At 33.0% G+C, this 72,089-nt stretch overlaps 3 protein-coding genes across 4 annotated transcripts; 1 reads left to right on the top strand and 2 right to left on the bottom strand.

The window, feature by feature from the left end:
• The first annotated feature begins 9,670 nt into the window (after window positions 1–9,670).
• On the top strand, window positions 9,671–13,148 carry LOC109017519 (gibberellin 2-beta-dioxygenase 2-like). Of its 2 annotated transcripts, none has more exons than XM_018999765.2 (3): window positions 9,671–10,181; window positions 11,436–11,796; window positions 12,483–13,148. In XM_018999765.2, the coding sequence occupies exons 1-3, from the start codon at window positions 9,802–9,804 to the stop codon at window positions 12,759–12,761; spliced, it is 1,020 nt and encodes a 339-aa protein (XP_018855310.2). In that variant the 5' UTR covers window positions 9,671–9,801; the 3' UTR covers window positions 12,762–13,148. The 2 variants fall into 2 exon arrangements, with proteins under 2 accessions (XP_018855310.2, XP_035547847.1); XM_035691954.1 differs by lacking the exon at window positions 12,483–13,148 and adding an exon at window positions 11,896–11,965.
• On the bottom strand, window positions 13,059–16,692 carry LOC109017517 (alkaline/neutral invertase A, mitochondrial-like). Its single transcript, XM_035691953.1, has 6 exons — window positions 15,485–16,692; window positions 15,093–15,258; window positions 14,642–14,853; window positions 13,973–14,466; window positions 13,844–13,892; window positions 13,059–13,724 (listed from the first exon to the last, which is right to left on the bottom strand). Exons 1-6 carry the CDS (start codon window positions 16,271–16,273, stop codon window positions 13,395–13,397), a joined length of 2,040 nt encoding a protein of 679 aa, XP_035547846.1. The 5' UTR covers window positions 16,274–16,692; the 3' UTR covers window positions 13,059–13,394.
• A 19,194-nt stretch (window positions 16,693–35,886) lies between these two features.
• On the bottom strand, window positions 35,887–37,802 carry LOC109020598 (transcription factor MYB108-like). Its single transcript, XM_019003097.2, has 3 exons — window positions 37,487–37,802; window positions 36,783–36,912; window positions 35,887–36,654 (listed from the first exon to the last, which is right to left on the bottom strand). Exons 1-3 carry the CDS (start codon window positions 37,641–37,643, stop codon window positions 35,925–35,927), a joined length of 1,017 nt encoding a protein of 338 aa, XP_018858642.1. The 5' UTR covers window positions 37,644–37,802; the 3' UTR covers window positions 35,887–35,924.
• Window positions 37,803–72,089: the final 34,287 nt, after the last annotated feature.

A 72,089-nucleotide genomic window follows, 5' to 3' on the forward strand; every position in this document is an offset into this window, starting at 1 on the left:
CCCGGGTTTCTTGAATATGAACCGGGCCTAACTCGGCTTACATATAAGTGCATCCAAACTCTTGTTGGGTAAAGTTTAAAATATTTTTAGGTATGTTTTCATGAGGTCTTTTTTTTTTTTTTGTAAGTGGAGTGAGAGGTTTTGAATCCAGATTTTTTATTTGGAGAACCAGACAATATACCGTCAAGTTATCAAACTCTTGATAAAATACATTCATGAGCTTTTCATGACCCCCAACAAATGTTTTTTTTATTATTTTATAGATAATTTATGAACTATACACTCGAAGTTGTAACCTGAAAATATATAGTTTCTTTTTTTTTTTTTTTTTGAGTTGGGCATGGGGGATTTTGAACTTCAGATCTCAATTTTAGAGGTTAAGGGTTATGTCAATTAGACCACAGGCCTTTGGCATGAAAATATATAGTTAATTAGTTTACAAACTGATCTTCTCATAATCTCTTAATTAGTTTATATCCCTTCAAAGTTGAACCAAAGTGCTGTTACGTAGGAAGAGCCAAGGAATTGTTGAAGTGACAAAATTCAAAGAAGAAACATGAAGAACAATAAAAAGATGAGTCAGCAATACTTTTGTCTGATCTTTTCTGTATGTTACTTTGTTGGGCCTATGATTGGGAAACACAGACAACCTTAATTTCATCTTCAATTAGTTTTTCAGCTCATCAGCAGCCTGCTAAACCCATAAGGTACAAGTCCGCTAATTTTAGATGGGCCTGAGCCCATTTGCATCAAGTACTGAGCTCGCTCTGGGCCTAGTTTCCCGAAGCTTGTTATGCTGCACCTGAACGGCGTATTTAAGACCCAACCTGTCTTTTGAAAAAGAGAAATCTTTTGTCTCTTTTAAAAATGAGTAATTCCTCAGAGAATAAACATATTTAATATATAACATATTCAAAATCTATCCCCCAACATTTTAAAATATATATATATATATTATTTTTCTTTCTCCATTTTCATTCGAGAAGTTTTAACAATTAATTTTTATATATTAAATATTTTTTTAAATTTAACATTTTTCTTGTAATTATTAATTAACGTTAGACATATTAAAGCTTTTTGTTAAAAAAGGCGACAATTATTTATCTTTGATTATTATAAACACGTGTCATATATCCCTAACTTGATAAGATTTTTTGTATTATGTTTATATACTTTTTGCATTAGCACATGCAACAAATATTAGAAAAAGAAAAGCCTTATTGCAAGCGATCTTGCGCACCAAATTACGTACTAATATTGAATGTAAGGTATTTATTTAATGAAACAATATAAATTGAAGATGAAAATTATTTTCGTAAGATAGAGGATCTTATTTTTCTCTCAATATTTTTTTCTTTTAATTTTTTCATATTAAAAAAAACTATGTAAGTGTTGATATGTGGTTTGTTGCATTAAACCGTTTGTACCTAATAAGTCCTATTAGAAAATTTGTAATATTATTTTAATACTAATTCATCCCCCAAAAATGAACTCATGAATCCATCACGAGTGTACCTATTTCTTTTGTGATTCCCATTTATCTTCTTTAATTTCCTCGATCTCTGGTTGAAAGTGTACGCACATGGGTTCTGATAGCTTACTATCTCTATTACTTATTTATTATTTTTATTATTATTTTTTATTATTTAATGGTTAAAGAAATAACTATTAGTAAAATTATAATTTTTTTTATTTTTTTAAATAAAAGATGTGAAACAATACTTTAAAAAAAGAAAAATTTCAAATATACTAGAGTAATAAATAGATGGTGAAATATAATAATCATATTATTATCTTTACAAAACTTGAATAAAGATTAATTTTTGCTAGGGGGAGCTACAAGAGTACCACACCGATTAAACAAGTTAAGTTAATAGCTGTGAAGAGAAACAATGATGTGACATGCGTCGTCATGTGTCCAAACTTTTGAAAGGTATATATATAAATAAATATATATATATGTATGTATCTATATATATTGGTTGCTTTCATGCGATCTTAATGAAACAGATGAATCTTTGGTAAAATGACAGATCGTATATATATATAAAGCGGGGGTTTGTTTTAAATTATGGTACGAATTTTATTATTTATTTTTCTTTCATTTTTGTGTGAGGTCTTTACAATCGTACCTCCCTGAAATATTTGTAAATTAATTTCCCTTTGTAAGAATTTATTGCAACCCTTTCCAGAGACGCTTCACGTACAAAACATCAAAAAAAAAAAAAAAAGTTACAGATAGAAATTAGGATGACTTTTAGTAACATACTCCATTCCAGTCATTTTAATTTTAATGGTAGAATTCTTTTTTTTTTTAAATGTGTGCACGAGACATACACTCTAAAATTATATTTAGAAAAATATTATAACCATAAAGTAATTACACAAAAATAATATCACAAATTGATGTGATTTGATATGATTTGATAAATTGTAAATTTATTTTTATTGTAAAGCAGATCTGACGGGTCACATGAAGAATACGTAAATTTGTAAAAATAATTTTTATATAATTATTTTGTGGCTACACTAGCACTCCTCTATATGTTTGATCGGTGGTTGATTAATTGGACTAATTGTATACATTTTAATATATACAGGTCGGAAAACTCTCCAATTGTCAACAACCCACAACAAAAATAATAATCGTTAATCAAACCACTCATTTTCCAGGATTCGTTGTGAGATGACTTGCAAACTCAACCGATGCCGCAGTCAACCCTAAGTTTCCTTAATTATGAGAGGCTTCAATATAGATCATATAAAATATATTATATTCAAGCAACTGATGAGAGTACCATTGGTTTTATATATGTATTTCCATGCATGGCAAATGCATGTATCTGGATATATTAATACACATGCACAAATAATATTAGTGCACATCGCTTATATGGGTCTAGGCTCTAGAGGGGACACAAATAATAGAGATGTCTAAAAAATTTTACTTATCATGCCCTACAACACACCAACACATTTATCATTTTTATCATTTTATTTAAACATACACACGCACATTAATATGTAAATATGTGTGTTTAAATAGAATCATGACAAGAATGACAAATCACATATTTGTGTGTAGTGTAAGAATGATAAATAACATTTTTCTTGATGGATAATCTTTAAATTTTTCACTAATATATATAAAAAAATCCTTTTTACGAGAAAATATATACCTAAGTTATTTCGGAGATTTAATATTGGACCTATTTTTCGGACAATAATTTCCTAATTTTCTTTCTGGGAGGGAGGGCTAGCTCTCACAAATCTGATCCCATGCTGTAGTTCAGGGAAAAAAAATAAAACAAAAGACCCCTATTTAAACAATTATGAACATGCAAATTGTTAAGCATCTTTCCAAAATTAATATGGACAAAAAATTATTATTTTTTTTTTTATCATTTTATTAACAGTGGTCGCTCGATCCTCTCCTGAAAAAATATTACTCCGACATGCAGTTATATAATAGTTATAAGATAGATCAGCTAGCTCTCAAATTAAACTTAATTAGTAGCAGGTCTGATTTTCATGTGAAAACAAAAAAACTGCAGTCACAAAAAATATCATCAAAAGTGCATAAAATAAATTAAACTTATATGCTATCTTTTTTTTTTTTTTTTTGTAACATGCTAATTTTTTTTTTATCTATTTTATGTACGTACGTACGTCATAAAAGCAACTAGCTAATACCAACCAGATTATAGACAATAATATATATATATATATATCTATTTATATATATATATTTAAGCATACGTACGTAGTGTTGGACCCCCAAAAATGAAAAACAGCCAACCGACAGTATATATGATAGGACATGGTTTCCTTTCAGGCAATGATAAATCATTGTCAACCCGATCAGATTGACATGAATTATGATCAATCGTGTGATAGTTTGCTGCCATAAGGCTATATATATATATATATATATATATATATATATATATAATGCGAGAGATCGAGTTGCCTTATTGTTGGGCCTCGATCATAATGCATGCATATACCTACACTAGCTAATAATAGAGAACCAACGTGCTTGATCGATGCTACTACGCAGTACTCTGGCCTTTTCAATTATTATTTATTGGCTCTATATATATATATATATATATATATATATATATACACCATCTTTTCATATATATTAAATTGGCATGCAATTAATTTGTTAATATTATATGCATACGTGCGCATATAATTGCTTTAGTTTCTGTTAGGGTTAGATCGTTTGATAGATCATATCGAATATAATATCATGTGAAGCCTCCATCGTGCTCTAATTATATGATCTCTTTTTGCTAATTAAATCATGTCAATATTTCTTCAACGTGTACGTGCTTAGTTGCCACGTAAAGGGTCCAGGCAATTATAGAAGTTATGTTAAAAATATAATACAAATATATAATATCTTATTATTTGCCCATAAATCACGAAACCCCGGCCCATATTTTTGTAGTAAGAAATATAAGTAGTTCTATATATGAAGAGTACGTACGTCGGTAACTTGTTGGCAAGCTTGCTTGCAAATAAATAAATAAATTACATTTTTCATGGTCATGGTCTTCGTCCCACTTGCCGCTTAGAATCCAATCGGGAAACCCAAGGCACTACAAGAAATTTTTTTATTTGTGATTAGTTATTTCATGCAAAAATAATTATTTCATGTTAAAATGAGTTTATTTTTATCATAAATAATTATTTTAGTTACAAATAATCCATCACAAATGTTTATTTTTCTTGTAGTGACGAACGTGGCCTAGCTAGATAGTAATAAACAAGAAAATATTGTGCGCACAATATTTGAAGTGAAAGCTTTAACTGACCACAATATCATATATATATATATATATATATGGTAGTGATCATCCATGCATGACCATTGGATTACCTTCATCCATCGGTGGTGAAAACCCAAGCTAGCGGTTTACCATATGGAAAACATAATCCTCCTCCTAAATCATATTAAAGAGTACTTAGATCGACTTGGGTATTTTTCATTTTTTATTTTTTATTTTTATAGAAAGTATGCCTGTCAATGGCATGTTATCTTTGTGTATGTGGCCTCGTGCATGTTTATTTGGTTGCGCCCTTTAAATATATAATACATTTAATTAGTAGAATTTGATCTTTGAGTGTGTGTATATATATATATATATATAGGATTGTACATAGGAAATGGTGTCGACGTGGTTTGTTACATGATCTTCAAATTAAGCAATCTCCGTTGCATTTATAGTTGTAGTACAATGTGTACGTGCTCGTAAAAACATGAACATGTTTCTTCAGTCTTGAGAGATGTTAAAAAACTAATAATATAATTCAAGTGAGTTTATAATTGATTCCTATTGACATGATATATATATATATATATATGAATAATTGTCATGGAAGATAGATATCTATCTATAGGTTGGGCCTCCCAATTATTGTGTACCTATCATTATTATAAAATTGAAAGCATCTGATCTGTACGTCGATCATGGATTGATGTTATTGGGTTGGACTTTGGGTTCTGAAAAAGCTAACTCATATATATATATATATATATATATATATATATAATCAATTGAATTACAGTAGTACTACTGATTGATGCTACCATGAATTATCAAATTATCATGTTGGTGCTGAGAGAGACTTGGGTTTCTCTCCCATTCGGAAGACAGACAGTTTTTGCTTTGCATGGTAGCATATGATATTGATAAAAAAAATAAATATATTTTTATAAAAAAATAATAGTAATACCCAACGCCAGACCAGAAACACATGATGATCGACATCAATTTGCTGCTAATAATAATTATTAATGTTGTGTGGTTTTTAAAGACTACTAGAAGTTGATTGGAATGAAAGAAGCAGCTAATTACTAATTCTATTTTCCATTTTTCGATTTTTATTACTAGCGCGGCCTTCGTCATCGGGGCGTGTGCCGTGCAGTGCAGTGCAGTGCATGGGAATGCAAACCCTAGCTAGCTAGCTGGCTGCTTCATTTGGTGTCAACGACCCAATTTTCTTTTTGTTTAATTTAATCATTTTCTGCTCAGCAGTGTCAACAACCGACTTTTTAATATCCGAAACCTAACTAGCTAGCCAGGTGCAAGTGCTCCTCACTATGATACTCATGCGCTCCACAGTTTATTTTCCCTTTTTTTTTCTTTTTCCTTTTTATGGTCGGTCTAGGTCCTTCTTTATCTATTCACTTCAATATTACCACATTCAGGAAGAAAAATAATAATAATAATAATAATAATTTTAGAATTTATCAAATCATAACGATGTCAAGTACTACTGGATCAGTTTTTAGCATGATGATGTCGTTGAATACGTTACGTTTGGATGTTAAATTAAATTAAATTAAATTAAGTTGATATTGTTAGAATATTATTTTTAATATTATTATTATTTTATAATTTAAAAAAATTAAATTATTTATTATATTTTATATTAAAATTTAAAATAATTATAATGATAAGTTGAGATGAGTTTAAGAACTAAACAAAGCCAATCCAATTTGGATATAAAAATACTTTCAACACATATAATCTCATCATTATAATTTTTTAAAATTTTAATACAAAATTTAAGAAACAATTCAAAATTTTCAATTTTAAAAATAATAATAATATTTTATTCAATTCTCTTAAAACTATCTTATCTTATTTTATTATCTGAAGGAGCCCTAAAATATATAAATCTCGTACATATTTTTTATAGAAAAAAAACTAGATCTCATTATAAAAAATTTATTTTATTAGAGTGAAATTTATTTTTTTACAGAAAAATATACACAAAATTTACACATTTTAAAACTTATAAAAAAAAAACCAAAAGAATAGAACCAAGAATTACACGCGTGCGATAGGAAGATGCCTACATGGATGGAGCCCTAGAACTGACACCAAGTACGTGTAATCTTTGTCACTGTTAGGGACGGGACAGACATTAAAAAAAAGAAAAAAAACTTGGGAAATTAGGCGATCCAAATCTTGACTTGTGCTTCGATCAATTGACAAAAATAAATTGAAAAATGATAAGAATACTCTCGATTTATTATTAATTTATTTTGTTATATATTTAATTTTTTTTATTTAATAATTAAGAAGTGATTATTAATAAAATTATGTATTTTTTTAATTCTTTTTAATAATTAAGAAAGTTAAAAAATATTTAAAAAAAAGAGAAAAAAATTAAAAAATTAAAAAATAATATGAGTGATAAAGGAGAAATAAAGCGATATCATTACCCAATTAAATTAGGGTTCCTTTTTCGAGAGGAAGAGATGTGAATTGCGAAATAGTTGGTATCTTGAGAATCTGAGATATGGGACACCCAATAAAGCTTGAAGATTGTGGCCAGCCAACACGTGGGCGGCGGTGCTACACGCGAAAGGTGAAACAGCAATCGGCACTCACGAGTTCATGTCAACATGACCGGTGCTGGGGATTTTAATTGGGATCGAATACGATATATGGTACATATCACCGTAAGCCGATAGATCATCATGATCGTTGTAGGGCTGATTATTTTTTATTGCTCCGGTCGATCGACTCTCTTTTTTGTTCGTAGATACATATATAATTGATATGGAAAGTTGGTTACTAATTGTACATTAAATTAAGAGAAATATTAAAGAGAAATCACTATAACAATGCACACTTTACACTTACTGTGTAGCTGCTTCTAATTGATTGTTCTCAATACTCATTTGAGAATATGGTTGGTCTACATAATATCACATCATATATATAAAATAGATGTTCCTAATAGTAATTTTTATCTATATTTATTCTTATATTAAAGAATAATCTCATATTATTGTAGACAGAATCTTTAACATATTTATAAAAAATAAACAATTATTTTTTATAAAATTAATTTTATAAGATAAATTAGGTCATGAATTTCTTCACAATATTGATTGACTTTTCAACGGAATAAGATAAATAGTTTGTACATTTAAAAAATGTATAACTCCTATATATTTTTAAAAAAAAATTTGGACAAATTTAAGATTTAAATAACAAAAAAGTTATTTTCTAATAATAGATTTAATTTTTATTCAAAATAAGTACGCTTGACTTATATACCATATTACTATATCTTGCTAACATTACTCTCTAGAATATTTAAGTTTAAGTTTCTATGATGGAGTTTTCTTTGAAATTTAGAGATTACCGTCTTTCTAAATCATACCACGGCCTATATTAATTTTCTTCTACTAAAGTATTACTTTGAGAAAAAAATAAAAAATAAAAAATTAATACCTAAACTTATTCAGATTAGGATTCATTTCATTTCATTTAAAATAGACAACACTTATTTGATCATTTGTTATTTGATCATTTGTAATAAATTAATCATTCAAAGAAACATAATGACAAATCCTCATATATTTATAGAATCGGGTGACTCAACCGTTCAGAATAATCTGTTCAAATTGATTATTTTTTATTTTTTAGTTTTTATTTTTTAAATTTTTTAATATTTAAAAAAATAAAAAAATATCTCAATACACTTAAAATTATTTTTTTAATTATTAAGTTAAAAAAATTGACAAACGGTCAAATTGAACGGTATAATTAAAAAAATAAAATAATTTTTTTTATATTTATATAGAGAGAGAGAAAAAAGGGAATCTTTCCATACAAGAAATTGATATTATATTTGAAAACAAGTGGGGGGCAAGTTATTACTCGGAGTTGGTAATAGATAGAATTAATTAAAAGCAAGAGATGGGAGGAGAGGGTGGTTGGGCCTGGACTAGTACGACTACTACTACTACAGGCTTACTTGCACAAGAAGCATGGAATAAAAGCAGACAGGGTGGTAATTAAGAAAAGTCAAAGTCAAAAAAGGTGTAATAAATTTCGGAAAAAAGAATATTTATTTATTACAAAAAGGTAATTAAAGGAGAGAGAGAGAGGAGTAAATTAATAGCAGGTCAAAGAAGATTGAAGATTTTAGTCAACCTTCTCGTGCGACAGAAATTTTGCCATTGTACTTTACACAACAAGTCTAAAGATTCCTTAATTCACCTCTTATCTTTCGGCAATCAAAATATAAAACTATAAAAAGATCATAGCTAGCTAGGAAAATGATAGTTTTGAGATATTCATATCAACCATGAGCTAATTTCCACTCAAATTCAGGGAGAAGGTAATTAAGGGTGTGTTTGGTTAGTAAATTAATATTATTATAATTTACAAACAATTCATTATTATTTTTAGATAATCTGAGATCATCTCCTCAATGTTTAAACGTAAGTACTGAAATTAGTTACACAGAGATTTTTCAGAGTGTCCAAACAGAACTTATTCATAGACCTAGCTAGCTAGTATTTCACATGATTTGAAAGAATGTTGGGCAAGTGTTTTACTTTTCCAGCGTGAAGTTTGAACCATTTGGCCATAGATCATCAGTACATGCATATAGCTCAAAGGAATCATGGGTTTATCTTGTTCTTTTATGTTCTTTTATTTAAAAAATAAAATAAAATCTGAAGTTTCCTTATGACAGTAGCTGAGAGAGTGACCTCAAGAGGGGCCCAATACTTCGTAGTTCCAAATCTTAAGGATTCACTCCTTCACCCTCTCATCCCTCTGTCAATAAATATACCATTTTCACTTCTCCAAGACTCCATTACCTTCTTAGCTTCTTTCTTCTCCTTCATACTCTCTCTCTCTCTCTGAACTCTTTTGTTACCAACTCATCACCGACACGAACTTGGTCTTCTTGTTTGGATTTTTATTATTTCCTTCTCACCTTTTGTTCGTTGTGCTATATATATTGAAACTCAGAATGGTGGTAGCGTCGCCAAAACCACTTAGTAGCGAAAAACTTCGGGACGTAGAGCTTCCTATAATCGACTTTTCGGCAGAGAGATCAGAGGTCTCAAAGCTCATCGTTAAGGCCTGCGAAGATTATGGTTTCTTTCAGGTTATAAACCATGGCGTTCCCGAGGACATTATAGCGAACCTGGAACACGAGGGACTTAGCTTTTTTGCCCTACCGGATTCTGAAAAACAGCGGGCGGGGCCGGCTAATCCATTAGGCTATGGCTGCAAGAACATAGGCTTACACGGAGACAAGGGAGAGGTTGAATATCTTACACTGCATACTAATCCTCTCTCGCTCGCTGAAACATCCAGAACCATCTCCAATAACCCATCGAAATTCAGGTACTTAGATCATTAACACAATTATATATAAACAAACATATATAGTTATAACTTCGATTATTTTGCCGTCGTTTCACGCATTGATGTGGTTCGTTGCATGGTTAATTTGTCTTTTGATCTTTTTCTCTCTATGTTTGGTTGTGATCAATTGCTTTATGCAAGCTGTTCATAAGTACATGTAGGTTTCAGTTAGTGAATAGTAATTTATGCATGGCGGTTAGAGTAGTGACAAAATGGGTAACAAAAATAAAGCATGTCTAGGATGTTTTTCTTTGCTTTTCCCGGCATACTAAGTGCATCATTGATTTCAGTTACCTTTTATGAGTAACATGGTGTATATATATATATATATATACTTGGAGTTTTCTTCTTCTGTGTGTTTTTTTTTTTTTTTTTTTTAAATTGCAACTTATATTAGCGTATATGGGATGATTTTTAACATATATATGGCACTTTTAGTGAATTATTCTAAAAAGCAATTATTATTAAATTTCTGTATGGATTTTAATATTTTGGGGTTGTTTAGAATGTTGGTTGTTGTGTCATAGAATAAAGTCTCCAATGACACGTTTAGGTTAGGGTATAAATTTTGGCGCTGCCGTTTGTTTCTAATATTTTGAGAGGGCATCCTACTGATGTTTTGATTTATTTATTTTTATTGTTGTTAAAATCATGGCGATCGAATTGTGTTCACACGACGAATTAATTCGATAAGAAATGGAAGAACAATCGAGTAAATAAAGAAAAGATTGAACCGTCATGAATGTAATACACGTGAGTACTTTTTGTCTAAAGCATAAAATAAAATATATACACAACATCACCCCAAAGTCACATGGGACTGTGCGATATGACCTTCTCCTATGAGGCGTTGATTGCATGCAGAGTCACCTTCCTCCACCGTCTTGCCCGTGGGGACAGCTTTCAATGTCGAAGTGAATAGAAAATGCGATATTAAAAAACAAATAACGGGTCAGATCGTACAAAAGTACTATCAGAATGACAAGTCAGATCAGACGTATCAGGAAGGTGTAATCAAATCAAAGAATCATATACACAAAGTTAAAATGGCAGTGAAACCACCCCAAAAATAGATAAGAAAGCAATGCAAAACTTTGGTTTAACTGTCACTGAGATGGCAAAAGCATTGGTCAATAAGAGTTAGTACCAGTGTGAGTTTAAGCCACGGTACAGGTGCCAGTGCTGGCATCTGATGTGTGATTGTGACTGCAAGCGTTTCTTTCCTAATGACAGCTCTGCCGCGAGTGGGTACATTGAAGCAGTTCGGGGGCTGGCATGTGAGCTTTTGAATCTGATGGCAGAGGGCCTGTTGGTCCCAGACACCTCAGTCTTCAGCAGGCTGATCAGGGACGTTGATAGCGACTCTATTCTTAGGCTCAATCACTATCCGCCTCTACAACTGGATTGGGACACCTCACCCTCCTCCTATGATCGAATTAAGGTGGGATTTGGAGAGCATTCAGACCCTCAGATCTTGACACTCCTTAGATCCAACGATGTGAGTGGTCTCCAAATTTCTATAGAGGATGGAGTTTGGATCCCTGTCCCTCCTGACCCCACTGCCTTCTGTGCTAATGTGGGTGACATGTTACAGGTTGGTTTTCTCTCTTTCTATCTTTCTCATTTCTCATGGTAATCATAACAATTCTTAGAAGATGAGACTCTGACAGTAACTGACTGAAAATGAATTTAGGGAATCACTGCAAAGTTTTCAATGCAACCATTGATGTGATGGTAAGTGGGGACCCGCATATCAGTTTTCCACCAACGAGGAGTTGGGGAATGGAGTAATACTTATCTATGTTTGAGATCAAGTGGAACTGAAAAACTACTTGCTTAGTTGGGCATCCTGCCCTGACATTTATGATGCGTACGACTGTTCACGATAGAAGATATTTATATATATATATTTATATATTTATATATTTGCATGCGTACGGACATGTAGAGTATCATATTCACTATTATTGAGCCTGTTCCATTCTTGATCTCGTTGTTGCGATTAAACAGCTATTTCTGTCCCAAAGACAATCCACTCTACTTGTCGAAGAAAAAATATTTTCTACGATGTTTTTTTTTTTTCATGCTCAAGAGTGGTACGTACGTACGTAGTCCAAAGATAAATATTGTAAAACAATAGTATAAAACGATAAACATAATTAAACCCAACAATTTAACGTGCGTTTATATAATGTATGTATAATATATATTTATGTACAAGTAATTAAGAAAAAAATTGAAAATTGATTGTGAATTATTTGTTGGTTATGTTTTTTGAAGGCATTGACAAATGGAAGATTTGTGAGCGTGCGACACAGAGCACTAACAAACTCATGCAAATCGAGAATATCAATGGCCTACTTTGGGGGTCCACCCCTCCAAGCATGGATAACTGCACCTCCAGAATTGCTCGCCTCCAACACCAACAGGCTCTCTCTCTACAGGCCTTTCACTTGGGCTGAATACAAGAAAGCAGTTTACTCTCTACGCCTCGGGGATAGACGTCTTGACCTTTTCAGAACATGCTCAGATGCTGCTGCTCCTGGACTTGCTTCCTGAATGCAGTCCTTGCTTTGGAAATTGGAATAATGAACTGGGGTTCTTTTGGGTTTTCATTTTTTCTTTTTATGTGCAGGGACATGAGGGAACAGAGGGGGTTTAGAGAGTATATACAAAGCTTTCCCATAGTTTTTGCGTAGAGATGGATATTAGAAATTTTGAATGGGGAAAATGTTTGAATGCCTTTGTCATTTTCCAGATTTTGTATGCTTTTACATCTAATATCTATGGACAGATCCATCAATGCCATAAAACGAAACAAATACTGTAAGCAAAGGAAGGATGGTACAAGCAATGTCATAATAAGTATAGTCTGAAGTCCATTCGATTCAAGTACAAGCTATTGTTCAGCCTGTAAAAATCAATACAAATGGGTTAAGAGGCTCTAAAAAAACAGAGCCATCGAACTTGAATTATCCCAGATTCAAATAATGGGACAATTTTAGGGTATTGTCTAATGTTGGAAAATAAAAGTGCCACACCATTAGCTTAGTGCTGAAAAGTTCAGTTTCAGAGTCTGGTATTAAATGAAGTCAGCTTCCAGAGGAGGCTCGACTACTGCTTTATTGATCACCAGCACTCACTAGTGTGCCAGTAAAACACTATAGTTATTCAAGAGAGCTCGCTTGTCTATTAGATAAGAATCTGATGAGACCTTGCAGCCACACGTGAACACTTCTTTCGACCAGTTTTGCTAAGCGCACAAACACAAGTTTCAAGGAGCTCATAATCTTCCTCCCAGAACAACAAGGATGCCTTCGCTGGGTTCTCCAGAAGCATCTTTGAGGTTAGGAAACCGGCAATTGTCCATGTCTGGAAATGCCGGGATTGCTTTCCTATGAATCTCCCACTGCGTGTGTCATAGTATTCAGGCCACTGATCCACTGAAAGCCTCTTCTCCGCCAAAGCAACTGCCTTCTGTGCTAATTCTGGCCTCCCCATCTTAATGCAGGCCAGTGTGAACTGAAAATATACGATATTTACAAAGTTGGATGATTACGATATGGCCAGTAAGTACCAAAGATTAGCTTTTAAAGCAAGGCCGGGTTGAACAGATTTAAATTAAACAACAATCAACTCACCTGCCATAGCAGCGTTGGCCAAGATCCACCATTATGATATGACCAGGGGCTGCAAGCAAACACAGAGTCAGACTTGCAAGTTAAAAGGGAGACAATTAAGAAAATAACAAACAATTTAAAGAGCCTCACGTATTCTTTGGGTCACTTCCAGTGATTATTCTCCATTCGTCATTCTCCAAAGCAGGATAACAAATTTTAAGAGGCATCTGACCCACAAGATCTTCCCATTTGTCCTCAATCAAACTCAGAATACCATCATTCTGTTGTGGACTTCCTAAAGACGAAACAATGGCCCAAATATTTCCAAGCGTAAAAAACCTAAAATCCATATGAGCAGGTTGTAGATTGCCAATGAGATAGCCACCTTTATCGGGTATCCAATCTACTAGCCAAGAAGGAATTTGATCAGGATAAATATTGAACTTGTTGATGGCATCCGTGGAGTATTCCTCTGTCTTGTAACGGTAAATCTCATTGATCTTCTGAATATCCACCCAATAATACTCTCTGATATGAAAGGAGAGTGCACTGAGTCGATTATTGATAGCAGCCACCAGATTCTTGGTTCCATCATTGACAATAAGCATCTCACGAGAACAGCGTAGAGCTGAGTAGAATAACGCCTGGAATTTAACATTTGTTAAAGCAAACGATAAAACCTAAGACATGGAGAAGTGTGATATGATACTAAGAATGTGAATGGGAATTGGAAACATTATAAACCACAAAACTTAGGCAGAATCTAATGTATACCAAGCACAGGATTTACATTTTAGAATAGCACCACTCTGAACTTACTTGTATTTCAAGAGGGTGCCCATGAATACCCATCCGTCTATCAATCATGCAGGAACCATCAGTCACTAACAGAGAAGGAAACATGTCAAACCCATCAGTCAAGCACAGATTGAGGACTAATCTTATGCCTGTCTGGACATCAACTCGTTCTTGCAATGCATAGTCTCCTGTGATCTTCCCATAAGCTCTCAACAAAATAATCCACCACAACCCTGTAAAAAGTAATAAACATATTCTAAAAAATCTAATATCCTTGTACTTCGATTTTTTTGAACAGACCATAAGCAACCCATTTAAGCATGCATGAGATATGTTACATCACAAAGTGTTCAAAAAATAACAGCAAGATATTCAACAAACAAGCAGTGATGGCTAAAGCCCATGCAGTGGTATTTCATGGAAAATAAGTTCTTAAACATTGTTTCAGTGACCATAACGATTATCCTCTTACCTGAATCAACAGGGGCAACTCGACCAATGGCTGATTCACCAAAATCAGGATCTAAAACATCCTCATATGCTTCATTGCTTCCATCAAGAGGAACAGTTCTAACTTTAAAGCTTGCTGGCATCAACCCTTGCCCAGGACTGTAGCAGTCCACAGTCTTCTCCCAACTCTAATAGCCAAGGAAAAAAAGATACGATAAGAAATGGAACATTAATCTAGTATCAATACTACTTAATAGACCGCATACTACAATCCAATGTGCCAAAAGATGGACTAACAATATCTTAAATATGCTTTCTTACACCATTATATTTAAATTAAAATCTATGAACTTCTCTTGCAAGCAAAACAATATAATAAAAGAAATATAAAAAGCAATTAAGACAATGGACTACCTGCAATTGCAATGTGTGAAGAAGAAAATTCTTCACAATCTCTCCTTCTCCATTGAGCAAGAAGGCAAGTGCTGATGGGACAAAATCACGAATAAAGACCTGATCATAATTCAGAGGCTGGTTGTCACTTGGATCATTAGCTGCAACGGTCCCCACTGGATTTCCACAATAACTTACAACTGCATTTCGAAGCAAGCTCCATGCCTCTTCCTCAATCTCAGACACCTTTCTCTCAACCTTTTTCTCATTCAAACCCGTCAGATTATCGATATTTACACTTGACCTATTAAACTCAACCGTGGACTCTTCTTCTTTAACAACATCATGACCTGTCTCGATCCTCTCGATCACCAGAGGCTTCACATTCAGCCCACCCTGAATGTAAATCCTCTCAAAGTTCTGTTCATTAACATGGGTCTCGACCGAGGTAGAATGGTTCCTAAAGTCTGATGCTACATAGGGAATTACTAAAACACCCCTACCCCTACGACCACCACCACCTTTACTTTGATTAACACGGCAACTTGTGCCAAAAGCCCTAGACTGATCCAAATTCGAATTGGAAACACTAAAAGCTCTCCTATTCGAATCAATTACTGGTATATACCCTACAATCTGAGATTTACAACAGCGAGATCGGCGGCCATGGAATTTCGACAAATTATTGGTTATCACATCATTGAATTTTTCAGGTGAAAACCCAAAAACGGACGACCTTTTGTAGCTAATTAGTAGTACTCTACAATAAGGTTTCATAGTGGAAATTCCAATACAACTACCGGTGTTCATTCTTAATATCTGTATTAATATTGTATTTTCCCCCTAAAATTGAAGCTACAACCCAAATCTGAAAAGTTCAATTGTTTTCAGTACAGATTAAGCTACAATTTCTGTGAATGTAATATATGTACGGCTCTGTTAATCAAGAAAAGCTGAATAACAGAGGTTAAATATAGGAAAAGAAAAAAAAAGAATTTCTTTATAAATTAACACAATATAAATCAGAGAACGGAATGGGAACTGGAAATGGAAAATAAATTTCCGGAACAGTAATTTACTTACAGTTGGGAGAGACGTTGGTGTACGCGAAGGGGTTTGAATGAGAATGGTAGAAATGAAAACGTTAGCCCAAAGGAGCCTTATATAAGCTTAGGGAAGGGAAAGTTCGTGGAGGTTGGAAACATTGAATGTGAATTCGAATGGAATCTGATTTTACATTTCTATCCATGCACGTGCAAGGTACCTTTGTATTTTCTTGACTTCTGGCCCTCTGGGATCAAATGTCATTCGAATAAACTACTGGACCGGACCGAGGGTATACTCGTCACGCCGGTTTTTGTTAAATTAGAACCGGGTCGGACATGCCGATGTGGTTCTAGACCCAGATCTGACTCTGTAGTTAAAGATTGAAAAAATGTGCGGAATTCAAGAAAGCGCAAAACTTTTCACAACTTGGGTGGTCCCAATAAATGTTTTTTTTCTTAGCGTATTGTTGGTATTTAACACGTGGAGAACTCTGATTCGTTGCGTGAGGGACTTTCCACGGATAAAAATATCAACGACTATTATTTATTTTTTCTTTTTTAATAATTTCAGCTCGCTTTTTGTGGACTGACAGGCTACGGATATCTAAGGGAAGTTAGAACGAAAAGGAAAATGCGGGGCGGCTCCCGCTGGGCTGTAGGATTTTTTTATCTAATTTTTTTTAGTTTTTTTTATATAAATATATTAAATAATTTTAAATATTTTAAAAAATAAAATAAAAATTATAATATTATTAAAAAATAATTTTTTAATCATGAAATAGAATAAAAAATAATATTTATTTTACTTAAAGAAATATTTTTTAATAATTTTTTTTTACTTTCTATTAAGAAAGTATTTTTTAATAATATTTTTAATTATTTTATTTTTTAAAATTATTTAAAAGTGTAAAAAAAATTTATATAAAAAATAAATTAAAAAAATACACAAAAAAATACATGTTAAACCCAATGAGAGCCCCAGGGGTTGTAGCATGTCTATTTTAAATATTTAAAAAAAATCATACTATTATTAAAAATTACTTTCTTAATTATGAAGTAAAAATAATTTTTTATTTTACTTCGTGATTAAAAAATATTTTTAATATATATTTTTTTTACTTTCTGATTAAAAAAATATTTTCTTAATAATATTTTAAATTTATTTTATTTTTTAAAATATTAAAAGATCTATATAAAAAATTATTTAAATAAAACACATAAAATAATACTACAGTCTTTCTCGGAGTCCCAGCGGGGGGCTGTAGCATCACCCAAGTTAGAAATATCGGGATATTTGCGTAACAGATTTTTTTTCGGTTTTATTCGATATCGCACGTACGTGTGGAACAGGATGTATTCCGTGTGGCGTGTAGCAGTGGAGGTCAATTTCGTTACGTCACGTGCGTGTCTCTGTAGCTCGCACGTAAGAAGCGTGCGCTACGGTATCATTTTGTCTCCCCAAGCAGATAAGCCCGACACGTCGTCAAGGGATTACCTTTTACATTTTAGGTTTTGTTCTTTTGCCGAACAAAAGAACAAAAATAGAAATAAGCTTTGTGTTATTTCCGTCTCCACTATTTGTTTTTTCTTTGTTTTCTTGATCGAACTTCATACAGAAAAATCACATGCAGCGTACTCTGTTGACTGCAAATATAGATTTTGGACATGTTTGAATAGGTAAATAATTTTCATAATTTTATTATAAATATTATTTAAATATAAAATATTTTTTTTAATTTTAATTTTTATCATCTAATCATTATCTAAGTTCAAAAATCAATATAATTTAGATAGTGCTACCGAGCCACTAGATATTACCGCTAGAGTGTACCGTTTAACCTGGACATTAGAGGTGGCTCTCACATTAGCTAAATGAAAAGCAACTGCCAAAATGAGAAGGGTAATGCTTGTGTCCCGCCCAAATTTGAGTAGGCGTGCCAATTAGTATAAATTTTATTTTTTATATTTTTTAAATATTTTTAAAAAATAAAAAAATATATTAATACATTAATATTTACATATTTAATCAATAAGTAAAAGAAAAAAAAAATTAAATACATGAACTTTTAAAATGAAAGAATAAAATAAGAGAACATAATAATATTATTCAAATAAAAAAGCAACCCAACGAAAAACAACCAAACTAACTAAAAAGCAACCAAGGCCAACGGCCCAACAACCACTACGTCACACAAGAAAACTATTAAGCAAACTGAAGAGCGTAGGTAAATAAACATTTGTTACAGCCCATACCCCCACATAGAATTAGAAATGTGAAATCTAAGTTCGACTTATATGGGACTTCAACATTGAAAAGAACTAATTATTGGTAGTGCAAGTTATGCTTTTTAAGTGATTTTTTCTCAAAACTATCTTATCTTATCTTAGCGGCCAATAAAGTACCAATACGATATTAGAGTTCTCCATTTTATAAATTCTAGAAGTATCAGAAGCGCCAATTTAACCAATTATTCAGAGTCCGGACCACCATGAAAATGTTATTAATTATGAGAATTATTAGCTGCTTCAGATTTTTATTTTTCTTCTGTGTGTGTTTATTTTGTGTACTCATTTTTGTGTTTACTTCTTTTTGTTTTTATTTTTATCGTGTTTGCGTGTGTATTTGACCACTTTTCTTCCCATTTTGAGTATAGGGAACTCGCCCAATAGTCTTATAATGGATCCCGACATTGAGCTCTCAAATAACAAGTGTGATGATGTAAGATCTCATGGAAATAGTCAAGATAACAATCATATCATGCATTGAAGAACGTAAGGTTGGAATGTCATTCTCTTCTTAAGAAGAAGTTCATTATTATTATACATATGACATATGCTAAGCATAAGGAATTTAGGGTGTGTAGGAAGAATTCTAGATAGAAAGAAGATTAAATGGTTTATCTTAATATGTGCTAGACAAGACACATCAAACAATCAGGCTACTAATATTATGAAGTCAAGAAAAACAGAGAAGTTAAGGAATAAGGTTAAAATTAATACAATTTTAAACTATGAAGGCGGCTTTACCTTATCTAGTGTAATCAATCATTATCCTCTTGAAGTTAGCGAAAGAGAATGGTTTGAAGTTATTGTTGGTTCTTCCTACGCATTATTCCATTAGGCGCAACCTTCTCGATTACCGGTCCCGGACCAAGATGAAAATCCACATCAGTCTAGATGGTTGTAATCCATGTATTTGAAAGTTCATTGTGAAAGTCTGGTATGAACAGTGCAATCTGTGTAATCCCTGTGCGGCAATGTAATAGTGAGCAGTGTTTTAATTTTGTTGTTGTAATCCATGCGTTCTGAAAACAGTGGGACTTTGTTTTGTGAAGAACAGTGGGAGTTTGTTGTGAAAGTTGAATTTTAAATTTTGTTTATAATCCATGTTATAATCGTTGCAATCCATGTTTCACCATAAAAAAACATGCCAAGTTCGATCAGAGTAGGTTCGTGCAAAATCAAGCCGAAAGCTTAAACGTCCCAGCACATCTTATTGGTAAATCGGCAGAGTCAAGCTACCAAGAAGCCTAGGAGGGTGCTCGCATGTGGCTTAGTTGCTCAGTCAACCTTGCAATGATCATGATACATATTAAACATGACTCAACAAAATTCTGCATCTTTAAGGTAAATGGAATTGACAAAGTTGAAGTTATTTCTCACCAAGTAATTAGAGTAGCTCAATGTTTCCGGTATATAAAAAGATCACTAATATCAATCCCCCAACTTACCAGAATGAGAACAAACAATAATACCTAGGTATAAATTCACTTTGCACCTTCAAATTACTGAATGATCTGCAATCTATATCCCAAACCACCAAAACTGACTTTGCACCCTCAAACTACAAGAAACAAATACTTTATACAAAGCTTAATTCTGGTCCCTGGCCATCAAGATTAAGATGGATGAAAAAATAAATTGCACCTTCAAACTACAAAAACCAAATACTCATTAGTTTATTGGTACATATTTCATTAATTTACAAGCACATGGTACAAAACATACTTCCACTTATACTACTTTAATATTAAGGTATCGTTTGTTTTCACATATTAGATGAGTTGAAATTAAAGTTAAAAAGTTGAATAAAATATTGTTATAATATACTTTTTAATATTAGTTTTGTTTTGGAATTTGAAAAATATGAATTATTTATTTTATTTTTTGCAGAAATTTTAAAAAATTGTAATGATTAGATAAAATGAGTTAAAATGAACTGTGAAAAAACATAAATGACTAACATTTTTTTCTTCCTACCAACACTTCTAAAGCTAAAGCCCCTCCAAGCTGCATCATATTTGATAGAAATCTCGCATGGACGATTGATATTGCCCTTAAGTTTGGCATTCTATGAATATGATTCGATGGTACAAATTACTTCAATCTTGTGTGTTCTAACAATTTATACAAGTCTAAGGTCCTCGAGACAGTACTTTCCAATTCATAGCTTTTTACAGTACTCGGATTACTAAATCGGATTGTATTCACGAGAACTCAGCTACTCCTCAATCCTTCAATCATGGCTCGAACCGGCAAGATATGAGTGGTATTCAATAAAAGATTAGGGAAGTTGAAGGAGGATCATATGGAGTATTGGTTAAAAGTGGAAATGGAACCGACATATGTTCAGGAATACTGGAAGACAATAGGAGAAAAAATATGGTGTATTGGTCCTATTTTGCTATGCAACAAGGAGACCTTGGATATGGCTGAGAGAGGCAAGAAGGCCTCTATTGATGAAACCCAGTGCTTGAAGTGGCTTGATTTATGGCCACCCAAAACATTAATTTATGCATGTTTTGCATAAGGGAGATGGAAGCTCTGTTTTGTTGGGCAACAGAGAGAGAGAGGATCTGACGATTTAGGGAAGGGAGAGAGTGGGTTTGTCGCCCATGTTGTGCCTTTAGTTTTTCAGAAAAAATATTTGCCGAAGAGCAATGGTACAGTCCCCATTTGGGGACTGCAATGTAAGTATAGGTTATTTTAATTTTAAAATTTTTTAAAATTATAAAATTATCCTTCTTAAAATGATGTTTTCTCTCATTTAATAATGTGCCTGCACATGCAGTTCCCACTTGAAGACTGCAAATAGAATTTCTCTTTGTTGAATTGTGAAACTATAGCCGCGTAATCACTTTAAAAAAAATGAATAAAATATGAGATTCATAAGAAAAAAATTAATTTTTTAATAATAGAATCCATTCTTTCTCAAAAAGTTTACACATTTTACGATTATATATAAAATTACTCTTAATTTTTACCTTTTTTAAATAAACACGTGGATATACCACGTTAGGTAATAAGGTCTAGCAGGAAGGATGGAGCGGCTCAATAGCATTTTTCATATAACTTTTACAAACTTTAAAATAAATTAAAAAATTATATTCAAATTATTTTTTAATATAATAATATTTTTATTCAATTTTTCTCTCTATTTTCTCAAAACTCAATAAAATATTTTCATTTAAATAATTTCACTATTATATACAAAATTCAGAGATATTCCAGATATCCAAACATGCCCCGACAAAAGAGCAAAAGCCATGTACAATATTTCTACACATCTTTTATTAAAAAAAATGATTTTTTAAAATATTTTCTAATGGTAGGAATTACTTTTTTAACAAACAAACCTGCACAAAAGTTGTATACAAGAGACTTGTACGGATGATCGCACGTAATAAAAATAAATACCAAGATATAAAATTAATGTTATCAACTATAATTTTGAAATATTCTCATACGTCCAATCTAATGAGTAAGGAAAATTCTTTTAAATAAATATGTGATATAATTGTATTAGGGCGGCCTGTCGAAAACCGAGTTAGGCTTTTTGGTTGAGTGAAAAAAAGGGTTTGCTACTAACTAGCAGGCTGGATTGGGTTGTGACTACTAACGAAGCCCACGTAGCAGGGGTTCATACCCATTGATATTGGGACCATCTAATTTCAAACTTTACGAAAACCCCCCATCTCGTGGGCTGAAAGCGCTCGGTTCCCCAAACTCTTATAGTTGTTCAAACTAAGCTTAAGGCCCCGTTTGATTGTTGAATTTTATTGAGATCAATTCAGTTCAATCTAATTTTAAACTGATTCTAATATCTAAATACTTAATTCTCAAATTACTAAACTCATTTCAACTCAAAACCTCTTTACATGTGGGATCTACAACATTATTTTTTTATAAGAGAATCCACAATCTTTTTCAATTCAACACTTCTTTACATACGGGATCCACAACATTTTTTCAAATTTTCATAAATATCTTTAAACTCATTTTAATATCTAAACACATCTAAATTCATTTTAAGTGGGCTCTACAAAACTTAATCTACTATATCAACTTACTATTATTCATAAAAAACTCAGCTAAGCATTTAAACGCAGCCTAAGAAAAAACCAAAATTCTGTCATTCTGTTTGGACGGGGAGACATGGGGAGGGATGAAAAACAAATGAGTTCATCCAATGATACCATTGGAGATGGCTCATTTGGATGTCCAATCCAACAGACCCGGCTAGGTACTTGATTCATATATATCAGAGCAAATATGAATGATGTTGTCACACATCTTTCACATACACACACATATATATATATATACTAGCAATAGCAATGTGCGTTGCACGTTTGCCCACATTATGTATAAACGGATATAATTTTGTCTATATTTTTAGAACATTTTTTCTATTTAGAACACATTATACATATGATCTGCATAATGTTTATAACTATAATACAACGATTTACAAAAATCACCTTTGCATGCCTTCGTTTCCTTTTGGGAGGCCTACGCCCCATAGAGACTGTCTATCTGAGACTATCCCTTGGCCCGTAGGTCCTGACACAATGTTAGAATTTTAGCTCTTCCAGAGTGGTATCTCACTGACGGCTTGGGTCCCTCGGAAGGAGGCCTTTTTCGCCCTCTACCTAAGCTGCGCAGGAAAGGCCCAAAGCCAATCCCAGTGAACAGTGAAGCTTCATAGGGTCTTTCTGTCCAGGTGAACGGCTTAATTTGATATGTCAGCCATAATTTTTATAAAATTAAAATATTTTATAATCTAACCAATTATATCAAAGTACATCAATTTATAGTTTTTATTTTATTTTATATTATAAAATTTTTGTGTAAATCAATTTTCTTTTCATAAACGCATATCAATAATGACCTATATGCTCATGTATGTATATGATTCCTCACAAAACCCTAATTTCTTTCCTTTGAAGTTAAAAAATTCAAGGTTCCTATCATTCATGTCATTCTTGTTTTATTTTTTTATTTTTTATTTTCGATTTTAGAGCACTCCTAATGGTTTACGTATCATATCCTTTAAAGTACATTACTAAAATTGTTTTTATTTGGTGGTCTTTAGGCTTGTTTAGATGGGTATTCTTTATGCATGTTTAGAGTTTGGTCTTTTTTAGTCCTAGTTTGTAATTGATGCTTTTGGTTTGTGGTTGGCATTGCTTGTTTTGTGTTTGAGAGATTATTTTTTGTAAACTCCCAGAAGTTTGATTGTAATTACGGTATTCCTTCACCATAAGTGATGACATTTTAATAAACTTGGAGAATAGTTGCTCATGGACATATGACCCTAACTCTTATTTAAAAAAAAAAAAAAGTACATCATTAAAATTTACTTTTTCTTTTTTACATATTGACTTTTACAATATACCATATATCGATTAGTTTATTTATTTTTTCTTTACATCAATTAAATGTTATATTATTTAATAGTTTGTTGGAAAAAACATACAAGGAAAGATAAATTATTGTGACTTTTACAATATACCATACATCAATTAGTTTATTTATTTTTTCTTTACATCAATTAAATGTTATATTATTTAATAGTTTGTTGGAAAAAACATACAAGGAGAGATAAATTATTGTGGGAGATAAAATACACAAAAAGAGAAAAAATAAATAAAATATTTTTACATTTGTATACAGTTCACGCTACATGTATCTTAATACTATAGCAAAATGGAAAATAGATTCAAAAATACATAATCGAAGGTAATTTTGAGCTACTTTTCTTTAAATTTTACATAAAACTGAGTTCTACAAAATTGATTGGGAGTGCTAATTGTTTTTGGTATGTGTGTCCATTTTCCATTTTAGTCCACCAGATTCTTGGAGTTGAACAAGGGAGAAATGCTAATTTTCTATTTAATTTATTATCTTTAATCACTTCTAATTAATTTATTATAATTTAAATAATTTCTTCTATTAGCTATTTAAATAAATAAAAAAACTAATTAAATACATCCCATAGTAATAATACGGAAAAGACAAAAAAAAGTTTGATTTTCTACCGAGCGGTGGAATTGGTTGCATTTCACTTTACCTTGTGTCTAAGACAAAAGGCTAATTCTGACAAGAAAGTGCCAAATATCTCTAATCATTGAAGCCGAGGACTTACTTAAGTAATTTGGTTGCCATCACAGGACCTTCTAGTAATCTCAACGACAATTTCGAACAAAAGTAACCCTTGCTGATAGGAAGCGTGTGGGTACACTTTCCAAACGTTTATAGGCAATCCTGCATGGCGGTTAACGACGGCATGACAGGGGCTAAGATTGGAAGGGAAAGGATGCCAACCGGAGGGGAAGAGAATCGATAGGGTGGTGTTGGCCACGCTGGAGTACGGTAGTGCACTGGAGGAGACGAAGAAACGGATGGGTCGCGGCTTGGATTCCCTCGTGGCGATTAACAGCGGTACGAGAGGGGTTGAGATTGGAAGGAAATGGATGTCGGCCGGAGGGGAAGAGAATGGCCGGGGCGGTGTCAGTCACTCCGCCGTGCGGCAGCGCACTCTAGGAAACGAAAATGGACAGGGAGAAGGGAGGAAGGGCTCTCACGCGGGAGAAACGAGGGGTAAAACGGAAATTTGGAAATAAAGCAGGGGCAAAGTAGGAAGAAAAATTATTAGATGAAAATATTGTTCACACCTCATTCACACTTTATATATAAGTAGAAAGTAGATACATATATCTTCTTATATATATAAAGTGACTATCTAACAGAAATTCTTATTTTAACATTTTTTGTTCTTCTGTAACATTTCGTTAACTCCCCTTAATTCTGATAGTAAAATTAAAAGCAGAAGAGTTACTGAATTCATGTTGAATATACCACAGATATTTGACCCTTTCACCGATGATTTGCAACATTTGGAAGACCAAACGTGGTTTTGAAGTTCACCAGGTTTGCCTGTGATTTATTTCTTTCATAATTACAAATTTTTGGTACACAGACGGACTGAGGCAAGTTTTTTTTGCTGTTTATAAGAAGTCTGCGTGTCATCTCAAGTTAAGGTTTGCTATGCCTGCCGTTTCTTTCTTTCATCATCATAAATTTTTGGTACATAGACGAACTGAGGCAAATTTTTTTTTTGTTTGTGTATTATTTGAGGTCAATTCTAACAAAAACCTAGTTGAAAGACAAATTTTTTTACAAGTTTATAGAAATAGAGTGAGAGAAAGAGAGAACACGGAAGGAAGATACAAAAGCTTACGACAGTGTAATGGTGATTGACTTGGGCAGTGTCTCATGGCTGGGCTATGGTGCATGACGGCAAGTGGCTAGGAAGCTTCAGTCGTTGGCAACAGAGGTGCAACAGTTGACTCTGTTTTTGGCCTCCTAAAATAGAGGCTCACTAGCTCTTGCTTTGTTTGAGGCTAACGGGCACGATTTAAATATAAATATATATATTTTGGTCTGGCTTTGTAGGGGGGAAAACTATAATTTCCAAGGATTTTTGGTTGCTTGGACGGTGATTCTGAAAATTGATAGTTTAGGGTATCATTATAGCTTGTATGGTTTCTTATATACATATATATATAATATATATGTATGTTTCACTTTTGGTGGCACAAGGTTTTACTTTTGGCAAGAACACAAAGTTAAGAGAACTAAAGGTATGGACTATAGTTAATTTGAATGGAAATAGTTTACAAACCTTCGTATGCGTGTATGGATTATTTTATGGTGTGTCCTGCTTGCATCTTAAGTAACATTGCCTTTTGCAGGCGCTTCGTAAATTATATCATCCCAGTATCATAAAGTTGAAGGAGGTTGCCTGAGAAAACAATGAACTCTTCATTTTTGAGTACATGGTAAGTGTCTAGAGTGTTTATTTGATCTTTGATACTTATGCTTAAATCCCAGGGATTCATCACACTTGCGCGCGTGCGCGCAGTCTCTCTCTCTCATTCTCTCTCTGTGAGTCTGAGTGTGCATGTACGTGCTATGATTTCATGAAAATTGATTCACGCTCTGAATTTAAATGTTGAACCCCGTTCAATAGAGTGCCATTGTTTTATTTACCTCAAGTGTGATTCTGGACTTTGTCTCTCCAGGATTGTAATCTGTATGAAATAATGAGAGACTGACAAAGTCCATTTTCAGAAGAAGAGATCCGGAACTTTATGTCTCAAGTGTTGCAAGGACAGGCTTCGTTTGGAATCACAACTTCTTTCAACTCATCTCAACTCATCATTACAACTTTTTCAAATCCCAACACAAAATATAATAAACAATTCAACTTTTTCAAATCTCAAAATAATAATGATAATAATAAATAATATTCTAATAATATTTTATTATCTCAACTCACTTCAACATCCAAACGCAACCTTAGTCACATGCACAGAAATGGATATTTTCTTCGTGATCTAAAACCCGATAAAATATTTTCGTACTGTTAGTTTTGTGTTCATCCATCTTGTTTTAAGATTTATTTATCGGTGTTTTCAGGAGTTTTTTGAGATTTTTATTTGCCCTTTCGTCGTTGAAGAAAATTTGTTGGAGTCTCCATCCTACACTGCAGCTGTTGGTAAGCATTTTTGAAACCCCACTCACTGCATAAACTTCTCCACTCTTGTTTTTCCCTCTCTCACACTACACTCCAACTGTTAGTTTATCATTTTTTGAAATACCGGCCAGTGCAGAAACTTCTCCACTCTTCTTTCTTTCTTAATTTTTAAGTGTTAGCTGCTTTCTCTCCCATAGAAAGGCTGGAATGTTTTAGGTTGATTACTTAAGCCTATGTTTTCCACTTGAGCACTACAACTTGACTTGTTCTGATTAGTCTCGATTTGGAATGAGTAATGTTAGAGAGAAGCCACGACCCATTATAATAATGCATACTTTACACTCACTGCGTGGCTGCTTCTAGTTGATTGTTCCTAACACTTATTTGGAGAAATGTGTGATCTACATAATGTTATATTATATGTATAAAATGAATGCTTTTAATAGTGACTTTTATCTATATTTATTCATTTGGAATAGTATTATTGAGTCAAAAAGGTTTTAATGGTGTTAGGTATGACTGGTCGTATTTTAGTTCCCTATGCCCTTGAAGTCAAACCATTTTGCGTTTAAAATCCATGAAGGTAAAAATAAAGAATCATATTTTAATAACCCATATTTTAAAAGCTCCAATTCTTAAAAGGAGAAGTTATATTAATTCTTAAAAGGAGAAGTTATATTTCTTTTTCATGACCCATATTTTAAAAATTGAAAAGATTGTCATCAACATGACCCATATTCTATGTAGGGTGGCACCATTTGAGATTAGAGGGAGAAAGACGTGCATCAGAGGCTTTCAAATGCACCAATGTGAAGGAGTGATTTATTAATGTGGAAAAATAAATAGTGGGAGAAAGGGACGCAAAAAATTATTTAAGTTTAAATTATAAGGAAATACGTGGTTGTTCAATAGAGAATTGAGGATATAATCCTAGATGGAGTTGAGTGGCAGAACTGGACCCTCTCGGATGTGCACGCGGTGGAGGTTGACTCGACCATGTTATAGCTTCTATTAATAATCTTCTTTTATAATATATCACATCGTATAATTATTTATAAATTATATAAACATTATATCGTTATTTAATTAATCAAAACATTACGTCCTTATTAATAAAAAATTAATTCTTAATAAAAAAAATTAAATATAAACTAAGTAAATATGCATTATACGTTGCTTTCACCTAATGTATATATATATATATATATATATGTATATATTATAGTTAGCAGTTATGATGGGCTTCATTATAAGGCCCATGCAGTACAAACCGGATCTGATAAAAGAACTCAGTTTGGTATAGTTGGCCACGTTCTTATTGGCGCACAGCTTCGCTATCCAACACAATGAACAATGGAGATCGTGACCTTTACAAGCACGCACCGAAATGAAATTTCTTTATAGATAGCAATTCAGATCTTTCCACAACTATCAGCTTTAGATAACTTAGTTTATTAGAATAAATAAAATCCACTTTTATTTATTTTTTTAATCTATATAAAAAAAAAAATAGTTCATTTCGACAATTATCAATTTGCAATATCCCAAATTATTAAAATATTGTACAATCTTGACATGAATTAGATCATAATCCAGGGTACAAGTTTAATTTCAACATGTGATAAAATACGAATTGACTATTTTAATATATAGTTCGGGAGTGTGAAATTATGTATAATCTTTTCAAGAAATAAATATTATAAAATTAAAATAAAATACCTAATAATATTGAGAAAACATATTTTGGAGTAACCGCGCGTGCTGAACGACATGAGTCATGACACTCGTCAGATGCCACTAAATCATTAACTTCAAATAGATTAAAATTAATGGCTTGACCCGCGCGCGCGTGCTTGCGGTGTTATTATAATGTACGTTAAACATGAGTTGATCAAGTCAAGGGACGAATCAGGTTTAGTTTGGATTGAGAAATACTCTTAATTTATTTTATTTTATCATTATAATTTTTACATATTACATATAAAATATAATAAAAAATTTAATTTTTTCAATTTTTAAAATAATAAAATATTAAAAAAATAATATTCTAATAATATTTTATTTAATTTTCATATCAATTTATCTCATCTCAACTTACTATTCGAGAAGCTGATAATTTGATGATCACTAGTATAATAAATAATTTGGAGTAAATGGGTCATGAAGGTTTACAATATTCAATTAATTCTTTTGTACAACAATGCTCACCCTTTTTTGGGTATTGTGGCAATTTACTCAATCAAAAAATCTTCACAACCTCCTAACACTTCACATTCTATATATTTTTTTTAATTTTTTTAAATTTTTTTATCAAATATTTATTATATAAATAATGAATAAAAAATTTGAAATAATTTAAAAATAATAAACTCAAAAAAAAAAAAAATTAAAAATTTTAAAAATTAAAAAATAAAAATAAAATGTAGAGTGTGATAAAAGTTGTGTAACAAAACTCTTACTCAATATATGTAACTACTCCCACTCTATAAAAGTACTGTGTACGTATGTCCACTTGGTAAAAGATTATTATTGTTTTACTTCATTTGAGGCATTAATTGTTTGACTCAATTGTCCCTGGTTTTTTTATGCACCTCGGTTGGATTTGAGTATCTTAATATTTCTAGTTATCCTCGAAAGTTTTTAACTTCATTTTGGAAATTTAATATTAAAAAACATGATGCATATATAATAATATTTGAAATAATCAGGTGGGAGATCACTACAAAAAAACTGTTTATTTATGACCAATTAATTCTAATAAAATTTCTATTTAAAATCAAAATTAGTTGTGAATAGTCATTTGATTGTAATAGAATGGTCACAAAAATTTATTTTTCTTGTAATGGATGGCCACGAACTGGCATTTTCAAACTTTGTCGGTGCAAAAATCCGGCCAGTTTGAGTTGCTCGGAAAATTAGAAGGGCGTTATTTATGAAATGGAAAAAGAAGTAGACCTAGAGAGATATTTGGTGTGTTAAAAAGAAGTAGAAAAAATTATACAAACTGACGTTATTTGATCATGTGATAATTAAGTTAAGAAGTACAGACACAACATTTGTAGTACTATATATTTCAGTACGGGATGATGAAGATTTTCTTGACGCGTAGATTTGTCATGATAAATATAACAGCTTCATCGTCTGCTAGCTTTCGTGACCCGTCGGGTTTCTCCAATTGATCCTTGTGTAAATCAAATTAATGGAGTCAGAAATTAAGACACTCGGCATGCATGCATGCGCCCCATGCTTCATGTTTTTAACTTACTGGCCAGCTTAATTCAAACCATCAATTAATCATATAATTAGGAAGCAGGAGACATCGTACTATCTCGCATATTAGGAAGCAGGAGACATCAGTTAATGCGTGTTTGAAAGAAAATGATCTAAGGTTGAGTGGTCGAGATATCCGCCGTAGGAATATGATGATCTTAATCATGTAATCAGGCAAAAAAAGTCCAAAATTAGGTATATTTACAAGTTAAGATCGATGGATTCATCGTGGCTGGCCTTAATTACGTACCTAATCCATGCATTTACGTGTTGGGTTTATCCATACTCAACTTCAATCATCTATTTTTGGTTTAAATTTTAATGGTCTATTATGTTCTAATAATTCACAAATTGATTTAAATGTCCATATATATATAGATATGCGACTTTTCAATTGGATTAATTTGGAATTTTGCTACAGCCATGCAAATTAATTATAAATATTAATGTAACTTCAAATTACTAGAAACGTACTGATTGTAACTTCAAATTCATAGGTCATGTTTGGTTCGCATGCAGAATGGTATTTTCATTCCTTGAGGAATCATAATATATATGTATTCTCATTCTCACAAGAATATATACTCATTCAGCTTATTATTTCATTAATCCATTCTTATATTAAAGTACTGACTGATTAAAATTAGAGTGAAATCTCTAATAACATATCTAAGTCCAACAAATTCTCCACTTATAACGTCCATAAGAGTAGCTAGACCACCTTTAAAATAGCCTTCTTAGGGTGATTCGACCACCCTCTGGCCATATATATATATATACCCGACAATCCTCGGCTATTTTAAGATGGCTGAAACCACGTTGATAATTGATTTTCTTAGTTGACCGACTTCTAATTAATACATTTAAAAGAAAAAAAATCTATTTTAATACTTGGTTTTTGAGTTTTAATTAATAGTTTTAATTTTTCTAAAACATTTAATGAATTTTTAATAATTTTGTAGTCATGTTCCGGATCAGCTAGCCATTCCTCTTAGTTAATTATTCCTTGATATACATCTTAAATTGAAAGATAAATATAGTTTAATCGCTAGACCAATTATATCTCTTATATATAATTTCTTAGTTATTTGATCAATCGCTTTTTTCAGATGAAATAATGGGGATTTTTTCATGTCATTATTTATATATTGTTTTTGCCCACATGATAACATTTATCAGTTTTAGATTTATCATATTCAACACGTTTTAAAAATTGTGATAAATACTACTGAACCGTCGACGCGAAATATTAAACATTTAAATTGAGATTAACATTAATGATTGAGATTTAAAATAATGATCTACATTTTAAAATATCCACATGAAATAAAAAAATCACATTGTACTTCATTAGTCCTCCTAGCTTCATGACATTGATCGATCCTTTCTTTCGATCTATTTTTGTTGAAAGTGTGCATGCTATTTTATTTTTTTAGCAGAAAACGGTGACTAGCTAAATGTGTGAAATCATCACTTGTCCAAAAAACTTAAGCTGATGGAAAGATGTAGATTTTATTATTTATTTTATATCTTAATACTCCTCCTCAGGTGTGGACTAGACTCCTCCTCAATGGGTGCCCCAATACGTGAAATATTTAATTAAATGTGATAGAGTGTAGAGTCAGGATTCGAACTTAAAACCTCTACTTTGATACCATGTGAAATCATCACTTGTCCCAAAAACTTGAGTTGATGAGAAGATATAGATTTTATTATTTATTTTATATCTTAACAAAATGTTCGTGAGTACTAGTTATAGAATTGATCTAACTTTTTTTATTTTTATTTTAGTAAGAGCCGGGGATGGGGGTTCGAACTCAAATTTTCGGCCATTTGAAGACCTAAGTTATATGTCATCAGGCCATCAAATTATAATATCAATGACCCAAATAATTTGAAAAAAAAATAATGTATTATGTGCAGGTTCATCGACTTTGCTACTGTGCTCGTGAACCATACATGCAATCGCGCGCACCAAATTATTTTTTAGAATTATTTGTTTAAATTAAGTAAGAGTAATGTTACTCTTCATTCAATATAATACCATCCTTATTAATATATATTGATACGATGCACTTCGGGAGATATTCTTTATTATCAGCCACTTAAATGATAAACAGTACCTAAAATAATGTATCATATAGTAAATGTAATTGAAGATGATAAAATATAGAATAAAGAAAATGATTACTCATAAATGAAATAAGCGTACGTATTAATGTATGGACAGGATAAGCACAAAATCACAAAGACATGTGATCATTCTTGCCAATAGTGGAATGCCAACATGGGCACTCACTTTATGTTTTGCGGGTAAGAAAGATGTTCTACACATTTTAAGAACGTGATCACCAAGAAAATTGAAAGGAGATAACACCAATAAAATGTTTGTTCAACTCAACCCCCTCCTCCTCCTCCTCCTCCTCGAGTCTGTGGTCGTGATGGCTTTCAAAGACCGACTACAACCATTTAATTGTGTGCTCTCGCTTTCAGTACAAAGCTTCACGCAAGTGATAAACGAGGATGTAAAGTAGATTAATGTGTGAATGAAATGTCAAACGGCTTTACAGGTCCTTATTGACAAGACAATCAAAAGTGCATCCATGTATATCCCAAGTGGGCTCATTTCCATGTTTGCTCTTTTCCCATAAATAAGTACTCTACCTCCCCTTTGTAACATGTGGCCTAAGTTTCATACTAATTCGAAATTTTGAATCCCAAAAATGATTCATATTTTAAAAAATATCGAACACAAATTAGATATCTGGGTATATATTCTCGAATGTTAGTAATGTTTTGACACTTGTCAATTTTTGTTATTTAAAATTTGTTGTATAAATATATTATTTATTTTATAAAAAATTAAAATATAATTTTTTTTATATTAAATTAATATGTTTAATGCATTAACATATAGATATAATTTTTGTGAAATGAATAATTACAAAGTAAAAAGAATGTGACAATGAGAGTAACATGTAGCATTGGCATAGGCACCTGAAATTAAATTGGTGAAGATTTGTAAGTACCTTTTCGCTAATAGCAATCGCGGAGAGAGGGTGACGAGTAACGGTGTTCAATAGCACAGTACCACGTAGGACCCATATCATTGTAGTACCCGCAAGTCATAGCACCAGATGCCACAGAGAATTCGAAGCCCGGGGACTACGAAGGACCCACGTATTGACTGGGAAGTCATTGTATATAGTTCTTCCAAAGTGGGGCCCACCACTGGAAGATTTCTTTGAATTGTCGAAGAAACTTAAGAACTCAACGTGGCGGAAAGATGAGTGTTCGGGGGCCATTGTTGTGGAGTCCAGCTACACATTCTATTATATATATATTTTTTAATTTTTAATTTTTTCTCGAGAGCTATAGCCTATAAATTCTATTTCGGGGACCGACTCGTTTACCGATTATTGAATTTGGAAATGAGAAGAAATTAAATGAGTTTAGAAAATTGAATAAAATATTATTTTTTAATATTATTATTATTTTATAATTTAAAAAGTTAAATTATTTATTTTATTTTATATTAAAATTTAAAAAAATTATAGTAATGAGATGAAATGAAATTATCTTTACATATCATATATATATATATATATGAAATCATTTCAATATTTAAATATAAATATTTTCTAATAAATTGTTAAAAAATTATAAATTAGTTTATTAATATTATTTTATTTTTAAGTGCTGATTTTTTTATAAAATTTTTAAAATTACTAGTCAATTTAATATCAATTATTAAGAGTGTGATGTGTATTAATTAGCATGAGTAGAATACTTCATGAAAAATAAAAAAACGAAAAAATTTATCCATAATTGATAGTAACATTTTCATTTGTTTAATTAAGAATAAGATATCTAATCCACTTTAAAATTTTATTTAGAGATTTGTAATTGATAATTAATCAAGGTGTTTCTTTTTTTAATTTAATATTTTTCTAGATAAAGAAAGCAACACAAAATCAAAAAAAATTTATTATATTTAATTATTCCTTTTTTGAGAATATCAGCAATAATTTAAAAGAAAATAATATGAGTACAGTTCAAACGCGGACTTCTTAAATTGGGAGCTGTTTCAAGGGTTGCGGCGGCCGGTGCTTCTGTCCATCATCATAAATAATTAAAAAAAATAACCTTTATATTTAACACGTGGCACATCCTCAACACTTCATTCACTAGGGGACCACTTTGGTGGCTTCTCTTAAAGGCACGCGGCCTACAAAAGATTCCCAGCCGCCATGACGCCCGCCCCGCGTCTCTCTCTCTCTCTTTCTACACTACTATTCCATCACGTTTTGGACGACCTTTTTATTCACAATTCCACGTGTGAGCTTCTGTTTTTTTTTTTTTTTTTGTCTCAAGAACTCGTAATTTTTAACCTCGGAACGAATTGACCTAATTACCCAAATTAAAAAAAAAAGATTAAATAAATGGTGTTTAAGTATATTAATGATGTTTTGTCTTAGTAAGTGGGTTCTAATTAAACAGTCTTGTCCGTACGTGGGCAAGCAAAAGAACAAGTTATCGGAATTGTACTTAGGTGGCCTTTGAATCATGTAACACGATAAGATCGTTTTTTAAAGAACTAGTTATAAATGGGGCTAACTCAATTTATACGTCGACCAATCAGGTAAATCCACGAGTCCAAATCATTGCCAATTACCTTTCACCAATCTAGAACATGGGGAGGGGGACTTTAATCCCCCAACCCCAACCCCACCCCCATAGCTTCACCTCCCATATTCAGGCCCCATGGACAAGGTCTCAAATACGACACGACTTAATCTTAAGTATATTTATTATAATATATATCAGTTCATTAAGGACTTTTGTATGTAAAGTGGTGGAACAAAATTATGGACATGATCTTTAATTAATATTATTATAAATTTATATATATTATCTAAGCCTATTCTTTTCTAGTGCATATACCCATCAATAAGAAATTAAAGACCCATAAAGGGAAAAAAAACAAACAAACACACGGTCAATTATTTCAAAGAATGAGATTGCAAAAAAAAAAAAAAAAAGCAGCAGCTCAAATTACAAATTTCCCACCCCAGATATAAAATAAAATAAATAAAAAAAAAAAAAACAGAAAGATACAAACTGAATAATTCACAATTAGATCTCTCTGTTCTCGTCTTTCATAAATTAATCTACATGTATCGTAAATTAGAATTATTCTAATTAATTTCATAATTCTTAATTTCTTCCCTTTCTCCCATGCCTTTCTGAATGATCTGATCTCTGTTTTTTGTTTTTCCCTAAATGGCGTACGTAAATTACATTCATTCACTTTCGCGACGTTTCAAATTAGGCTGTTCATGTTGTTGAGCTGCTGCTGTAAAAACCACATGTCCTCAACATTCCATAAATTGTCCGACGTGTCCGGAGCACCGTCCATCCACTGGTTGCTCTGCTCCATAGCTTGCAAATCCATTAATCCGGTGTTGAAGTAATTTCCAGATGGGCTAGTTAAGCTCTGGCCGTCTGGGTACCCGACCGGGAAATAGTCCTGACTAGGGTTGTTACTAACCGGGATGTTGTAATAATCGGTCAAGTCGGATACCGGTGATATGATCTGAGGGGCCCCGTAAGAGTCCGACGATGAGGCCCCCGTGCTAGAATTCTCCGGCGTGTAACTCGGAGTAATCTGTGCAGTACCCCCAAAGTCACGTTGGCCAAGATTATTAAACCCTGCTGGTGGCAAAACCATCTGGCCCGCGTGGATGTCATGGTTATTATTGTTTATTAGGTGGTGATTGGTATTGGTAGAAGTGATGCTGGAGGTGGCTGAGCCGATGGAAGAAGTTCCGTTGATGGCAACCGCCTGCGCGGTGGAGGTGGTGGGAGCAGTTGCAGCGGCTTGAATGCGCTCAACCAACCTTGGCATCCAAAGATAACGCATGGTGTCCTTGAATTGCTTGCTGTTCACGTCACATTTGAGCTGCTTGGCGTGCTTTTGGACACGAGTTCTCCAGTAGTTTTTGATCTCGTTGTCTGTTCGTCCGGGCAAGTGTTGTGCAATTTTAGACCATCTATTACAGATGCAAAAAACCAGTTTTCGATAAGGATTAATTAGGGTTGAATCAAAGAAACCCAACAAGGAAAAAAAAAAAACAAACAAACAGGCCGTTGGGTTAATAATTATGACGTATGTACTTACCGGTTTCCCCAACGGGAATGAAGGTCAAGAATCATAAGCTGTTCTTCTAGGGTGATGTTTCCACGTCGAACATCGGGTCGAAGATAGTTGAGCCACCTTAATCTGCAGCTCTTTCCAGTTCGTTTCAAACCTGTATGAAGAAACCAATTAGATTTTGGTAAAGTTTGATCATGACAACAAATATTGAGAGAAAGAAATTAAAGAAAGAGCTATAGCATTATTACTCTTTCTTGTTCTTTTTTCCACTTGTGACTTTATGCGAGAGTGCTAAAAACTTATGCTTTATAAATATCTAATGTACGGGAAGAATAATATTCTAGCTAGCATATATCATTTCGTTTGTACACATAGAACCAATATTGAATCTGTCATCATGCTCAACTCTTTTTCCATAAAGCTTATGGAGTACACATAAGGCTGCAAGCTTCTGCTCATCTGCTTTATATATATGTTCAAACTATGATGTGGATCTTCGTGTAAAGTCCATTAAATTTGAGAAAAAAAGAAAGCAGAAAGCCAGATTTTAAACCGGGATTTTAGGAGAGGAGAAAAAAGAAACCATATCAGAGACAGAATCCGAGACACGGCCGGAGCTAGAAACATGAGAAGAGCGAGTTGATAAAAAAACATGTTATGTGATCTTTGGCATGTGTGGGAATATTATAAAGAAGAAAGTAGATGGAAAATACTTATATAGTACGTACCGGCACAACGAGCAAGGGAATTCCAGCGACCCTCGCCATGATTAGCAATGTAATTGATGAGGGTGAAGTCCTCATCAACAGTCCAGGGACCTCTCCTAAGGTCCATCTCGTCCTCGCTCTGAACGGTGGTGCCGCGAGCTCTTCCTTTAACATCCATTCTATTTCCTGAAATGGGGGAACTGATTGATTGAAAAAGAATTGCTTTTGGATTTTTAGACAGTTTGAGAGAGAGAGAGAGAGAGAGAGATGAGAGAGATGAGAGAGGGAGAGTTAGATTTAGATTATTACAAGAAGGATGGGGAGGGATGGGTTTTTATAGATAGATGGATGAGTTTGGAAAAACTGGTAGCCTGAGAGAGAGAGAGAGAGAGAGAGAGCATAGCCGCAATAGGTGAGTTTATTAATTTAGTGATTTAACCAACACTTAAGCTTGACAGCAATTATAGTTAGCAAGAGGCTTTTGAAGTTTGACGCTTTGACTTTCACAACCATCTCTGGATCTGCGTGTGCGTGCCTGCCTGCCTGCCTGCAAGTACCGAGTTTACGCTTCCGTGGAGATTGACGGTTTCGATCCCTTTGGCCTTTCCGGAACCGTGCCGTCCATTTCTCTCAGGCACCCAAAGCCACAAAACTAGAAATTGTAGGAAAACAGAACAGTACTTCTTCTCACTAATATTTGACAATTTGAGATTTTCTACAATTCTTACATATAAATTGGTGATAATATGTAAATCTTACAGTATTTAATACTGCCGGCAGTCTATAATTCACAGATTTTGCGAGACACTGCAAAAAATATGTTTTTTTTAATGAAATCTTGTACCTTCAAAAAGGTATTTCTATTATAATAATAAGATCCATATATTGTGTGTTTCTCTTTTCAATTCTGAAGTGTTTGTGACGAAAATTATAGGCTGAGATCTTCGATTATCACACACACATATAATATATATATATATATAAAAATATATATATCAAAGGCTACTGTTATGTCTTAATTGGACAGATTAGTAAGAGAAATACATTAGTCATAAAGAGATTCCACAAAAATAAATCTACAAATTGACATGACTTGATCATGATGTAGTATGCTAGCGCTAGCTAAATTGTAGATCTAGTTTTATTGTAAAATAGATCTAATATAGTATATGAACTATGAAATCATATCAGTTTCTGAGTTTACTTCTATGACATCTCTTTTTAGTTGTAGCACTTCTTGTTAAAAAAACATATAGATATCAAAGATGTGAGGTATGGACCAACAGTTTTAAATCAATCATCAATTCTAATTAGGACCGCCAACACCATTTAGCATAAATTAATTACTTGTATTAATTCTCACTCATTAACTATATATATTTCAACGCGCCAGCTTTCATTTAAAAGCCGATTGGAATGGTACATGATTCGAGTTTAATTTCTTTGGTACTTTTCAAATTATATATATATTGATCAGAAGATCAATGTTTGGAGCAATTTAGGAAGCTGATGAATTTCATGATCAGCATTAGACATGAGTTCGATCTGCCATTAATTGGACATGATCATGTCTTCGATCCAGTACTTCATGTTTTTTCTTTTATTTTCTGATCTTCCAAAAAGTTGATTAATATATATTGCTTCTGCTAAGGATCATGACATATATATATGCAATTAGGACATTAATTCCTAATACACAGATATATATAAAAGGTAAAGAATAGGGAATTATAGTCAAACAGAATATATTTGAACACCATATTTTGTTGAAATAATGTAAGATAGTAATGGATCGATATATGCTTAATTATATATATATATATATATATATAGTTTCTTAATTATCTCATGAACCCCACGCTACCCTAATTAGTTACCAAAGGCCGTAGCGTACGTATGTACAGTAACAGCTAGCTAGCATTCGACGTACGGCTCGATCACTGCGTTCTTTCTCTCATCACTTATGCCCGCCCTAGATCTCAAAGCTACAACGTCTTTCATATTCTTTCTAGCATGCAGCCTCTGTCGATCGTCTCGAAAATAAATAGATAAAAAAAGCTTAAAGAAAAGGGACCAACTTGTATTCTCATTGTTAAGTAATCGATTTCTAAAATAAATTTTGCTGCTACTACTACATATACGTACCTAGAAATAAAAATTCTAAAAACATAACTTAATATATGTTTCAGATTTCTAACGAAGTAATTTTATGGAATAATACTCATTTATTATTATTTTTGTAATAATAAAATATTTAGAATTTATTTTCTTCATAGAAATTACCAAGTGATCTTTTAAAATGTCATATTACATTTTAGCATTTAGGCTTTGTTTGGTTACTGAACTCAATTGAGATCAGCTGAGTTCAGTTTAATTTTAAGTTGAATATAATATCCAAACACTCAATTATCAAATTACTAAACTCATCCAAACTCAAAACCATCTTATACATGGGATTCGCATCATTTTTCAACTTAAAACATCTTTATATGTAGGACATACAACCTTTTTCAATTTATCATAAAAGTACTAAACTCATCTTAACATCTAAACATACTTTAAACTCAGTTTAAATGGATCTCATATAATTCTCTTTACTACTCAACTCACTACTATTCATAAAAAATTCAACTCAGTTGAACTCAGTTCAACATCTAAATGCAGCCTTAAGCTACTTTATCAAGTTTCATGTAAAATCTGGATATTTTCATGTTACATTAAACATATATATGCTATAATTGAGACAAAAATAAATTTCTTCTTGCTTAATAAATTCTAGAGGATAAAACCTCTCAACTATTTTTCATATAGATCATAAACTTTAAATGATTTTTCTTATATTTTTATTTTGGATTCCATATTAAGAAGTCTAATATTGTATAAAAAAAGACTTTAGAATCCATAATAATAAGTTTATTATTTCTCCTAAACTTAGTTTTAATTGAATTTGATAATGACACATCCTTAAAAATATATAATATATAGAAATTATACAAAAATTTCGATGTATAGGAAAACAAATTGAAGAGAGGCATTCTAGGTATATTGAAATTTTGGAAAAATTTAGAAAGCATATGGGAATTATAAATTTTTGGGGGGAGACATTTTCTATATTTATAGAATCATGAATAAAATTTAGGAGGTATTTTGAATTTTTAAAAACCTTTTTTTTTGGGTGTGGATCATACTTATTAATATTCGTAGTGAAGTGCAGAGTACTATGGATTCAAATTAAGAATAGGCATCTAGAATATTTAATTATTAAATAAGGTAAAGTATAGAATTAGAATTTAAACTTATGCTCTTATATCAATCATTTTATACCGTCATTTGTCCAAAAAATGTATTTAAATTGACGATTGATAAGAGATAAATATAATGGTCATTATTTAATTTTTATTTCAACACACCTATAGAGCTTGAACTTGGTACTTGCTTGCTCCCAACAATATTCGAGGAACTACTTAATTGGTGCTTGATTTCTCATATCTTATAATGGAGTACTACGGTCTTGTAATCACTGATCTTCATTGTAAATTTACTTTTGGCATATATTTCCCAGTTGAGGGCCTTCCTTTTTCATCGATTCCTCGCGTCACTTTAGACATTAATATTGTTAATGCTTTTGGCAAACACCAAATCTTAATGTCCGTTCCAAAATTGCACACACACACGATCGATATAAATATATATATATATATATTATTTTATTCTTAATTTGATGGCCTAGCAGAGAGGGTACGTAAATATTACATTAATTACATCCAAAAAAAAATTACATTAATTAATATTTTGTATTTAATGTTTATCATGACCTATATAATTAAGATCAGATAAATAAAAGAGAAATTCTATTTACAGTCTTGAAGTGGGGACTGCCATAGCTAGGTAGGGTCGGCCATAGCTAGGCCGTGTTAATTGGTGCAATGTATGCCCCCTAAGCTGCAACTTCGATACTTGATCACAACCCAATTCGAATTTAATTTAATTTAATTTAATTGTAACATGCATGCACCCTCCCCTTTCTTTTTTAAGACATGCATGAAATTATTAGAGCTTATTTGAGAAGTGAGACGATATAATAATTTTGTGAATATAAATAATAAGATAGTTTGTGAATAATAGTGAGATAGTCTGAGTTTAATAGTTTTTAGATTTTGAAAAATGAGAGATCAGAAAAAGTTGAATAAAAAATATTATAAAGTTAAAATATTGTAATAATATAGTTTTATGATATTATTTTTGTTTAGAAATTTAAAAAAAATTAGAATAATTTTTTATTTTTTTATTTAAAAGTTTGAAAGAGTTGTAATTATTAATATGAAAATTTTGTATTTAAATTATGTTTAGAAATAAGATGAGATGTGATAAAATGAGATCAGATGATCAGAATTTTGTACCTCATTATCCATAATGTTGATCTCTGTTCTCGTTTTTCTTTTTAATATGGATAATAGTTTTATCGATCATTTTAAACTTGTAAGAGAGTACAGATCAATATAAGTACGTACTTAAGATTCAAATTAAGTGGATATTAATTAGTTCCAGATCGAGAGGATTAATTGTAATTGTACCACGCATATTATATATCTATACACACGTGTACATACAAACACATGTAGTACACCAATGAAAAGACGATGATCTAAGGCATGATCTGATCCAAATCTGCAGTGTAGATATGCGAGAGGAGTCAGGACATGCAGTAAAATCTGTGATGGAATATGATATATATATATAAGACTGAACCAATTTGCCCTTTTCAACAGTACCGACCACTTTTTGACGAAGACCACTTGCTCCGATATATAATATGAATGAATTTAATTTGCCGAATGTTAATGCGCACATGTGGCCGGTAATCGGCTAATACACAAATATTATATATATATATATATATATATATATGTCTCTTTCACTGTTGCAAGGCCGTTAACGTTTTTCTCAAACGTTGAAATTAATTAACTTGGTGGACGATTTAGTTTTTGGTGGATAGGTACGTACGCACAAGCTAGCATTACCGTGGGAGAGTTTAATTCTCACGTCCTTAATAAACTATATTTCCCTCCCCCTCCGGGCGGGCCTCCCCCCAAAAAACATCACCCTATGTACCGACCTAGCTAGTGGTGATTATATATATATATATATATATAGGGTTACAATTTACAAGCAAGAAATAAATAATGCTATATAGTTCGATCTATATATACAGAGAATTATGAAAAGAAGTTTACAACCTGATAATATATATATATAGATCTTATTGCATGTAGTATGTCAGATGATCTACTTTACAATAATAAGTGAAATTTAATTTATATATAATTTGACTTACCACATAAAGGCTTCAAACTGATTATAGTATGTCAGATGATCATCTACTTTACACTAATAAGTTATAAAAGCTTCAAACTGATTAAGAGTACCTCTCACCTGATATACTCATGTTAATTAATGATCACGTACGACTTGTTTAAAAAATTTTAATTGATTGAGAGAGATAAATTTATGTATTTAATTTATATTTCAACAAATTTTACGTATTATATATACGAACGATGGACTGTAGAGGAAAACTATTAATTAATTACGTACTCCTTAATAAAATATGTTTATGCATGATGCTAGCTCTTGATCATGCTAGTTATAAGTCTAAAGTCTTCAATTCGAGCCGGCGTTGTGGAGGCCGCTGGGATAATAGAAAATCATCTAAGTGTGGAATAAATTGTCTATGAGCGGAAAGAGTTGGCAATAAAATTATTAATAATTCAAAATACTACTTGTGGAATTTAATGTTGTTGCTTAGATGATCAAACTTTTAGGCCTCGTTTGTATTAGTAACCCCATCTCAACTCATCTCATCTCATCATTATAACTTTTACAAATTTTCACACAAAATATAATAAACAATTCAACTTTTATTCTACTATTCACAAACCATCTCAACCCATCTCAAAATCCAAACCACTCCTTAGTTGAAAATAAAAATAAAGAAAAATTATACTCATCATCCTACATGTGCTATACATTATATATATTTTTTAATTGAGTAATGTTAGATACAGTTATAGAGTGCGCAAACGCCGCGCAATCTTTTTGAAAAAAAATATGGTCTATTATTAAAAAATTAATTTTTTTTGTATAGATCTTGTATTTATTTTTATTTTTTTTAAAAAAAAATTGCATGACACTTGTACACTTTACTCCACGAATACAAATATATTATTTCTTTCTCTCTCCCTCTTTTATTTTTCCTCCAAGGTATGTAATTTTTCCAAAGGAAAAATGGTATTTGTACTTAACAAAAATTTATAAAAAATTTACTTTTCCATATGTCGATTATTAATATGCTAGAAATTATGAAATTTAAAATTCAGAATTTGAATTTAAAAATAAAACTGACAAAATAAATTTTATAAATAAAGATAGAAATAAAAATTATAAATATATGTATTACTACTACTCTTTCCAAATATATCATTTCTCGATGAGTAGAACGGCTCAAAAATAAAAGCTGAAAGATCAGGAAATTACATGAATTTGTGGCATGATATTCACGTGTACGTGGCAGACAAGACTGCAACTTACTAGGTAGCTAATTAATTGCACATGCATGCACTTCGCTAGTTCAGGGTTTTGAGCATGCTGCGTCTCTATCGGCCAACACCCTGCGCAGTTTCTCTCTTATTATTTTCTTGAGCAAGAAAGTGTGTAGGCCATGGAGGGAGATCTTTCAACTAGAAACAAAATTTAGGCGAAATTAGTTACATGAGCCAGCCTCCAAAAAAGATATAAGAAAAAAAATTAATTATAAGGACTATTGAGTCAATTTTTTTTTTAGTTTTTTTTTTTTATTTTTTATTAAAGAAGAAATTTAAGGATATTTTTTTTTATAATTAAAAATAGTCCCCAAAAAGAAGTTAATTCAGCATGACCCCCGGCCTTAACCTTTAATTCTAGCGTCGTCCCTATAGCTAGTACGTTATATATATATATATGATCAGGATGATCATAGTTAATATAAGTACTACTAAGTACCCTTATACTTAGTAAGGGAACTTTCAAGAGGCCGGTCGACCTTGATGACAGAGAGTCGACCTGTGTGCTTTCTGAGCAAGACAGAGTAGATCGAGCGTACGTAGCCGGCTAACAGGCCTAGCCATATACCAATGGCAAATGGGTGCTAATTAAGCCGGTGGACACTGATCGGTAATAGGCTCATGCATAGGTCTCATGATTTACTTAATATTGTGCTCATGAATCTTCAAACTCATGATTATTAATACCTGATCTTATATCCACCAAATAATTACGCGATCGATGGCCTGTAACAAGTCTTTTACTACTTGGTGATCAGCACACATGAGCTTGGATATTGTTTGCTAATTTCCTCTTGCTAATGAAATTAAAGTCCCGTTTAAATGTTGAATTGAGTTGAGATGAGTTGAGTTCTTTATGAATAATAGTGAGTTGAGATGATAGAATAAGTTTTGTGGACCACCCTAAAATGAGTTTAAATGTGTTTGAATGCTAAGATGAATTTAGATGTATTTATGAAAATTTAAAAAAGGTTATGGGTTATGCGTGTAATCAAGAGGTGTTGAATTGAAAAAGATTGTAGGTCTCATGTGTAAAAATGTTTTGAGTTGAGATGAGTTTAATAAGTTGAGGATTAGGTGCTTGAATGTTAGACTCAACTTAAAATTAGACTGAATTGAGTTGATATCAATGCAGTCCAAGTTTCAAACGAGGCTGAGAGACTGACCTCATTCTGATTTTTCAATATTTTTTTTACTGTTTTTCTTATGGTTAGGAAAATTAATTGTGTTTAATTTCAGGTGTTGATGATGGTTATCATGTTATGCCCCAACCATATAATATGCATTGTTATCAAATTCGACTAATAAAGGTAATGGCGATTGCTTCTAGTAAGTATTAAAGCAGAGAGGTATATATGTGTATATATGGGTACCGCCAAAAAAAGGATAGAAGGGGGGACCTACTGAATAATCACATGCTTCAATCAATATTTGAACTTTTATTAGTGGGAGTATTATAATTAATTAGGTAGCCAATTAGTGTGAAACACAACCACCAATTATCATGGATATGTGGCTAGCTAGCTAGCTAGGTTGGAATATGCTGCCATTATATTATAATTATATTTATATTTATATATAAGAATTCGTGTATTGCACTAATGAGATGCTAGTTTAAATATAATTAAATTATGGGGCCTACTAAACATATCTTCTTAATTAATTATGAGTACTGAAAAGATACTCTTTCTAGAGTAGTAGCTGAGTACTGAAAAGATACTCTTTCTCTTAATTTGTGGATTATTTCTCACACTCAAATGCCCCCAACTGGCCGGCCAGCCGGTGTTGCATGCAGCAAATAAATATTGTGGAATGCAAGCTGAATGCAGTAAGTCGAGCTCCTAAACCCAAAAAAGAAAAGAAAAGAGTAGTAACATATATATTTACTCAAATAAATCCCCCCCATTCTCAATCAAATATCCGGCCTAGTACTTTCACCGATCGATCATGAGTCATGACGTTGTTCCTACTGGTTGTGGACTATATATCATGTTTGCCGCCGGCGAAAAAAATGATCGGAAAAAAAAATATATCTTAAAGATCAATATTAATTAATTAATTATTAGGATAACTTCAACTATATAGGGTACTGGCCTTTTCTTTACAAGTATCATATTGTATCATTATGTTGTGGGGTAGTATTAGAAAACTAAAAGGAAGAGGACAGAATGCTAGTGCTGTCATTTGAAAAGAGCTCGCTTGAAAAAGTGGAGGAGTTGAGTACAGATTCTGAAACCCGGCCAGCTCGATCCTTACCCCCCGAAAGGAGACTGGATGGGGAAAAGCAGAGCAGAGCAGAATTGAAACAATTGTCCAAAGAAAAAACCATTATTATTATCATTCTTATCTGACGGTCAGTGCGTACGTACCCCACACAGAAAAAATCATTTCTTATGGCACTTAAACACCACCTGCATGCGCTATCACGGCGACTAGATCTCCTTAATATATTTCATTGTCCGATTACAGGTTCATTTCACCATCGAGCTGCTGGGCATGCACCAACTGATTTTCCTCCTTCTCTGTCCTCATTTACACAACAAAGTTGAATATCCCATAGATCAATGGGGAAGCTTATCTTCCTGCGCATGTTAGTTTACATGAGTCTTTAATTAATATTAATTCATGTAAATTTATGTTTATATTAGATTGGACTGGTGAAAATGAAACTTAATTTCATCTACAACAGTAGTACCCTTTTAGCTAAATCTATCCAATGATTTTAAGTACCTAAAACTAGCACATGACGCATACACAGAGCATGCATGGCTTGATCATGATGAGTTCTTTTCCCTATTAGATGGCTTGTATCATTATAAGTTCATATTTGGGATTTAAAAAACTGAACGTGAAGTCAAAAGCATCACTTTTCATTAACAAACATAAGATGAAAACCAAGAACTAGGCTTCAGAATCTGATCATCATGAACTTACAAATTAAATGATGATGATATCGTCAATTTGCTGCAAACGATTAAACCCTAATTGATTGTTATCTAATCCTGTCACCAGAGAAAGCTGAAAACGATTAACGAGGGAATAAAATTGGTCTGTACGTGAGTGCGACACCATCCATAGTTTCCTGGTCTTTTTGTCAAAAGCTAGCCGGGTTTTCGGGGCTTGAGGTATTGACATTTCCACTGGCCGGTGTTCATTTCCATGGACAGCAACTCTCTCTCTCTCTCTCTCTCTCTCTCTCTCTCTCTCTCATATAATTGCTAAATATTATAAATATATATTATATTTTAAGGATACTAGATATTCTCTTCATCCTCCTCTATCTGAAGCGTCTTTGACCCAAACATCTGTTTGCAGACTTTTTTCTTCTCACCCTAATTACTTTGAAGTCTTTCATCGGCACGGCATGCGCGCGTATATTATTTTCTTGATAAGAAGTATATACATGATAATATTGTTAGGTACAAAAGTTTTATGATTTGTTTGACAAGCTAGCTAACTAACGTAGATTGGATATATAATATTTAACAAGTTACATCTATATATAGGAAAGTTTGTAAAAGAAGTGCCAACCGAATTGTATTAATCCATTGTATCTTGCGCGCATATATGTTTCTTGACCTGGCCTCTTTCATCATGAATACGTGCTGTTTGTCCTACCAGCTTAATTAAACATGAAGTCGATTGATGATGATCTCGAACATATAATATATATATATTAATACTGCCATATTATATATATATATATTTATATATATATTGAAGTCGAGATTAATGAGTCATGAATGAGTACAAATTCCAATATTCTTGATCAGCTAGCTCGATGATCTGATTGTTAATTAATTATAAGCCTAGCCTCCAAATTTCCAAAATTCTGGCTGATTAAACTGAGTTGAATTAATTGGGTCAAATAGTATTACTAGTAGCGTTCAAACTTGGCAAGACTCAAGAGGCTGGATTTTGCGCTCTCACCATACTTAATTCTCGTTCAGACGGCTTTTTGAAACGTGGAATTCAAATATGGACAGAAACAAAGATATAATAAAACACTTTTCTAGATTGATGTCTGATGATCTTATTAAACTGCCAGTGTTCAGGTATAAAGCCACGTTGGCACGAAATTAATAATATTTAGCCTTTTTTTGCAGTATGCGGCTAGACATGATGATCGATCGATCATCGGTGGCTTAAAAAATTTCCATTAATCCGAGCTTGAGATTTGTCACTTGTCACACCCACGATTAATCTTAGCTTATAGTATAAGTAGTTTATAATTTTTTTTAACACTTAGACGTACGTACGTACAAAGGAAATATATACCACATGACAATATATATACAAGTACTAGCACTTATATATATATATATATATATATATATATATATTATAGTTATAGTTATGCATTAATATATATAGCATATATTTACTATACATGATAAGAACTTAATTAGGAACATGCCGATACTTATGCTAGCTATATATATGCTAAAAATATATATATATATTTCTAACATATATTCTACATTAATAGCACTGTGCATGATATACCATGAGATATATATATAAAACAGAACTTTTACGATATATAACTTGTAACAATTAAAACAAGTATATGCGTTCAACTTACTACCTAAGTTTAATTACCATATACTATTTATATATATATAGTAATATATGCAACATGTATGCTTGCAGTTTAGCTAGTTATTATAAGTTACTATTATTATATATAGTATTTACAATATTATTTTTGGCTAATCCTATTACATATATATATTATATATAAATAAATATACAAATTACTTAACGAGCTAATTAATTTTTAATTAAGTCTTGATTTATTTTTTGTTATACGAGTGTTTTTCCCCCTACAAATTAAAATATTGATGAATTTGGTAATCGTTTCGATCGTTGTCTGAAATATCCGAGATCATTATCCCGAGCGACAGCTTGATTAATTGCAGAAGTTTGAAGTTTCGTTCAACTTTGGTGAGCTATGCCCGGCCGACACCGACAAAGCGGAGTGAAATATTGCAGTTGAGGAGTTAGAACGACCACACATGCAGCACCCTACTTTTCAATCGAATTAAATAAAATAAAAAAAAATAAAAGGTGGAATATTACAACTAATTAATATAGAAAACTGTTTATTTGTGTTCAATTATTTCTTGCGAGAATGATTATTTTCTATTAAAAGTAATCTATTTTCGTCGTAAATAATCATTATCATCGTAAATAATTTATTACAAATATATATATATATATATATTTTGTAGTAAATATTAATTTTTATGGGACATAACAGGAAAATTAACAAATTAATATCGATAATGATAAAAAAACTCATCACGGGACATAACGAATTAATATATAGTGTACGTATAATCTAAAGTGTCCTATATACATCTTTAATATTTTTTATGATGATTCGATAAATTAAGAGAGAGAAAAAGGAAAAGATAATTATATTCGTTCCCTGCTTCACGTGCTACCTAGAAGTTTACATAAAAGATTCTCTATCTTTACTTCTTCTTTCATCTTTAATCGGAAAGGAGGACAAACTCAAAATAGCAATAATTCATGATAGATATCATGGGAATGCTTCCACAATTCTCTTCTTTTGAAGAACGATGATAACATGTACGTTGTTAATTAATATATAAACAAACCCTAAACGACATGGTTCATCATGATCATGTGGCCCTTATAAGAATAATATTACAGAAGCTGCCAAAAGCAAAGAAGAAAAAGATGACCACCAATGTCTCATCACTTAGAAGCACGCCTAGCCGTCTTGCAAAGCATAATTTGGAGTTTAAAAAGTGATCAGTGTTTAAGGTTAAAGTATGTCTTCGTGTTCCCCATAGTTTTTGCGGTTTATATAAAGAATACGTGTCTATGTTGGTTTCTAACTCTACATTAGGATTAGGATATCCAATAATATATAGATCTAGAGACAAAATTCTTGTTTAATTACACAACAGTACTATATATTTTTGGACGAGCGTGTCGTTGCACCCACTAGCCAAAAGGTCCATGCACAGGCCAACATATAATTAGTTTAATTAGTTAATGATTTAATACACATAGATGCACAGTTGATTTGATGGTTCAATCCCTGTTTTGTGGGCCTTTCTTTACTCAGATTTCACACTGCTGCGGCTCGTGGTGGTGGGGAGATCAGAAACGGTGGATGACGTGGTTATATCACGTATTGGGGGCGGCTGGCCTGCACTGCGTTACTTTCTGGGTTTTGTGCATGACATGTGTCTATTGGCAGCCATGGCCGATGAATTAGGACCACTGTCTTTTGGCAACGAAAGTAAAATCAAACATACTTTTGTTTTTGGGGATCGTTGAAGTTGGCCTAGCTGTCATTTGATAGGCTACAATCAGCAGGAAATCTTTAGATACTTGACCCTAAAAGTAATGTTTGAAACAGTAATGTCAACCCCTAGCTGTGATTAAGTTTTGGTTTTTGGGGCTTTCAGTTCCAATCCATGTGTGTGCGTGTCAAGTTGTAAATGGTTCAGCTAAGCATTTTAAGGATTAGAGTAACCCTATACTTGTAAGGTTTCGTAAGGTTTGAGGAGAATCACAACAGTAAGATACGAGGAAATGGTACTTGCGTTTTCATGTGGATAAGTACTACTGACCTTTAGTAACAATCAAACTGTCATTCCTATATATATAGTACTGCCATTTGGATCCATCGCCCAATATCACAAACTACAAAAAAAGTAGCTAGGAGGGGTAGGGGCCAGCAGAAATCTTGTAATGTGCTCATGAGCTGCCCTGCTGTATAATGTTACTATGATATTTTCCCTCCTGGCCTCCTGATTAATTCAATAACGACATTCTATATACCTGAATGTTTGACCCCAATCTCTTTTTTTTTTTCAACAAACCAAAGTAATTGAATAGTTTTATCAAACGCGTCACGATAAGATCATGATTATGAGGATGGCGATGACAACGACGATGATATTGTTGACGAAATGGAACTCATGAATTGTAATAGTTTTGTTGCTAAAGTAGTTGCGAAAAGAATTTAAATTAAAAGCAGTAGTGGCGTAAGATTGCGATGTATGGAACATCAAGTGATTGATAGGAATACGACTAACCATTGAAGAAATTTTAGATGCCTTTGTCCAGATTCAATGCTACCTCTTATATATAAGATAAAGTCCATGTACTTGTAAAACGACGTGTTGTTTTTGGAGCATTCCCCCACTTTTTTTTTTTTTTAGAAAAATGCTTTTTAATTAATTATCTGCTTTTGGATTTATTTCAACAGCTAGCTATCTTTACTTCCAAATTAATATATTACGATCCCTTTCCTATTATATATGCCAGTCAGATCAACCCCTTTTCCTAGCTATATAGGGTTTATAAATAAGTCTTGATTACACAAAGTGGGTACACATTTTTTTTTTTTTTTTTTTGGGAGGGGTTGTTGATCATTTGTCCGATTATGTGATGTTACGTTTCTAATGCTTGATTTAACAAAATCCACTAACTTCGTTTTCACTAAGATTGGGAAAATTTGTTAGGTTTTGGGAGTAAATTCCATAATCTTTTGGTAATGTTGACCAATATATATGTGGACGCTGCCAACGAGCCTGGTTGAATGGATATATATGACATGATGATCATTAGGGAGTTGATCAAGTTACTACAAGTTAATTAAAGTCAACTAACTGAATAACCATAGCATTGTTACTTTGTAATTGACCCTAACAGCTATGACTTTACTGATCAGACTTTAAGCATTAATTGTAGTACTCTTTCCCAATCTTGTAATTTAAAGCAAAGATGGGAATTATTTCCATTAAATGAGCGCGCGTGCGTAGCTAGCTTTGTGCATATATCTGATCTTATATATGGAATAAAAATAACAAAAATGTAAGGAAAAAGTACTACATTAAGTTTTACGTGTAAAAGTCTGGTTTTACTTCCACCAGGATTTTTGGTGACAACAGCCCACTTTTGACCACTAATGTATACAGTCTAAAAAGAACCCGTGGCAAAATAAGCACTTTGTAGTAAAATCAACCATCAGAACCTCAAGTTGCACTTTTACTTTGATGTGATTTATGATCAGATTAAAAAGTTATTTTTATTGTAAGTTAAATCTAACGGATAGAATGAAACCACGTCAATTTGTAGAATTATTTTAACTAATCATATACTTTTCCTAAAAACTAAAATTAATGTTAATATAGCTACAGTGTAAACTCAAGTATAGGCTTGAACTTTTGACTTTTATGTACCAAGTTTCACCCACCCGAGACTCGCATCTATCTATATATATATATTATCCCAACATGACTATGCGCATGTATGATTTGTATTTTCTTTTTCTTTTGACTTGCATGCGGCCGTCATGTGTTCATCAAGATTAATGCTGTAAATTTTCAAAACAAATTAAAGCAAACTGCATATAATATACATACAATTTCCAATTTGAACTCATAAGAAGCCACTGATCTCCAAAGTGAAAAGCAAATTAAAGCACATCGAAACATACTTTCTTGTTCCATCCCATGAATCGGAGACACTCGGTTGGTTAAAAGCCAAACAAAATAATTCATTTAAGTTGATTAATGTCGACCCAAATGAAGTAGTAGTACTACAACTTGTATTATATTTAACACATGCACTTATAAATGTCAGGCCGGCCGGTGTTCAAAGTTCAAAACCTCGATCATTAGTTTACAAAGATAAAATGCATTTGGGATATATTAATATCTTAAACGTCCAAACAGTACCATGCATGCATCTGAATGTGAATGTTGCAACCCGGTCATTGTGTTTCCCAATCTCAGAGCTTTTGAGAATTTTTTTATTAGGGTTCTTTAGTGGGAGACCCATTTTTTAAACCCAAACATGATTATCGAGCAAATGAATATATGTTGATCAGCAACTTTCGCCCACGTTATTGCTCCTTTTTTTTTTTTTTTCCCTTGTAGTGACTCGAAGTTTCAACACCTGATCTGTAGTACCAAGTCTATAAAGCCATCAACACGCAATACGTATGTTTCGCTGATTTCTTGTCAACAAAGGAAGCTGCTTCCCGAATTAAAATAATGCATCTGAACAAAAATTAATCTCAGATCAGTTGGCATAGAATAGATTAATGAAAAGAAAGTGAAACCCAAAGCTCCCTCGACAGATTGTTTTATGGAAAAAGAAATTGGGAGAAATTTAATTCCGCGGACTAGCATATATATAATGATTTTGTTTTAAAGTTACAACGCAAGTGTCCTAAGACGGGTTAGTCCATATACATCTAGTAGTACTAGTACTTGTCCAAATAAGTAGTGTTCCCAGAATCTGAATATAGGTGATCAACAAGTCAGAAACAAAGTTGTGCCCAGAAGTATTTATTTATTTAATCAGCTTAAAGCCAAAAACCATAGTCACTGGTGCCGCATCGATATTCCCTAATACTGAGTAGTACCACTGATGCAGCTAATTAGTGAATAAGCTCCACAAGTATGATCACTGCTGTACAATAATGCTGTTGGCATTAAATTATCTTGCTCACTGAATTAGAATGGAGCAAACAATCTAATATATTGTAGATGTTAATTATTAGTATGCAATAACACCGAATTCGTTTGACATTCAAAGTTGGAGTTATATCCACTTCCATTATGGATGTTTTGCAGCAAATCAGAGTTTGTTTCTTCATTTTCTCTAGTTTTTATCCTCCCGAATGTATGTTTTGAAATTATCCAAATGCCCATGTATAGTAACGGAAATATATACCAATTCAATTAATAAATTGGTTAGTCGTCAACCATACGATTATTTAATAATAAAGCAATAACATAAAGTAAATAAATTATTTAACACCAATATTGGTAACGAAGGAAAATCCTTTAAAAAAATACTTTAAAGGCACCAAATTCAAAAAAGTCAATTTTGTTATTTGAAAATCAATTACAAGCAAGTCTTAATTACAAAATCTTTATCAATTGACTCTCTTACTTGCCACAACAAATGACCCGTTTGTGTCTACCGCAGTAGCAGTTAAAACCTCTAACGATCTTCAAATATTGAATTTTCTCTTAAAACTTGAGTGGTTGAATTTGAATCACTCAGTCTCCAACATGGAGTATGATCACACTTGAGTGGTTGAATTTGAATCACTCAGTCTCCAACATGGAGTATGATCACACTTGAAGAAATAAAAAATAACGAGAAAATTCTCAAGAGAATTTCATACACATAAGTACTTGGAATATACTCTACAATATCTCCAATCCGAAATCTTTGATTCTCTTATCCAATTGGATCTCTTAAATAAATAATCAGAAATCAGTTTGAATTGTAGTAGAATTCTACTAATAGAGCGACTCTGTCACGAAGGACTTTTCTGACAGGATGTTGACACCTGGCACTAATCTTCTCAGCAATAGCAGTTTCCCATTCAAACTCTTCTCTGGATAATTACAGACCCTTGGGACTCAATTTTCACACTCTTGACTTATCTAAAATACTTCCTAATAACTTCTAAATAAACTCAAAGTATTTTACATTCATCCAAATCACAAAACTAAAGATAAGATAAGTTCTATCATTTTAATCATTTAGTCCTAGCCAAACTCTTGCATCCATAATCTTCCCATTTGATGGATTGGTGACAAAACCAATTTGATGATGTAATATAAATATGTCAAAAGTATAAACAGCAGACCAAAAAAATGAGTAGAAAATCCAAGACAATAATCATTAACCAAAAATACTGATCTAGAACATTAACTAACCTAGCTTAGTTCTGAGCTTACTTTTGTGAATCTCTTATTTCGATCTCGTATTTTATCAATTATTTTCTAATCAAGCTTAGTTTTGTTAATCTCTTAGTTTCATTAGACATTAGATTGATTAAGGGATAATTAGGGCTTAATAAATTTCAATTTTGTTAATTAATTTTTTGTTAATTAAGATTGTTTAGCTTAATTGGTTTCTTGATTGTTTAATTTCAATTTGTTAGATTTAGTTGTTAATTTTGAGTCTTGGAATTAGTTTGGCAATTTTCGTTTGTTAATATGTGGGTAATTTAGATTTATTCCTCGTTTGGATTGTGAGATGAGAAGAGATGGTTTTAGATAAAAGTTAAAAATTGAATAAAATATTGTTAGAATATTATTTTTTTAATATTATTATTGTTTTAGAATTTGAAAAAGTTGAATTGAGATTTGAAAAAGTTGAATTGGTTTTGTGTGAAAATTTGAGAAAGTTGTAATGATGAGAATAGATAAGTTGAGATGGTTTCTCATTCCAAATGAGGCCTTAATTTTCTATTCTACCTCATTAGTTGGTTAATGTTAAATTAGTTAGCTTGCTTTATAATTTGGTGTTTAATTATTTTTGGATTTAATGTTTAATGTAGTATTAGTTTAGTAAGTTGCTTCTAGCTTAATTAAGTTTAGCGATTTTAATTTAGTTATTAGTTTACAGTTTTGCATCTTAGTCTTTTACTTTTCCTTACAACACTAAAAAATCCAAAAATATGAATCTAGTTCATGACCAGTGCTCTTTTCATTCTCGTTGCACTCTTCCATTCATTGCACATATTACCACTTTTATTTTCTCTTTGTGAATATTTTCACCATTTTACACGAGTTTAATTTTAAGCAACATTTCCCAAGGAGACGTACGACCTAGAAATTCTATACCTAATTATTACTCGACACCCTCATGCACTTGGGACAGCTTTGTGCTACTTATTTTTTAGTGAGTCAAGTTTTTGGTGCCGTTGCTGAGGAAGTTTGCCTGACTTAAATTTAAACTCTTTTATTTTTTTTTTCTTTTCTCAATTGTTTCTTGCTATCTTTATCTCTGATTTCACATTTCACTTATCACCAATTACTCAGTCGCTTGAACCTTACTTCTGCTAATTTGACTGATGTTTCATGTCTTGGGTGAGAGACAGTTCAAATAGGGTTCTCATAGTTAAATCGAGTACTGTGAGTAGTATACACAGCTTAGAAATAGATAGCTCTTCTATCTCTTCTACAAGCGAGGACACTGAAACTGAACAATCCATAGCTGCACCTGCACCTGCACCACGCATTCTTAAGGATTATTTGCAGCCCACTCCCACCACTACACCTTCATGCATTGCTTTACCTGATGATGCACCTAATTTATCTATTAAGCATGGCACGATGTCTGTGATACCTCAGTTCCACGGGATGGATTCTGAGAGTCCTTACAAGCACCTGACGGACTTTGAGTTGGCCTGCAGTACTTTTATCAATAGAACCATTACTGATGAACTTATTAAACTTCATGTTTTCCTTTCTCTTTAAAGAATAAAACAAAAAATTGATTGAATTCTTTGAGACCTAATTCCATCTCTAATTGGTCTGATTTGCAGCGCGAGTTCTTACAGAAATGTTTTCCTTTTCGTTTTTACAATAGCAAAGCAACCAGTTCAATTAGAGACTTGACAAGACATTCCAGACCAATTGGGAAATGTTTAAGGATTTGGTAAACATCTATATGCATTGCGATTTCGAATCTTGGAGGCTGGTGAACTATTTTTATGCTGGTCTAACTCTAGAATGCAACCAGTTTGTTCAGACTATGTGTAACGAGGAATTCTTTAGTAAGGAGTGTAATGCCCCGGTCCCAGATAGGTTCGGAGAGTTACTACCTTTCACTTAAAACCATATATTATAGTACATTTATAAACTCTAATCTTTCAACTACACATAGATCTCATTGTTTTAACTTGACTACTTCAAATAATAACTAATAACACCACAAATTATTAATATAAACGCCAACCTCCCTACATATCACATCATCAGAGCACAACAAATTTACTGAATAAAATTTCCTCAGTACTAATATAAACCTTCTATGTTTAATCCACTATGCATAAGTCATCTCACCCATGCTACAAAATCTTGATCATCAGTTGAAATATTTAAATCATCTAAAAAATATTATAGAGATAAGAGATGAGTTATCAACAACTCAATAAGTAGAACATATACTAGTATGTAAGCATGATAATTTTCACAAAATTTAAAATGCAGAACAAAACATTTTACTTTCAGAGATGTAGATCCAAAAAACATATTATCAGAATGATAATTCAAAATGTTAATTTTTAAAAATGTCCTTTGGCATAACATGATCAAACATCATCATCTTATCATATCATATCATAACATATAAGAGCATCATATCAGGATAAAAATCATGTTTAACCCCCGTGGTAGGTTTGTGCATTATGCAGAAAGTCAAGTAGAACATAAATTACCATGATACCAAAGCGATTGCACTCAGAATAGAGACTACTATTATATCTCGTGGCAGGGCTAGATGTCACTATTATATCCCATGACAGGGCCAAAAGTTACTTTATATCCCGTGACAGGTCTAAATGTCAGTATTATATACTGTGACATGGCCAAAGGTCACTATTATATCCCGTGACATGACCAAAGGTCACTATTGTGTCCCGTGACAAAGCTAGAGGTCACAATTATGTCCCGTAACTGGGCCAGAGGTCACAATTATCACCTATGACAGGGTCATATATCAAAGCAAAAGAGAATCAAAATCATTGGATCAAGGCCAGAAACAAAATCAGAAAGTCATGTCAAAGGTTTGCAGAATGCCATATCTTATCAAAACAGAATACTAATCAATTTCATATCATTTTCACATATTCAAAATCGATTCAGAGCATCTTCACATAACCTGCACAAATTTTCAGATTTCATATTTTCCCTTTTTGCAATGTCAGAAACAGGATGCCATAAATTTGCTCATGTCTATACCAGTCATGTCAAAAAAAAAAAAATTATCTCTTATATAGAACATGCATAACAAATAACTGAGGTTGTTTCAATTTTTTTTTTTATAACAAAACATGCATATTTTTCTATAACATCAACCCAGATCATTTCTTTTTATGCAAAGTCTGGCATATGAATCTCGCTTAGCTGAACTTTTTAACCTTTCAAAATTTTTTTACAACAGTGCTGAACAAATATTAATTGTTACCTATACAGAGTACTAGAGAGTACTAACCATTACTAAAATTCTGAACGGACGTGCTAACAATTATCCTTTTGATTGGATACATAAAATGAAAATAACTTTAATAGTTATTTTGTTATATACAAAATCAATGGATACTAATATTAGTTAAATTCTATACTAGCCTATCTACAATTTACAACTTAATAAAATAATTAAATCAAATTCAAATACGGTAAACAGCGAAAACTCATTTAGTAAGATAGACTTAAATCAATTTTAAACTATTTAAAACAAAAATAAAATCTTATTATGTACTACTAAAATTAGAAGTAAAATACTTAATAATTTAATTTGAAACCATGGATATTTTCTATATAATTTCTTATAGTCCAAACAAAGCCCACGCAAAGCAGGTTTAATAAAAGAAATCATGCCCAATATGGAACCATCCTAATGACAAGGGAGTTTTGAGAAATAACTCATAAACATGCATGGGCTTTTGGGAAAAGCATGAAAACAAAAGAAATATGAGATTATAAAAGCTACTGGACCAAAACCGTGCTACAGAGGAGAGTCCATACTCATCAGGAATAGGAGAGTCGTGGTGGACAGTGAGGTGGGTGGAGGTCGAAGGTGGTCGGCGTGGTGGCACAGGATTGAGAGAGAGAGACATATAAAGTGATGAGAGAGAGAGAGAGGCCTAACATGAGTGAAAGATACAGGGGATGGTAAGTGGGGAGGGTCAACCGTGGGCTTACCGGAGAAGAGAACAATGGACTTGGAGTGGTGTGAAGTGCCCGGTGGTGCTTTCTATGCAAGTGGCGACTTCAGAGTGGGGCAGGCGATGTGTCTCACGATTGATAATACTTCCCCTGTTTCGGTGTGTAAAAACATAGCTTGCGTGATGAACAACGGTGGCTCCACTCTTGGGTTTCTAGCTGGAATACGGTGGTGGCACCACGGGTGGTTGAGGAGAAGGTTGGTTCACCATGGTTGAACGTACTGGCAGCAATGGTGGCATTGTAGAATCTGGTTTTCCCGTGGTTGCGACGTGGTGAATAAAAAGGGCAGCAACGACAGCACAACGTGGTGGCCAGGAGGAGTTTGCTTTTGTTTTCGATTGGATGAAAACTGGGCTACGATGGTGCTGGGATGGTGTGGGTCGTTCATGGTAGTCTTGTTCTGAAGGTAAGGCATGGAGAAGCTGTTTGTCTTGGTTATCCACAATGCAGTGACGTGGGAAGTGAGGCTTCAGTGGAGGTTTGCAGCAACGATATACTTGGAGAAAATATGGTTTTTTTTTTTTTTTTATCTAAATTGTGGTGTATATAGTTGCTGCTGTAAACCCTAGTGGAAGTAGACATGCATGGCATGGAAGGATGCTGCAACTTGGGTAGTTTCTCTATTTGCAGTAGAGGACTACGTGTGTATATATATAGAGGTGATGGTAAAACCTAGAGAACAATGAGAGAAAGAAACGTAATGCATCATGCATGCCATGGAAAATGAACATGATAAAGTTGTGTAAGAAGAGGAGTCTGTGGGGGCTGATCCCAGATCTCATGGGCTTGACTTTTGGCCCATTTCAAATATTTGGCCCATGTTTCTTAGTGAGCTAAAAAAATTAATAAATGGGCTCTTCCCTGAGTTTTGGGCCTCGACCCATCCTAAAAAAATATATATACTTGTTCTATAAATTTTCTCAGCTCATAAAAAGATTTTTCCAGACGAGCCAAAAATATTTAAGAAAATTACTAAAATAGCCAGCTTATTAAAAAAGTTCAATATATGCCAAAATACAATTTGGACAAATAATCAGTATAAAAGAAATAATACTCGAAAATTAAATTGGTTCTTCATGCATATAAATCCCTTAAAAAAATTTTAGAAAGCGGCTTCGTGCTAGACCTGGGTGTTACAAGGAGCCTGATGAAGCTTTACTATTTTTGACTATCTTGCCGAGAGCGCACAGTAATTGAATACTCGGACTGATCGAGTTTCGTTGATAGCACAACCACCGAGGGCTATTATTGGTGGGGGCATATATGAGTTTAAGGACGACACTGACGTTCAAGCCTGAATAGCTGCATTGACTAGAAGATTGAAAGGTTATGGAGATGTAAAAAGTGAAGACAGTGAAAGCAGTAGAGGCATGTTCTTTATGTGTTGATTCGAACCACAAGACTTAAGGAGACGTTTGGATTCGCAACTCATTTCAGCTCATCTCAACTCATCTCACTACTATTCATTACTATTTAGCAATTTTAACTCATAAATCTCACTACTATTCACAACTCATCTTATTACTATTCACAATCCATCTCAACTTATCTCAAGTCATCTTCGAATCCAAACGTCTCTTTAGATTGCCTGATTATGCCAGTATTTCAGGAAAATAGGACTGAGCAGATGCAATCAGAATACTAAGTTAACAGAGCACATAATTTGCCTTTCTCCAACACATATAATTCAGAGTGGAGGAATCACCTGAATTTCTCATGGAGGAATGATCAACCTGGCCGGTCTCCGCCACCTTCTCAACAGCCATTTTATCAAGTTGTTCCTCAGCACCAATATTAGCCATATCAGACTTCTCAAAACTATTCCTTTCATAGCACCTCTAGGATTTTAGTCTCATGTAGCTACATAGAGTTCTCAACCTCAACCATCTGCTCCACTGAAGAAGTCTTTTGATGATAGTATGGCACATATGGCAAATACACTAACAATTTATGTAGATTCAAGTCACCACAAGCAATCAGAACACCTAGGCTATAAATGAATTGTGGAGCACCATTAATATGATGAGCACAACATTGAGCATTCTAAAGAGAGAGAAATTTTCAGCATAGCCTTAGTCTAATCCTCAAGTATAACGGCAACAACCACAACAAGTGCATAATGTCTTAGGGGAGATTATTGAGATAGTGAAGGCTGTTATTACTTTGAGAAGTGGAAATGAAGTTCCCCAACTTGAGATGACCATGGAGAGACAGGTAGTTGCTCCTACACCTGAACATGTAACAGAGACTAATGAAGCCAAAAAAGAGCCAGACTAAGCGAGACCAGAGTTAAAGAAGCCTATGAGTGCAGAGGTCGAAACTAGTAAGGGGTACCGACCTGTGGTTCCCTATCCTCAAAGATTGACAGCTGGCCAAAAGAACAAATACTATACTGAGATTCAAGAAATCTTCAAACAAGTGAAGATTAACTTTCCACTCTTGGATGTCATACAACAAGTTCTCTTGTATGCAAAGTTTCTGAAGGACTTGTGCATAGTGAAGAGAAAGCTGAATGTAACAAAGAAAGTTTTTCTAACAGAGCACGTCAGTGCATTGATATTGAGTGAGACTCCTCAGAAGCTCAGAGATCTTGACTCTCCCCACATTTTCATTATGATTGGTGAGTCACGCATTTAGAGAGTTTTACTTGATTTAAGGAGCAGTGTGAACTTTCTACCGTTCTCAATATATGAGCAATTGTGATTGGGTGAGCTAAAAAAGTCCTCCAGCAAGTTACAGTTGTTGACAGATCAGTTAAGGTGTCGAGGGGTATTATTGAAGATGTGTTGGTTTAGGTAGACAAATTTTACTATCTAGTGAATTTTGTAGTTCTTGATATGCAGCAGCCACTCTCCACTATTTACCATGCGATTGTCATCCTTGGACGCCCATTCTTTGCTACTTCTAATGCACTGATAAATTGTTGAAGTGGAGTACTGCAGCTCACATTCATGAATACGACATTGGAGATGGATGCGTTCAATGCTTGCAAGATGCTTAGTGGATGCGACGATTTAGAGGTGCATGCAATTGATATGGTATATGATTTTGATGTTTCGGAGCTGTTATTGGTATTTGATTCTGAGATTGCATTTGAGGATGACTTTCCCAAGCAATCTAAGGCTATTGTTGAGACAAATCCCTTGTCATTAGAGTTGACAGAATAAGAAGGGCAGTTGACAGACACAAATGTTTCTCCTCAGTTATCATATGTGAGTTACACGAGCAGTTGGCGTAGGCCAGTCTTTGAAGCTCTTGGTTTACCAGAAGTCATGAAGTCATCAGAAGATGAAGTCTTAACACTGGACTTGAAGCCACTACTCGAGGACTTGAAGTACATTTTTTTGGGCCAAGTTGAGGGCACATTTCTGGTAGTCATTTCTTCTCAACTTACTTCGAAGCAGGAAGCTGAATTATTAACAGTGTTGAGACAACATAAAGGAGCAATAGGCGGGACTATTGCAGATATCAAGGGTATTGACCCTTCAATCTGTACCTACAAAATTTTTCTGGAAGGAGATGTGAAATCGGTTCATGATGCACAACGGAGGTTGAATCCTACCAAGAAGGAGGTGGTGAAGAAAGAGGTGCTAAAATTGTTAGTTGTGGGCATTATCTATCCTATTTCCGACAGCAAGTGGATAAGTCCAACATAGGTAGTCTAAAAAAATCTGGTTTGACTGTCATTAAAAATTCTTATGGTGAATTGATTTCGACTAGGAAGGTAACGAGCTGGAGAATGTGTATTGACTACCGAAAGTTGAATTCGGTTAGTCGAAAAGAACATTTCTAATTACCTTTCCTAGATAAGATTTTAGAGAAAGTAATTGGTAATGCTTTCTATTTTCTTTTGGATGGTTTTTTTGGTTATTAACAAATTTCCATAACACCAGAGGATCAAGAGAAGACAACCTTCATTTGCCCCTTTGGTACTTTTGCTTTTAGGAGAATACCATTTGGTTTATGCAATGCACCTGCTACTTTTCAGTACTGTATGATGAACATTTTTTTCTGACATGGTTGATGACATGTGTGAGGTTTTTTTGGATGACTTTTCTATGTTTGGTAAATCTTTTGATGTCTGTTTGAAAACTCTTGCTGCTATTTTGAAAAGATGTGAGGAGAAAAATTTGTTGTTAAATTGGGAGAAATGTTAGTTTATGGTCACTAGTTGTTTGGTACTTGGACATTTAGTTTTTGAACGCGACCTAGAAGTTGACAGGGCCAAGATATAATTAATATCTCAACTGCCTATTTCTAAGACAGTGAAGGATATTCATTCTTTTCTTGGCCACGCTGGTTTCTATTAGCATTACATTCAAGACTTTAGTAGTATTGCAAAAACATTGTGTACTTTGTTATAAAATAATATTGATTTTGTTTGGACTGATGAGTGATAGTATGCTTTTGAGACCTTGAAGGAACACTTAACAATTGTCCATATTATGCAATCTCCTCGGTCGGACTTGGCATTTGAGATTAGGACCAACGCTAGTGATTTCGCTTTTGGTGCATTTTTGGCCAAAGAGTGGACAATAAGCCTTCGGTCATTTATTATGCAAGTCGTACTTTGAATGATTTACAGAAAAATTATACCATCATCGAGAAGGAGTTGTTAGTTGTTGTGTTTGTCTTAAATAAATTTTGTTATTACATTATTGGGTCTCCAGTTATCATTTTTACTGACCATTCTCCTCTTAAGTATTTTTTGGCAAAGAATGATGCCAAATCCAGGCTAATTTGTTGGATTATTTTGTTGCAATAATTCGACATTACTATTTGGGATAAAAAGGGAGTCGAGAATATGGTAGCGGATTACCTGTCACGGCTGCAACTACTTGTTATGTCTACATCCATTCCTTCTTTGAATGACAATTTTTCTGATGAGCATCTTTTTGCAGTCTCGCGTGCTTAATGCTTCGCAGACATTGTGAGTTACCTTGTCACAAACCGGATGCCAGAGCATTGGAAAACTTAAGACATGTGTAAGTTCCATGTGGAGGTATTATTTTATTACTTCGACACTCCTTATCTTTTTAAGTATTGTGCTGATCAGTTGGTGCATCGATGTATTCTTGATGACGAGTTTACATATGTTTTCCACTTTTGCCATATTGAGGCCTGTGGAGGCCATTTTGCTGCTAAGAAAACTGTTGCCAAAAGTTTTGCAAAGTGGACTCTACTAGCCCAACATTTTTAAAGATGTGGAGTCTTTCTCTAAGGTCTGTGAGCCTTGTTAGAAACTTGGAAAAATCACAGCATGTAACATGATACCCCTTTCCCCTATCCTTACACTTGAGATATTTAATTGTTGAGGGATTGAATTTATGAGACCATTCCCAAATTCATTTGAGAATTTCTACATTTTAGTTGATGTGGATTATGTTTCAAAATGAGTAGTGGTCATACCTTATAGAACAAATGATCATACGATTGTCATCTGTTTCTTGAAAGAATTGTTTGCACGTTTTGGCATGTCCAAGACCATCATTAGTGATTGGGGTTCATATTTTTGTAACAAACATTTTCAAACACTTATGTAGAAATATGGAGTGACCCACAATGTCTCTACTCCATATCACCCCAGAATAATGGTTAAGCTGAATTGCCCAATAGAGAGATCAAGCTCATTCTCGAGAAAAAAAGTATGTCCCACTCGGAAGGATTGTTCTGAAAAATTGCTTGATGCTCTCTGGGCTTATAGGACTGCATTCAAAACTAACTTAGGGATGTCACATTATAGGTTGGTTTATGGTCGGGCTTGTCATTTACCCGTTGAGATTTAGCATCGTACTTTATGGGCTATTAAGCAAATTAACTTTTAACTTGATGATGCCAAAAATTTAATAAAGTTACAGATTTTGGAGCTTGTTGAAGCAAGGAGGGAGACCTATGACAATTCTCGATTGGCAAAGGCTTGAATGAAGGCCTTACATGATAAGAAGATCCACATATTGTCCCTGATTAGAAAGTGTTCCTCTACAATTCAAGACTGCATCTTTTTTTCGGGAAGCTGAAATCCCGATTGAGTGGACCTTACGTTGTAAAGGAGGTCAATTCTCATGGCACTGTAGATATTATCAATCTGAAAAATGGCAATAGCTTCACTATCAATGGAAAACGTCTCAAACCGTTTATGGCTCACTTCGATCCCAATGAAGAGATCTTGCTTGTGCAAGATCCTAGGGAAGTTTTTTTTTTTTTTAATCTTTTTCCCCTGTACGACTTTCTTTAATTGCATTTTGTCTTTTATTTATATTCGTTGTTTAGCTTTGATTTTATATCACATACTATCTTGTTTGTTTTGCTTACTTATTCTTGTACACTTTGTTTTCTTTCGTTCCATGTCTCTCACTAGTTATGGGTGAAGCGTGTGGGATAACATAATTTTTGTGTTAATGTAATGTGCACTGATACACAAATGATTAACACACACTCTATTTCTATCATTTTGTAAAATTTGAGCATCTTGGTGGAGTGGTCGAGCGGAATTATTTTTGTGAAGATTTATTTTCAACCCTGAGCATAGAGCATAATATCTGATACATCATATTTTGTTGATGTGTAACTTGAAATACCGGGATGCTATATTTATTGAGATGAGACTTGGTAAGATTTATATAGAACAAAGGGCAAGTTTTGAAGGACATTTTACACATGTTTACATTTGTAGTATTTCTCATTTACTGTTCACTAATTTAACACATAAGAAGTAAACTACAGGGCTACTAAGCCATTTTCAAATAAATAAATAAATAAACTTAAAGAAAAAGTTAAAAAGAAAAAAACAAGGGGGATGTAGGCGACTTAGGGAGCTTTCCTAAATAAATGGCTAGAAACAGTCACCCAAAATTTTGGGGGTTGAGTGTTCAACTTTTAAACAGAGTTGGCGTGAAAACTGCTAGTTCCTTTGGTTTTGAGGTGGTTAGAATCAGCAATGATTAATCTTAAGAAAATCCTATGACAAATAAAGGCTAGTAATGAGGAACACACAGCCAGTTTAGGTACACAAATGTCAAAACCTCGTTCCGGGAAGGTCGGGATCACGATGTACGTGCCTGTCCTTTTTCTTTCTTTTTCATTTTCTAATAACATTCGATCGGTATGGACATGACACACGTGTACTCTAAATTTTCAATCTAACAAAGGGAACACCTGATAGACATCCTATTCGAACATTCATCCATAAAAGACTCCCAAAGTCTATACGTTCACAAAAATATAACCCGTCATCCATAAACATAATTATTCTAGTTAGGGAAGATCCTAAGCTTTTGCCTCTCCCTCTGCAGTAACGTCTTGCTCCCTAGCTTTTTTATCATTACCTAGACGTTTAAAACATTTGAAACAAAAGTAAATTGAATGCTCAGTAAGTAGTACACCATGTAGAGATACTAGGCATCTATTATTTTTTCTTTTGAAAACATGCATATATAAATATTTAGCTAATTCTTGACAATGCTTTCTTGCATGACAGTTTAAGGGATAAGACGTACTTTCATGCATAAACATTTAAGAAATAACTATGCTTTCATGTATAAACATTTTAAGAAATAACCATACTTTCATGTTTCACTTTTTTTTGCCGGTACACACTATTTGCTCCCTGTGTGTTAGTGTTAGCGGTCTTCCTATGGACCTGGATTCCGCCGGTGGCCATAGGTTGGGAATCTCTTTTAGTCAGGGGACAGCACTGGATGCACTACTAATACTACCTACTCGGCATTATAATATGTCTTTTCGTTTGGTACCCTTTTCATTCATATGGCCGTTACGTATTTTCATACAATGAGACATTCATTCATTCAGTCATTTCAGTATTTTTCATTTAATAATTTATTCATGAAAAACGTCATTTAAAAGCATGAACTTAAACATCATCTTTTCATTTAACAGTGCATTCATGAAAAAACATCATTTTAAAAGCATGAGCTTAAACATAATTTTTTTATGGCATCCATAAAGTGTCAGTTCATAAGGACAATTAAACATCAGTTCATAGAGACATCTTAAAACGTTTTCTTCGCACCATTTAAAGCATCAATTCATAGAGATATTTTAAAATACTTTCTTCGTGTCATTTAAAGCATCGCTTAAAGCATAAGGCATGAGATGTTCATTTTCCTACCTTTGCAATTAAAACATTTTCATTATCTTTCTTACTCCGATGCAGAAGCATTTTTATAAAAAAGATACATTTTCATGCTATACTACATATAGGAATAATCAATAAGTTTATTGAGAGAGCATGTATGGAAATCTCATGACTTAGAACCTACGTGCATGCATTACCTTATACACGCACACACAATTATAATCGACAGGGTGCTTAACATGGACTATGAAAAATGGGCTTGTACATATTATATACATTTACTCTTTCTTTAGAATAACATTTGAAAGGAGAGAGAGAGACAATCTTTCATAAAGAGAACTTGGTGTAAGAAGCATGGTCATAGCTACTAGCCTTTATACTCCTCCATACTTCCATCATCAATATTTTTATTCCAATAAATAGCATAAGCGTGTTAATACTCATACAATATTCTTTAACCCTCCCTTTAAAAGAGAAAGCCAAGATATTACAATCTAACACCCCTTCTATACTTAGCATTAACCCAAATGACTACTCATCACTTCAATTTATAAGAAAAATAACTTAAATATTAATACATGCTAGCTGTCCATGGAAATGCTATTTTAAAAGCTTACATGAAAAGTAGTTAAGAATTCATAGGCTTCAAGCAATGCTTCTTTGGTTTAAGCTCACTTTGAGTTATGGATATTAGGAGATAAAATCTGAAAATTCTCAATAATGGGCTTTGAAATAGATTTAGGCATCCCAAGTAGGCTAAACAAGCTTAGGAAACATACCCTTTAAATCAACTTGTGGTCCCTCATTATAAAAATGTTAGCTTATCAATATTTTGGACTTTTGGGTTAGGTAGAATTTAACCAAATAAGGAACAACATAAATGAGATATTTTTACATTAAGGCATGGCATGCCATGGGCTTAGGGGGACTTGGACAGCTTTACATATCATAATATACCATGCACAATTAATATCTTATACCTAAACCAACTATACTATAATCTAACCACACAAGCAATAGTTTCTAGTTTAACTGGCATATCCCATTAAAATTAAATATAGCATAAAGTATAGCAAAGTTACTCATTAAGAAACTTTAAAACTTTTAAATACTTAAACTTATGATTTACTCACTTAATACCTTTCGAAAGCAAGATATAAAATTATAGGACCAAGCAAAACCTTTGAACCAAACCTCTAGCATTTTAAAAAATAGATTACCACCCAAACCTCAACACAAGGCACATGAAACCAACATATATAATTTAAAAATACCTTTAATCATCACCTATGATTAAACCAAGTTTAATAACAACATAGTATTTTTGAAATATAGGAAAATATATAGCAAACCAACTATAATGCCATTCAGTTTGGGCCAAAAACACTGCATACATATTTATTTGCAACATAGAAAATTAACTACATCAAAACACAAGCTAAAACGACTTAGTTGGCTTCCAAAATCACACTAAAAACAAATGAATCAAATTATAATTTTTACCTTGTGCTCTTAGCCCCTTTCAAAACACAAGTGGAAGACCAAATAGAGGTATAGCCGTGTGGATGAAGAGCAACACGATATCGGTGTTTTAAACCCTAAAACTGAAATATCAAAATCATCAAAAGAAACCCACTTGATCAACTATGGATAAATTCGAAATACACAAGGAAAAGGATTAAAGGCACTCTTACCTTGTTATTTTCCTCTTGGGAGGAAGAAAAATGGATGCTTGGCTTGAAGGAGATGAGAGAAAAATATTTTTCTTTTTTTGTCCCTTGCTATGGAGTCACAGGCTTGAAGAAGATGAGAAGAACTTGTTTTCTTGAAGATGAAAAGGGAAGGGGAAGGAAATGTATGAAGGTTTGCGTTGAATATGGTTTGTTTGGAGAGGAAGATGAAGTTTTCTTCCTTTCTTGGGTGTTGATCGACGGGTGTGGGGTAGAATGCGATTAATTTTTATTTTTTTCTTCTCTCTTTTTGACTTGCCTTAGACAATGGGTGCTAGGAAAAGTGGATTCAATGTCTTCCTTAGGAAGCATACGTCCAAGGAAGGAAAATGAATTTAGTTGATTTGGTCAAAACTTATCACATAAGCTTGTAAGATGGATGGTGGAGATTTATCCACATCAAGGATGCTTTTCACCTACCAATCCAATGGTAGAGAATACTTGGATCATTTCTTAAATAAATAAAATTAAAGGGTTTAAGGGAAAATATTTCAAAGTCTAAAAACAATACTCTTGATTTATTTTAATGAATCATTTTTTTTTTTTAAAAATAAAGTATACTCATCTTAAAATAAAATAATCAAAAGTAATAAAAAATTTAATGTCAAAATATTTAACTTAAAGAATTAATAATATGACGTAAGGACCTACGTAGTAGGACTCGGGTATTACAACAAACATCTAAGTTTTGAGACATTTGCCCCAATTCTATGTGTTGAGACAGTCTTGGTGGATATAGCTCCTGGAGTTGAGTAGTCATGTGTTACCTTTTGCAAAAATTCATAACTGTATTTGACTGCTTTTGTTTGGATTTCGAGCTTTATGCAATATTCATCTCAATTAATTTTTCTTATTTTACTCAGAGATTAGCAAACTGCTAGTGGGGGGAGTGTGATTGAACTAAATTATTGCATATTTTATACATATAGAACCAATATATTTCAATTATTTCATGACATTCTTATTAGTTTTAGATAAAAAATGGTTAAGAGGCATAAATCCAAGTTATGATTTAAATTGTTGATAGCATGGTTTATTTTTAATTTTATAACATGTGATTTAATTGGACAATATTTCTTCACATGCACAACACATCTTTGATATTTTATTCTTTATTTTAATTTTTTCTACTTTATACTTTTTCATATAGGCCAAGACATGCACTGATGCTTAAAGAGAGAGAAAAAAAATGCTCTACAACTCTCCTCTCCAAAATGCACGCGACGGAAAGAAATCACACGCATGCTGTGGGGAGAAGAACACGCACGTTGGGAAAGAAACATGCACGCTAGGGGAAAGAAACACGCACACAGGGGAGAAAAATGGACGCACGCCGCCAGCTTTGAAGCGTTCCTCCCGGGGTTAAAACCGCTGCTGTCTTGCCTTCCTCCGCTACCTACTGTCTCCATGCCCAACCATCACACTTGCTCTTTCTATTCCCAAACTTTCTATTTAGTTTTAGTTTGAATTTTATGATGTAGTTTTGAGGTTTTTGGCTTAGACCCATTCGGTTTTGGTTATTCTATTTCCTGCTTGTTTAACTTTGATGTTAGTTGTTTTTCTTGCCCCCTTCATCTTCCGTTTAACATGTATTACAATTGTTATAGATTCATTTTGAGAACTTTGTGATTTGAATACAATGATGAATCTTAGAATCTTGATTTTTGGACTTTTCAATTTTGAGCTCGTATTTTATCAATTATTTTCTAATCTAGCTTAGTTCTTAGATTAGTTTTGTTAATTTCTTAGTTCCATTAGACATTAGATTGATTAAGGGTTAATTAGGGTTTAATTAATTTTCATTTTGTTAATTTATTTTCTGTTAATTAAGATTATTTAGCTTAGTTGGTTTCTTGATTATTTAATTTCAATTTGTTAGATTTATATTAAATTTTCTGTTTTGCCTCATTAGTTGGTTAATGTTAGAGTTGTTAGTTTGCTTTATAATTTGGTGTTTAATTAGTTTCGAATTTAATTTTTAATGTGCTATTAATTAAATTAGTTTAGTAAGTTGCTTCTTGGTTAATTAATTTCAGCGAGTTTAGTTTTGTTATTAGTTTACTGTTTTGCATCTTAGTCTTTTACTTTTCCTTGCAACACTCAAAAATTCAAAAATATGAATTTGGTCCATGACTAATGCTCTTTTCATTCCCATTTTACTCTTCCATTCATTGCACATATCATCATTTTTATTTTCTCTTTGTGAATATTTTTACCATTTTACATGAGTTTGATTTTAAGCAACCTTTCCCGATGAGATGATTTAAGAATTTTATTCCCAATTATTACACGTCACCTTCCTGCACTTGAGACAGCCTTTGTGCTGCACATTTTTGAGTGAGTCAGCTGGCCTCCCACTTTGCAACAAAGTTGTCAATCTTTTGGGAGAAAAGATTGACTTGTTCCAACACTAGGGAGATGGGGATTGATGGCTCTGGATGAGAGGAGGTTGATTTAGTGGTGTGGGGTCTCTTCTTTGTCAACACATCCTCAAACTTAACCATAATTATCGCTAAAATAGACCCAAACATCTTCATTGTAGGCTCATTGTCCCTAAGAGAGACCTTGGCCTTAATGGCCAATTTTGTGATTAAACTCTCAAATGGCAAGTTAAGTTCATTTTCCACATGAGAATGATAAATAATGTCAATATCATGCCGAGGATAATCAATAGAGACACCCATGGTCAGAGCATACGTAAAGTAAAGCACGTTCACGAGGAAATCCAGTGTGATGACTAATGGGCCAGAAATTGGAAATACTGTTTTGGCCAAAAGTCAAAAATTAAGGGAGCATGACATTAAGTGGAAGGCGATTAACTTTAGGGTTCCATTTCGGGCCTTGAGGTCCAACAAAGAGGTTGTACATGACTATCTTTGTTGTGCCCCCATGCGCTTGTATGGATACAATGGTGCATCCACTTCAGTCAATTTACACAACTCCCTAATAAAGGCCGGGAAAATTTCTATAAGGGTTCCCCTAACAATAGAGGTGATACTATGATCATCCAGATTGAAATTGACGATATTCAAGTAAAACTCACGCACAAACTCAACACACGGAGTGAGTTAGGGGTGGGTTAGTTTTTTTCAATGTCGCTCAACAAAGATACAACGAATGATCTCATATTCAGTTGTAGGAAAATCATGTATACTCACTTCTCACTCACCTAGCACTAGCCTGAGGGAGAATATGTTTCTATAAGCCATTTCAGCTTTAGGTGAAGTGAAGGTGAAGTGAAAAGCTCAAATGATCCTCTAGACCGTGGATTCTCAAGCGGAGGAGATGAAGTATCTCCAACCTGTGCTGCCTCCATTTGAGGTTCTTCCCCACTTGATGAATTATCAAATGAGAGAGCCTTGATACATTTCTTCCTCTTAGCACGCTCTTTAAATCTCATCTGAGAATGCACATACTTTTTGTTAGTATGAGCATGATAAAAATCAA

Source organism: Juglans regia, chromosome 7 (assembly GCF_001411555.2).
Source record: "Juglans regia cultivar Chandler chromosome 7, Walnut 2.0, whole genome shotgun sequence".
NCBI lineage: Eukaryota > Viridiplantae > Streptophyta > Magnoliopsida > Fagales > Juglandaceae > Juglans > Juglans regia.

What these genes read in the sequence shown, in the direction of transcription:
- LOC109017519 (XM_018999765.2), top strand. Translation starts at nt 9,802, where the DNA reads ATGGTGGTAGCGTCGCCAAAACCACTTAGTAGCGAAAAACTTCGGGAC. An exon ending in AATAACCCATCGAAATTCAG is followed by an intron (nt 10,182 to 11,435) that starts GTACTTAGATCA and finishes TCCTAATGACAG; the next exon opens with CTCTGCCGCGAGTGGGTACA. An exon ending in ATGTGGGTGACATGTTACAG is followed by an intron (nt 11,797 to 12,482) that starts GTTGGTTTTCTC and finishes TGTTTTTTGAAG; the next exon opens with GCATTGACAAATGGAAGATT.
- LOC109017517 (XM_035691953.1), bottom strand. Translation starts at nt 16,273, where the DNA reads ATGAACACCGGTAGTTGTATTGGAATTTCCACTATGAAACCTTATTGT. An exon ending in AGTTGCCCCTGTTGATTCAG is followed by an intron (nt 14,854 to 15,092) that starts GTAAGAGGATAA and finishes TACTTTTTACAG; the next exon opens with GGTTGTGGTGGATTATTTTG. An exon ending in GGCCAACGCTGCTATGGCAG is followed by an intron (nt 13,725 to 13,843) that starts GTGAGTTGATTG and finishes GTATATTTTCAG; the next exon opens with TTCACACTGGCCTGCATTAA.
- LOC109020598 (XM_019003097.2), bottom strand. Translation starts at nt 37,643, where the DNA reads ATGGATGTTAAAGGAAGAGCTCGCGGCACCACCGTTCAGAGCGAGGAC. An exon ending in TTCCCTTGCTCGTTGTGCCG is followed by an intron (nt 36,913 to 37,486) that starts GTACGTACTATA and finishes TTCTTCATACAG; the next exon opens with GTTTGAAACGAACTGGAAAG. An exon ending in CATTCCCGTTGGGGAAACCG is followed by an intron (nt 36,655 to 36,782) that starts GTAAGTACATAC and finishes CATCTGTAATAG; the next exon opens with ATGGTCTAAAATTGCACAAC.